The sequence below is a fragment of the Colossoma macropomum genome, unplaced genomic scaffold (genome assembly GCF_904425465.1).
Source record: "Colossoma macropomum unplaced genomic scaffold, Colossoma_macropomum, whole genome shotgun sequence".
NCBI lineage: Eukaryota > Metazoa > Chordata > Actinopteri > Characiformes > Serrasalmidae > Colossoma > Colossoma macropomum.
This window is the reverse complement of record NW_023494789.1, coordinates 43,269,715-43,341,803: the sequence shown is the minus strand read 5'-3', so window position 1 is coordinate 43,341,803 and position 72,089 is coordinate 43,269,715. Positions and strand designations below refer to the sequence as shown.

General features: G+C 37.8%; 3 protein-coding genes across 4 annotated transcripts; 2 read left to right on the top strand and 1 right to left on the bottom strand.

Moving 5' to 3' along the window:
• The first annotated feature begins 759 nt into the window (after positions 1-759).
• Positions 760-5,141, top strand: pmepa1 (prostate transmembrane protein, androgen induced 1). 2 transcript variants are annotated; one of them, XM_036571433.1, is made up of 4 exons: positions 760-848; positions 935-1,456; positions 1,620-2,217; positions 2,608-5,141. In XM_036571433.1, the coding sequence occupies exons 1-3, from the start codon at positions 840-842 to the stop codon at positions 1,626-1,628; spliced, it is 540 nt and encodes a 179-aa protein (XP_036427326.1). In that variant the 5' UTR covers positions 760-839; the 3' UTR covers positions 1,629-2,217; positions 2,608-5,141. The 2 variants fall into 2 exon arrangements, with proteins under 2 accessions (XP_036427326.1, XP_036427327.1); XM_036571434.1 differs by having other exon boundaries at positions 801-848; positions 938-1,456.
• A 21,478-nt stretch (positions 5,142-26,619) lies between these two features.
• Positions 26,620-30,510, bottom strand: pck1 (phosphoenolpyruvate carboxykinase 1 (soluble)). Its single transcript, XM_036571426.1, has 9 exons — positions 30,395-30,510; positions 29,969-30,258; positions 29,577-29,761; positions 29,027-29,230; positions 28,693-28,880; positions 28,274-28,436; positions 27,859-28,083; positions 27,542-27,769; positions 26,620-27,449 (listed from the first exon to the last, which is right to left on the bottom strand). The coding sequence occupies exons 2-9, from the start codon at positions 30,190-30,192 to the stop codon at positions 26,992-26,994; spliced, it is 1,875 nt and encodes a 624-aa protein (XP_036427319.1). The 5' UTR covers positions 30,193-30,258; positions 30,395-30,510; the 3' UTR covers positions 26,620-26,991.
• Positions 30,511-40,852: 10,342 nt separating this feature from the next.
• Positions 40,853-58,226, top strand: ccndbp1 (cyclin D-type binding-protein 1). The gene is made up of 11 exons (XM_036571431.1): positions 40,853-40,999; positions 43,064-43,123; positions 44,203-44,282; positions 44,413-44,494; positions 46,707-46,803; positions 51,679-51,752; positions 52,629-52,705; positions 52,930-53,183; positions 57,159-57,219; positions 57,358-57,404; positions 57,950-58,226. Exons 1-11 carry the CDS (start codon positions 40,912-40,914, stop codon positions 58,056-58,058), a joined length of 1,029 nt encoding a protein of 342 aa, XP_036427324.1. The 5' UTR covers positions 40,853-40,911; the 3' UTR covers positions 58,059-58,226.
• Positions 58,227-72,089: the final 13,863 nt, after the last annotated feature.

The window sequence follows — 72,089 nt, the reverse complement described above, 5'->3', positions numbered from 1 at the left end:
ATAGCTTGAAGGCTGTGCTCTGCATTTCACTAAAAGTCTAGCACAGTCCTGCTTTAATGCTTGGAAGAGCTATGTTGCTGAATATTTCAAAGTTAGGAATTTCTTTGAAAAAAATCTTGTTGTGCACAATTGCAATTGTGCTCTCAGTTCTAAACCATATTTTTAATATATCATCTAAACAGTTTGTTCATTATGGTCATAATTTTAATTATTAGTAGTAGTAGTACTGCTACTACTACTACTACTTTTAGTAATAACCTTTTCACCTTGTTAGTCCATCTTTCTGGCCATATTAAGCATAATATTTGCTCCGCCGCCTGGGCCCTGCCCCCTGTTACGCAGCGAGGCCGCTCCACTACACCTCACGTTCGACCCGGGCGGCTGAGCTGCAAGCTGGGGGCGGTGACGGGGAGGCGGAGCAGCGAGCTCTCGTTCCTCTCGGCTCAGGTGCTCACGCTGCCCTTAATGAGAGTCAGCTGATGCTGATCTGGCTGGCAGTGTGAGCGCCTTTTGAGAGAGAGAGAGAGAGAGCAGACCTCCCCTCCAGACCTTCATATCAGTGTGTTTATTTAGCCTGCAAACTGTGGGCTTTGGGTAAAGAGCAAATAAAAAATGTTTTTGTGTTTGTTAACAGTTGCTTTGAAAAAAAAATGGCTAATAACAAATTTACCCAAAAATCTGTTCAGAAAAATTCATCATCAAAGATTGTCCATCGGGCATTTTGGTTGTATAGAGATCAGAATCAACAATGCAACCCTACTGAATATGACTGAATATGAATTGTTCTGTCATAGGATGGGAGTTTGTGGTCATCAGATGGGCCAGACTTATCAAGTGGAATGAGTGAGGTAAGATGCATTATGTAATCTTATAAAAATCATCTTTTTAAGCATCCTTTTTTTATTTTTAATCATATCTTTGACTTTAATTTCAGCAGGTGTATAATCCACGGCCACCAGATCGAGTCCCTCTGTACATGCAACACGAGCATCTGACCAGGTTCCAGCCCACCTACCCTTACCTGTCTCACACAATCATCGATCTTCCCCCAAATATCCCTCTCTCAGATGGGGAAGAGCCCCCTCCGTACCAGGGCCCCTGCACCCTCCAGCTCCGAGACCCAGAGCAGCAGCTAGAGCTGAACAGAGAGTCAGTTCGTGCCCCTCCCAACCGCACTATTTTTGACAGTCTCCTTATTGATACTTCATTCTGCCCCCCAAGTGTAAACACTGGCATCAGCACTGCCAACTTGGAGTGCGCTCCGCCTGCCTACAGTGAGGTCATCGGGCGCTACTTTCACCCTTCATCGATGCCCCACCACACACAGTCTCCATATGGAACAGGCCTGGGCCCCCCTCTTCCACTGATCCAGGGAGATCTGCTGCCAGTGTTACCCCAAATCAATAGCGCAGATAGCCAGAACACCCGTAACAAGGAGAAACACAAAGCACAGCAGGTCTGACCTTTGGCTAGCGTTAGTTTGTCTTTGTCTGCACAGCCTGCATAGGCTTCTGGTTGTGCTAATTAGCATGAATGCTAGTGTAGACTAGCGTCATTGCTGGTTAGTGTGGTAATACATTAACATCAGTGGCCTTGCTTCCTTCCTTTTGAACTTGCAGGGTAAGTGAAAGAAGAGGAATTTGGGGGCAGATGCACAATATCCCCATAAAATCATGAAATATATCCTTTAACAGTAGTCCTCTTTTTTCCTCCATTGATCGGAAGATGTTTGTGTGTGAAAGTGAGAGAAGAACCTAAAACTGTTCATGTCTAATATTTACTTTGCATATTTACACCTCTTGATACTCTAAAATGTATAAACAAACTAGAAAATATATTATTTTTATTTTTTTGTGACCATGATGCTGCGTCAATTGCCTTCTAGTAAACTTTTACTAAGGATTTAGAATCTGGAATATTGAAATGCTATAGAGTGACGAGATTTTCCTTATAGAGTTTATCTATTTTTTAATTGTCTTTTGCTAACATGATTTGCTAAATCAACAGTTTGTTTCTCAAATCATATTCACAAGGTATTTCTACTGGTTTCCCTTCTATTTGCTTTTGGTCAGTATTTACAGACTCTTACGACCTTCTATATTTTTCAACAGACTTGTCAGTTATTATTTCTGAAAGCGAACCAGAAACAAAAGCAGCAACCCTGATGCATTCCGCTGACGGAATATCTACAATATTTGTGAAACCAAGAAAGTGAAGGTATTTTTCTAGTAGAACTGGTGTCTAAGAAAGCCTTAGTTCCTTAGTTATTTAGCTAGAGGAGCTAGAGGAAAATAGTTATCACTTGGAGTGCCAACACTTAGTGTGTTTGATATTGTGCTAAGCATGTACTGTGTTTATGTGTGTGTGCGTATATTTAGATGCACACAGCACATGTAAAAAAACTGAAAAACAAACTTAACCCTTTTAGGTATTTAGTTATTTATATTAATGTTTAAAAATTGCACTATTACTAAATACTAAATAACTGAATTGCAAGCCAAGGCTTGTGAATAATATGAGAGAAACTATTGAACTGATTGGAGTTTGTGTGCATGTATGTAATTGAGAAAACTATTTAGCCCTTAACTTCAAAATCTTTTTTCATAGAGAGATCATAAGACATTGGGGAGCCACCCTGAAACACCTGCACTTCACAGCCTTACCTGAACAAACCCAGAACTCATCCTTTAAAGCTTGATTTAATTAAACTATTTTCAGTCCATTTCTTCAGTTTTTCTGCCGAGCACAGGCTTGGATTCTTACTCTCTGAGTTATAGAAATGGGCATCTCTTATGGCACTTTATGGATAGGAGGAGAAACACAATCCAGCTCATCAGCTTTGATATCAAACCATCCTAAGAGGTCCTACTTTTTGTGTTCACACAGTAACATGATCTGAGCATTGGAAGTCACTCCATCAATCAAGGTTGAGCACAATCCTATTCAAATGCTGCCAAATAGTGACTTACAGTATGACTCTAAATATAGGCTTTTTCTTTATTCTGGTTGGCATTAGCTGCCATTTCCTGGTCAAGTTAATCATAAAATAAAAGTTTTTTTTTGACCGATGGGTGCATATTTTATTTCTTTTTAAACTGGATTTGTCCAGTCTTGCTTCAGGGAAACCACAACTTACTATGGCATCAAATTGCCAGATAGAGAGAGAAGAGAGAATTTTGGAGCAAAATCTTTGGGGAAGCAGATACCAACACCCAAAGCATAAATTTTTATGAATTACAAAAGTGTATTATAGAAGCGATGCATTTTTAGGCTATTTCTTTAGCTTGTTTGATAATGGTGTAATTGTATTTTAGTGTTGTGAGTTTGTGCAAATATTCAGCTCAGGAGTTCACCCATTTCAGGTCATTCTATACCAGACTTATTGGGTGAGGCCTTGAGATCAATATTTGCATATCTATGCACTGGAAAACTTTTTTTTAGTTTTATACTACTTTATTAGTCATGCATTTGAATCCATATATTCCAAACAGGGTAACTGTATCTCTTTGTGCTATTTTTTTCTTATACCCAACAAGTTTTCTCCCTCTTCTAGAGATGCCTATTTTGTGGTAACATGCCAATGTGGCCTGATCCTACTGCCACTGACCTAGGCAAACGATCTGCCAATCAAAAGGCCAGTGACAGAGATGTTGTATGAAAGGAAGTGGAGAATGTTGCAATATACTTAATATTTGCCTTTTGATAATAGTATCTTATTGAATGTAGATTAAACATATAATGCTTGTTTTGTTGTCATTATTGTTCTGGTTTTTGTTGTTACTGTTATTACATTTGCTTTGTTGAATGTATTTTTATTTGCTTATGCTGAAACACCTATACAAGGTCGTTATGCATAAGTCACACACACATAATATCAGTTGATTTTGCTTTTCATTTATTCACTTTGGGCTGTCATTTTACCTGCAGACCCACTGTCAAGTTTCAGTTGAGATGTTAAGAAAGTACTTTGGAATCTTTTGTTAATTATAGTTATTTCCAGGCCTAATTTAAGGTTTAGCTTGAGTTTAGAATATTGTTTGTTATTGATATTATTTTCTGCTAATCAGAAATCATATAAGAATTCATTGTTAAAACAAAATCCTTGTTTTATTTCCCACTCATTTTGTGATGCGTGCCTTGGCGTAATCGATGTGATTGCTCTCCGTTCTGTTTGTTGCCTTCACACATGAGGAGTAACTCCCCTGCAAATCTGAATCTGATACCAAAAATAAATACATATTGGTAATCAGTAGAGAATACAACCAAATACAACCAATTTGCATGCAAATTTTAATCAACTGAAGCATAAGATCAAACCAAATAATGGGATTACATTGGTTTGTACTGTTCTTAGGACTGTAAATGAAATCTCAAGTACAGTTAACACATTCCAGACCGAACTGTCATTGTTTTCCAATGTTTTACTGCTTTAAGCTTGGTTCCATGACTAGGCTGATCAATCTTTGAATCTCTTAAGTTTAGGAACACCAATAAGATTCTGGATCAATCTAGTATGAGTGTAAAGCAGTAGCTTTAGAAAAAAAGCCTGAAAGATTCTACTGAATCAATTATCTGAATGTTTTTTTTCAATGTGCAAATAGGCCTTTTCAGAGAAGAACTTTGGAAGGCCCTGTTAACACTTTCAGATCAAGACCAGGGTCAGAACCACAGATCCATTTACCAATTTTATTTCTCATATACATTTTTTTTTCTCAGACATACACTGAAACTTGTTTATGGGAATAGACAGTAAAGAGTATGTTTAAAGTTGCAATTTGAACTTGTGTATATTTAGATTTTAAAAAGTAATTATCCATTTGTGAAGTGTAAGAACAGAAACTCTTTTTTGTTCTTTCTTTCTTTCTTTTTATGTCAAAAACTCTTATGTTCAATGTTACAATGGTTATACCATTAGCATGGCTCAGGCTTTTACTTTGAGGTTAATATAGAGACATCTTTGTCAACAATGACATACAATGTAATCTTTATTTTTTTATTTATATCACATCTTTAAGTGTTATCAGATGTGTATTTCCTATTTGACAAATGAGCAGAGGACAGTGTCCATAACACATGCTGTAAAATCTGAAACTTTTCAATTCAGCAAATAAAGCATTTTATATAGTACTGATTAAATTACAGTTTGTCTTATATTTTGGTCATGGCAAAACTTCATCTGCATTTTTTGACTATAAAAATAAGAAAGGTAAATAAAATAAAGTAATTAAATTCAATTAAATAAACATGCTAAATACCAAGCTAAGTACTCTCCTCTTCATACTGTAAGTGAAAACTGGAATCAGAGTACACAGCCGTGACACCTGAGAGATTGAGAAGTTTTGTCCAAAAGCTTATGTTTTTAAATTCCAAAATAGTTGGTACGGTACGTGTAAATGCTAATATAATATGAAATCAGCGATTAGTAAATTCTATTTGACTTGTATTACACTGAAAACAGAATATTTACACATCATTTATTATTATATTTAAATATATATTTTAAAATTGAAGTTTTACTTTGTGAACTTTTGTTTTGTTTGTTTTGTAACTGCACACTAATTAAAAACTGATGTTCCAAAAAAGTTGAGACAGGAGCACAGTTTACCACTGTGTTACATCACCTTTCCTTCTAACAATAAATAATTGTTTGCAGGCTGAAAACATCAGTTTTTCCAGTTTTGAAATCAACGTTTTGTCAAAAATTTGTCATTCTTCCATTATACAAGTCTTCAAGCTTCAGCCTAACCATACAGGGCCTTCATTGTTGTATTTTACACTTCATGATACACCACATATTTTTAATGGACTCCTTGATTATGCAGTCATGCTGTTGTAACACATGCAGAATGTAGCTTGGTGCTGTGATGTTGAAATAAGCATTGACGTCCTTGAAAAATCATTGCGTAGAAAGCTATGTATGTTGCTTCAAATTGTGTATGTTTTTCAGTTTTAATGGTGCCTTAATGGTTACCCATGCCTTTAGCACTAATACATTCCCATACCACGACTTTTAAACTTTATACTGATGGCTTCCGGTCTGCATAGTACAGTCTTAAGTTGCATTTGTGGATTCAGTGGCAAACAGTGTTTACTGACAATGTTTAGTCAAAGTGTGCCTGATCCCATGTGGTGATGTCCACTCAGAAGCATGCTGTAACGCAGTGCCATCTGAGGGCTGAGCATTTCACAACATTCCTAGTCTTAAATTAACTGTTTTTTGAAATGTAGGGTAAGGTAAGACATTAAATATCTTGTGTTTGTACTGTTTTCAATTATGTACAGGTCAATATGGATGTAAAAATCACTGTTTTCTGTTCTCATTCACATTTCACATACTTTCCCTCTTTTTTGAATTGAGGTTTGTTCATGCTTGGTTTACATCTCTACAATTGAGTGAAATTTTGTAGAGTCAAGAGAATTCCCCTTTAACTTTTTAAAGACCTTAAAATATGAGTTTGACCCAAGATGTCAATTTTTGTGAATCAGTTTCACCACTAGGTGGAGGTACAACATAGCAGCCAAAGGTATGTTTTAGTTAGGTTTTTGATATTTTGGTGGCAGGTTCTGCAAAATCTCACATTGTTATTTGCATGGTCGCCACTATGCAATTTAAAAAAGAACTTCTCCTCTTAATATTATAAAGACCTGTTTGACTCAAAATGTAATTTTTTTGTTTGATTGGGTTTTTGTTTGCATATATTAGTTGCCAGCCACTGATATTTATGAACTTTGGCTTAATATATATCATATTACAACTAGGGCCATGGTTTGGAGACTGTAACTTAAAGCACTCCTTTCCTTTACAAGGTATAGTGTTGAGAGAAGAGACTGGGGACTGCTGGTCCCAGATAAAAGTCAACTTGCAATACCTGCACTTTTCATTCATTCCCAGCAAACACAATTAAATTAAATGTGAATTACCTAAGTCAGTTATTTATGTTCAATAATGCCTTCTAACTTGAATGTTCCCTGAGATGTCATGGACTTATTAACAAAAAATCCTTGATTTCTTCTTCTCAGTACCCAGCATGATACTAGTTCTGGATCGGAACAATGATAAATGAGACAGGATATGACAAAAACACTAGACCATCAAAAGTACCAAAGTTAGGTTCAGTTTTCCTTAAACGTGATCAATTAAAACTAAAGGAATTGGTTATATAGGCGGGAATAGAATAGCTGAGTTTCCTTTTTTCTTGTTTGACAAGAACAAACTACATGTAAGAGGAAATAAATCATTTTTAGTAATATGCTGAAATGGAAGTAAAATGATCTGAGACTAAAATCTGAGAACAGTGTAAAACCTTACTGCACATCTTAATAAAATAATTAAGATAACACAACTTAAATACTACAGAAAGTTGGAGTAACTTGATGTGAAAAATTCAAACTAACTCAAAAATAAATTGTTGAGATAGTAACTCAGTCATTTTGAGTAAGATTGTTTTTTTTTCAGCATATTTTATTGAGATGTATTGTTGTCACTATTTTTATTTAACTTGACTTTACACGGAAATACAAACGGGCCAATAATGGGTCATTTTTAAAGATTGAAAATGTAGTATGGCTGGCTTGTTTTCCTCTTCTACCACACTTGTCATGAATGACAGACTGTTTACTCCATTTATTATAGAATTACTTAAATTAAAAGTGATAATTGCCAAGCACATTAAATAGTCTTGATGCCTTTCAAGACTAGCTGGTCGCCTTAGCACAAGCAGAAAATGTTCTAATGTTTTTAGCCAAAACATCAGTTGATTCAGTGGTTGAGCTGTTGGAGTATTCTGTACCAGTAAATTTAAGTGATACTGCATAAATGTTTACATTTAAATGATTTGGACTTTTCGTGCTTTTCTCATAACTTTATTTTGATGATTTCAGACATTTAAACGGGATCTTTGAGTTGAATACACTTTTTGCAATTTAGTTCAGACTGTCAATCAGTCCTGATGAGAAATGAGTGTAGAGGGAGCTGCGATCAAACTGTCAGCATTTGGCAAGATGGTTCAGAGTAATATTAAGTTGGATAAGACATTGTTATAAATGTCTATTATTATCATCTTTCTGCAATACAACATTAATTTTTTACAATGATAGGCTAGTTTAACCAAGCAGTGAATTTAATTTACAGTTACTTACTTAGTACAGCTTTACCATAAGTCCCAAATACTCAATCATTTTAATGTGAACAAAACAAATGGAGTTAGTACAATTTACTCAATTTATTTAAATGTACACAACAATAAACATATGTTATGTTCATACTTAGTTTAGAGAATTATTTATGGTCAAATGATTTTAGTTTTTTAACTTAAACCATTTAAGGTAATCGGTTTCCTCAAACCATTTTAGTTGACTTAACTTATCAGTTTTCACAGTGAAGTACTGAGTTCGTAGCTGTGCTTGTAGACAGTGTTTGATACTATAGATTGAGGTGCACAACTTTGGTCCTAAAGGGTCAGTGTGCAGCAAAGTTTGGTAGTTCTCCTACTCAAACACACCTGTTAAACATGACAATTAACGGATGTTTTTAAACAGGTGTGTCTGAATAGGTTGATTGTCTAGCACCAAACTGTGCTAGACACTGGCCCTGCAGAACTGCAACTGTGCTATAGATCAGTTGTAGTATACTTTCAATTAATAAAACAGGGCTATTCTGAACTGCTCTACATGTCAATTTAGATATATTTATATTTAAATCATTTGATGAAGAACGTGCAAAAATTCAAGCACTTGCTATGTTAACCTGACAAAATAAATGAATTATAATACATAAATCCTGATTTAAATACACCCAGCATAATATTAGAAATTTTTTTATTATTGTTTTGAAAGCCTCTCGGAAGTGCCTGGGTTTAGTTACAGTTTCAAACGAAAATTGATAGTATTCCAATGATGTCATAATTGCGCTGCCACCATTTTGGATGGCAACCTCAAGTTCATTCTGCAGTGCTGCTTCTGTTTGTAATGAGATAACAAAGCCATAACCGACCCAGCAAGGGCAGTAAAACACATTTTTAAGCAAAAGCACATTAACCACTGTATTTGAGTGTACTGACTTGATTTCATTTGATTTGTGGTTGTAGTGATGACAAATGAAAGCTAGAATCTAAACAGCTGAGATGTCCTGCTGCCTTAATATTTTCAAACCTACTAACACACTAAATAGTACGCAAAAATAGCACATATACTATTAGAAGTGCACTCATTAGTGTAGTAGGTAAAGTACAGAAGCGTGTGGTTCGGGACTTAGGCGTTAGATCAGCCAGTGATACATGATCAGCAGCTCCAATGGCTGATTACATTTCCATTTATTGAGATAAATAGATGCATTAGCTTTGTGTTTGCCAACTTTTGAAATTTGTTCTACATTTAAGGTGGAATGGAAAATTCAAATGAAAAGCTGGCGTGTAAGAAACTGACTTGAGCTTGATATATATATATATATATATATATATATATATATATATATATATATATATATATGAGTTAATTATTTAAGAGCTTTGGCAATTTCAGTAGCCTTTTTTTCATTTTTATAAAATATCACGCACTGGAATATTCTGAACTCTGGAAAAATGCAGGCTATACAGATCCAGTCTATCAATCCAGCCAAACTTCTTCTCGTAGCGTTTTCTGGGAGACTGCATCTAAAGCGTCTACATGTCTGTATTACATGCTGTATTTAGAAGAGGTGTTTAGTGAAAGGTATACTATGACTGTCTTAATTTATTTGTTATAGTGAACCATATTCTTCAGGATATTGTGGAAACTTGTTTTTACTTCACAGTATCTTGCAGAAAGCAGTGAAGAAAAGGAAGGATTTTTACTTGAAATGTAGTCGTGTGGATGTAAAAGTATCAAAAAATGAAAAACTTGAAAAAAGTACTTAGGTACAGTAACAAAGTACATATAATTAGTTACAATCCACCACTGTAAAACAACTACAAAGTTTGGATCTTACTTAATAAGAGAAATTTTCCTTATTAAGTTCTAGATTTTTATTTTAATATGTTCTTCATTGGCCCTGCAATGGACTGGTGACCTGTCCAGGGTGTATACTGCCTTCCACCCAATGACTGCTGGGATAGGCTCCAGCTCCCCCTGCGACCTAGAAGGAGAAGCGGCTTAGAAGATGTGTTTGTGTGTGTATGTTCTTCATTGCTTTATTTGTCAATTACACTAAAACAGGCAGTGCTCTCAGCATTGGAGAATAAGGAAGCACATGTACTCCAATAATCCATTAATGCTTTTTTATACACTAAATTAAAACTGTCTGTTACATGTGAGTCTCAAAGTTGAACAAAAAATTCCTGTATATTTAATATATATATTAGGATATTTTACTTTTAACACCTATGTACTGCCATGCACGAGCACATACTTGATTTGTAGAGAGCAGACTTTCACTTTTAGCAGAGTAAAACAACATCAGGTTCCTTTTACTTTTATTTAGGTTTTTGGGTTTACTTATATTAGGTTTTGTGTACCCCTATCACTGAGTACTTTACTACAAAAGCATAGACTGTTTTTTTCTTTCTTGAGATCATCTTTTCTTTTTCTTGGGAGAAATAAAGCAAATGTCAGTGTTGTGTTAATTAAGGGATCACTGCTTTCTGAATTTGAGCCATAAAAATGTTGGGACAGTATGTAAAATGCAAATAAAAACAGAATGCAGTGATTTATAGAACTACTTTGACCTGTATTTGAATATGTAAAGTTTTGCCTTAACAACTTCATTGTTTTTAGAAACATACTCTCATTCTAAAATTGATGCCTGCAACACATTCCAAAAAAAGTTGGGACAGGAGCAATTTGAGACTAGGAACACTAAAAGGAGCATCTGTGAAAGGCCTCTGCCTTTATAAGCAAGGTTGGCTCAAGGCTATATTGTGGTGGAAATACTTTGACAAGACTAAGTACTATGCACCATGGAAGTCATTTGTCAACAGCTTCCAGAAATGCTGCTGACTTCTCTGGGCTTGAGTGATGCATAGTGGAAATGTGTACTGTCAAATTCAAGTCAAAGTTTATTTATATAGTGCTGTTTACAACAGGCATTGTCAGAGAGCAGCTTTACAGAAAAATCCAGGTCCATGCCCCCATGAGCACACCAATGGCAACAATGGCAAGGAAAAACTTCCTAAGAGCAAGAGGAAGAAACCTTGAGAGGGACGAAGACTCAAAAAGGGAACTCATCCTCCTCTGTTCGACACCAGATAGCGAAACAATAACACATAAGCAATATGAACAGAGAATAAGGTTTTACCATTAGTATAAAATATCCAAACACAGAAAAGGTGAAAAGCAGGTGAAGCACTGTCTATAATTAAATAGTTTGAGTTTGTGCAGCAGCAGTATCATCAGGAGGGTAAGTGGCATGCAGGTTAGGTTTGCACAGCATTGTACAGCAGGAAGCTCCATGGTAGTGAAACTGGTCCAGAAGGCATGCGAGCAGTTGGCACATGATCAGACCACACAGAATGGGCAGTTGTTCAGCTTGGCAAAGACACAAACAGACAGTTGGTTCTGTTAAGAGAGACTGAATACAGTATACAGTGTTAATAGAGTGCAGTAGAGATTCTGGCAGGTGTGGCTATTACAGCTTATCTAAAAGTAAGAGGCAGAAGATAACAAAGATCCCTCTGCTCCACTATCAACAAACTTGAGTGAAGGTGTGAGAGCAGCGGGACGACAGAACCAACACTTCCAGTTTACCATAATACTCTATGTGCATTAACTCCCAGATCTGCACCCATTATCTAATGGGAAAACTAATTACCAAAGGCTTGACTAAAGAAGTAAGTTTTTAGCACAGGCTTTGTCTGAGTCCTAAATACTCACTGCAAGGTTATTACAAAGCTGGGGGGCTTTTTATGAAATGGCTCTACCCTTTGATGTAACTTAATTAATTCTAGATGCTAATAGTAAGCCAGCAGCTTGTGATCTAATAAGAGATAAGTTCACTCAGGTACTGAGGGGCAAGGCCATTCAGAGCTTTATTTGTCAGTAAAAGAATTTTGTACTCAATGCCAAATTTAACTGGCAACTAGTGTGAGTTTGATAAAACTGGGCTGATATGGTCAAACTTTCTAGTTTTTGTAAGGACTTTGGCTGTAGCATTCTGGATTAACTGAAGCTTTTTAAGGCTTTTGTCGGAAGATCCAGACAGCAGGGCATTACAGTAATCCAGCCTTGAGGTAATAAATGCATGAAATTGCTTTTCTGCATCATGTAGAGACAGTGCATCTCTTAATTTGGCAATAGTGCGAAGATGGAGGAAAGCTATTCTAGTAATATTGGCTATATGTACATCGAAGGACAGATCGGGATCGATGACACCAAGGTTTTTTGACAGGTGTACCTATGCAGCTGAGAAACTATTAATGTTTAACCTCTTTAACTCCGTGGAAGCACCAGTGGCTCCCAAACGCACTTTGTCATATTCCTTACTTCGTAACTTTCATATTTCATAAGCTACATTCAAAAGGTGGGTGTCATATGAGAGCTGTCGTCTTTCCATTCAAATTGATGAGTAATGTAAGTAATGTTAGGATAGCTAATGATAATTTGGCTTCAAGTAAGCTATGTCTCATGACTATGAGCTACGAAATATGAATTATAATTATGAATGTTCATATTATACACAAAATTAAACTTTAGGCAAGTGTACAAATCATATATCAAATGAAAGGGCTGATTCCCAGAACTATGAATATATACTGTCATCATAATTCCGTAAGATGACCAAATTTTGAGTTATTGCAGAAAATATGTGCCTTTCATTAGCACTGATTTTGAATTGAACAATATATTTTTTTTTTACTTTTACTTTCTTTTTTCCTTCAATACACACCTTAGACTTATAAACATGACATTATTAAATTCCTGAGATTCTGAAACTAACGACCCCTCATTTGTCCATCTACGACCTTCCTATCATAAATAATCCACTTACTTATTCAAATAGGTCATAACTTGTGAGAATGGGTGTTATATTTTGAAACGTAATGAGAAAAGGGAAGCGATGACGCAAAGACGCCTTGCCTTATATGGTCATGAAGGGATGGCCTTGACCTTTCATATGACGTCGTTCATGATACTCTAGACCAATCACACACTGCGGGAGGGGCTTGCGTAAAGGGACTAGTAAATAACGTTTTACGCACAGACCAGATAAGGGCGGACAGTACAGGCGCTAAACGCGTTAAAAACAAAAAACAGCTATAATATGTGTTTTTAGGTTTGGTTTTAGCGATGGCCTGTAGAAAGAAAGAATTTACAAAGGGTTTCAGTCAAAGGTGAAAGAATTTGAAACTGCACATGCGCTCGTGAATCGTTCCTCTTTTCGTAATGAAAGGAGACGCGCGCTGAGTGAGAAAAAGAGGAGCATTTTTTAGCAGAAATGTCGGCTCTGTTATAGACTTTATGATTATTATTAGAGATTGTATGATTGTATACTAATGTGTCTTACTGATACTGATGAAGGCTTCTTTCAGGAATGGAGTCCTCTTGAACTGAAATAGGTTTTGGGCATCTGACAGATAGTTGCTGCGCATCTGACTCTTGATGCTGAATTATGTCGTGTACATATGTATTTGGAATATTCATGTTTTCTAGCAATGGACAGAAGCTCTGTGATGCTATAGAAAGTTATTTGAGGTTGATTTTGCGTTTTGCCTTTTTGGCCCTGTTGTGCCAAAAGAGAACCCAGTACTGTCAGTATAGCATGGCAGCGTGTGCTAGTGTGAGCTAATGCCCACCAAACAACCCATACATGGTAAATTCTTGTTAGATGCTGTTTTAGTAGTTTGGAATGAAAAGGACACTTGGAGATGCCGAAAGGACACTTGGAAAAGCCACCTGTCATCCTTTACTCAGATTTGACTCAGGTGTCTCTTCAGTGATATGCTCTGTAAAACATTTTTCTAAAAAAAAAATACAAAGAGGGTCTAAGTAAATTGTAAGCATATGACATAATGTTTATGATCATAAAACCTTAACATTTTTTGTTAATTTGTGGGGACCTTTTACAAAAAAAACACCAACACTTTACATTTATTTCAGATGTAAAACCCAAAATATACCATGGAGAATAAGTGGTTACGCATTAAATTAAACAATTTGTTTCTAGCAGCTTTTGGATTTTTTTGTCTGAGGTGAGTAGGAGGATGTTACTTGACATAGTCTTTTATGTCTTTTACACAGTCTTCAATTGTGTGTCATCAGCATGGCAGTGGAAATTGATGTGATGTTTACTGATAATGATAACCAGAAGTAGCATGTATAATGTGAATAATAGAGATCCTAAAACAGAGCCTTGTGGAAAATCATACTTTTAATGATTCGCTGTTTACATTCACAAACTGATAGCGATTAGTCAGGTAAGTTTTGAACCAGGAAAGAGCTATTCCTATTACTCCTACAAAGTTGTCTAGCCTATCTAGTAAGATAGAGTGGTCTATTATATCAAATGCTGCACTAGATCAAGCAGAACCAGCAAAGATACATTTCCTTGATCAGATATGATGAGAGATCATTTTACAATTTTCACAAGTGCTGTCTCTGTACTATGATGATGCCTAAATCCAGACTGAAATTTTTAATGTATGTGATTCCTATGCAATTGCAATTTAGTTGTTGTGTCACAGCTTTTCTAAAATATTTGATATAAAGGAAAGATTTGAGATCAATAATTTGATACCTCACAGGGATCAAGATTAGTTTTCTTAATCAGATGTCTAATACCTGCTAGTTTAAGAGTTTTTGCTGTATAGCCAAGGCTAAGAGAGGAGTTTATTATTGACAGAAGAGGCTTGGTTATTTCTGGCAAAACATCCTTTATAAACTTGTAGGAATTGGATCTAATATGCAAGTAGAAAATTTTGAGGAGGAAATAATTTTAACTAGCTCAGTTTGTTGAAGTAAGGTAAATGATTCCCACCTCTCTGCAGTAGTTACAATATAGGGCAGCAGGTTTGTAGAGGTTGACTGTGGATTTTGAATTTTTTGCCTGATTGTTTCAATTTTATTATTGAAGAAATTTATAAAATCATTGCTGCTTTAGGCTGATGGCACCTGGGATTCAGTAGCTGTTTAGTTTTTAGTTTATTTAGAAATTGTGCTAAATAATCTAAGATTATTTATTTATTTTATTTTCTGTATTTATTTATTTATTTTACATATTTATATTTATTTTCACTCTAATTGTCTGACAGGGTGTTGTAAAGCTTGATTATGATCATTGTAACATGGGCAAGTTTTTTCTACCTTATTCTTTTACTTTTTAAAGAAGCCACATTATCTAGATGTAGAACAAAAAGTATTATTAAAGCATGTAGTCGTACTTTCTAATTCAGGAGGTTCAGACAGACAGCTGATACAACCTGATAGATCTGGGAGGATGTTATAGGCCTCTTAACAAGATAGCATGGCAATGAACATATATTACAACTGAAGTGAATCTCACATGAGATTAGATAATGATCTGAGACTGCTCTTGCTGTGCTCTGGGGGAGAATGGCTAAATGATTTATGTTTATACCAAAGGTCAAAATTAAGTTAGGAGTGTGCTTACAATAATAAGTGGGCCTCATTATGTTTTGAGTGAAACCAACAGGGACTAAGGTAGATATGCTTTACTTAGTGGGTCCTGCGGTTTGTCAAAGTGAATATTAAAATCTCAGACAATTATTACTTTATTCAAGAGCATTATTAAACTTTATAGAAAGTCAGCAAATTTCTGTGATTCCTGTAAAAAATAAATTCTTATTTGTTCCTCAATCACTTATATTTAGAAAAATAATTTCAATAGAAGAACATTTGTAGCCTGCTTTCTGGTTCACACCTAAAGCTTTTGTATAAAAGGTTGCTATACCTCCACCCTGGCCTCTTAAACGAGGGCTATGTACATTATTGTAGCATGTGGAGGTGGCTTCATTTAGAGCAAAGTATTCATCGGTCTAATCCACGTTTCTGTGAGGCACAGGGCATCAAATCATAATAAGTTTATTTACAACAACAGCCTTAGATGTAAGAGCAAAATAATGGATATTGTGTTCTCTGGGCTAAAGAAGAAAAGGACCATCAAGACTGTTACCAGCATAAAATTCAAAAACCATGGTCTGTCTTGGAGGGGCATATTAATGAGTAATCTGCGCATCTATGAAAGCTCCATTAACATATTTTGGAGCAATATATGCTGCCTTTTAGATGCCATTTTTGTCTTCAGAATGAGGGTGCTAGACTGGCCTTCCTGCAGTCGAGAACCATCTCCAGTTGAAAACGTGTGTCTTCTTAAGCTCAAAATATGACAGTGAAAGCCTTGTGAAGTTTCACAGCTAAAGACTTGTATAACAGAGGAATGGTAAAAATCACAATTTCTAAGCTGCAGCAACTGGGATCTTCATTCCCCAAATGTGTAGGTACACATGATGTAGCACTTCACATGCTCCTGTAACAAACTGTTTGAAATGTGTTGAAGGCAACAAATCTGGAATGAGCATATATTTGCAAAAAACAATGAACTTCATAAGGGTTAGTTTTTGTATGGTTTGAAACATAGCCATACATGGTCAGGCATAACTTACTTAGCACTGTTTTCTGGTTTTACTAATCACTGCTTTCTGCTTTTGTTAGAATGTCATGTACTGTGCCAAATTCTCACCTGTCAGACTCACTATAGATAATATTTTTGCTGACATACTTGAGCATTGGAAAAATGTTCTACTGGTACAGGGTGTATGTGTCTCTTGGTACAAGACTCATGTTTTCTGTCACTGGTTTGAGGTGGCAGCATTTGCTGACGTTACATGGAGGCTGTTAGCCAACCGGATCTGTCCAGCACATGCTTGATTTACCCAGTATATGCTGGCTGATAAGCATTCACCTTTGATGAGCATGTTTTCACCATTGGGCAACATCTATGTGTGCAGTCTGTCTCTGTACACTCCATATCTCTGTCCTGAAGAAACACTGTTTGGTATTGTACCTAGGATTGTATAACTTACGTTGATTATTATTGGTGGTTAGGATGAATGAACTTTGTTTGTTTTTTTATTGCATTGAAGAGTGATAGCTGAGGTTTTGGTAGTTCATCTGGTTAATATGGATTCAGCTGTTAACATGCTCTAATGTTTAGTGGGTGTACATATCAAAGTTTTGTATTTAGATAACTCATTGATTTGGTCTTTTAGTGAAATGCAAAGACATATTTGCCAATTTTTTACATTTCAAGAGTTTATTGTTATATGCCCAGTATAAACAGGCAGTTACACTGCATAATGAAATTCCTAACCTGCATTCCATGCAATTGTGCAGGGGGTTGGTTCTGTCCATGATAATACTCTGGGCCAGGGGTGCTTACAGACTCGTGGTGGTACTGGGGCACCCAAAACTCTTTGCCTGACTTAATACCTTAATTAGCAAAAATGCTCATCTACTCACTCCAGCTCCCTGCTTATATTCTGCCTGCTCTCTCATCATGAGATTCCTTTTTTTATTATCATTATTTTGTCATGGGGTGGCACGGTGGCGCAGTGGGTAGCGCTGTCGTCTCACAGCAAGGAGGGCCTGGTTTTGATTCCACAGTGCAAAGACATGCAGTCAGGCCAATTGGACATGTTAAATTGCCCCAGGTGTGAGTGTGTGTGTGAATGTATATGTCTGGGTGTCTGCCCTGCGATGGACTGGTGACCTCTCCGGGGTGTATCCTGCCTGCCACCCTGGGATAGGCTCCAGCTCCCCCTGTGACCCAGAAGGATAAGCAGCTTAGAAGGTGTGTGTGTGTGTGCGTGTGTGTGTGTTTGTTTTTTCATCTCATTAAAATAAATTCACGTACAAGTAGTCATATCCAGTCACCAGCAAATACACAAATATCATAAATGGTTAGAAATTAGGAGTATGATGCATATTTCAGGTACAAATATCCAATCATTTTTAAAAGTTTAAATAACTCCAAATTAGATGTTTTGTTGATTTTTAAGTGAGAACAAGTTAACACATGCAAAATAATTCTATTATTTTTTGCTGAGTTTCAGATATTGGAAGAAAATAAAACAAATTATAAAATATGCACATATTAACTTTTGCACAGGCCACATTTTAAATTTTCCCCACTCGTGCAATTATCTAATCAGTCAATCATGTGGCAGCATTGTACTGTACAAAGTCATGCAGGTACAGGTAATGTTCACATCAACCATCAATCAAAATGGGGGGAAAATGTGATCTCAGCGATCTGACTGAGGCGTGATTGTTGGTGCCATGCAGGCTAGTTTGACTAATTCTACAATTGCTGATCTCCTGTGATTTTGATGCACAAAAGTCTCTAGAGTTACTCAGAATGGTGCAATAAAGAAAAGGCATCCAGTAGGCGGAGGTTCTATGAATGGAAATGCTTTGTTGATGAGAGAAGTCAACAGAAATGGCCAGACAAGTTCAAGCCAACAAAAAGGCTACGGTAATTCAGATAACCAACAGCAAGAATCCATGAACTGAACCTGCCTTGTCAACCTGCCTTGATGGTGGTGATGTAATGGTGTGGGGAATGTTTTATTGGCACACTTTGGGCCCATTAATACCAATCAATCATTACTTGAATGTCACAGGCTATTTGCGTATTGTTCCTGACCGTGTGCATCCCTTCATGGCCACAATTTACTCGTCTTCTAATGGCTACATCCAGCATCATAATGGACCATATCACAAAGCAAGTGTCGTCTCAAACTTGTTTCATGAATGTAACAATGAGTTCAGTGTTCTTCTGTGGCCTTTCCAGTCACTGGATCTGAATCCATTAAAACACCTTTGAGATGTGGTTGAACAGGAGATTTATCATTCTTCTATGGCAGCATGAAGATGCACCTGAAAAAAATCTTCAGGAATTGCATGATGAAATCATGTCAACATGGACCAGAATCTCAAATTATTTTTTTTAACATCTTGTAGAATCCATTCCATGAAGAATTGAGGATGTTTTGAAAGCAGAGGGAGGCTCTATCCAGTATTAGTATAATGTTAGTATAATTCTCTGCCAGCTTTCTCCTCACAAGATAATTATTTAGTTATTTCATTTGAATAATTTCACACACATACAATTGCTTGTTTTGCAAGTTATCAAACTAGCATGAACAACTGATGCAAAATCAGTATCTTACTATTGGCATGTACAAACACAATACCAAAAATGTTGGGACAGTATGTGAAATGCTAATAAAACAGAAAGCTGTGACTAGTAATTTTTATTTAACCTGTGTGAAATTGAAAATGGTACAAAAACACAATATTTTAGGTCAAGCTTGATTGTTTTTTGTAAATACATGCTCATTCCAAATTTGATACCTGCAACATGTTCAAAAAAGTTGGACCAGGAGCATGTTTATCACTGTGTTACATCATCTTTCCTTTTAATAACACTTAATAATTGTATGGGGCCTAAAGGCACAAATGAACCAGTTTTAAAAATTCTTTGCCATACTTTTGTCTTCAGCTGGGCAACCATACAGGTACTTAAATGTTGCAAACATTTTCAGTGGAAGACATGTTTGGACTGCAGGAAGACCAGTCAGTCTAGCGGTACTATTAAAATAGTACTATTAGGAAAATGTTTTTTTTCCGCTTTAGCCAAGTCAGGGGTCAGCAACACACAGCTCTTCTACTGCCCTGTTGCGGCTCCACAGTAGACGTAGTTTTTTAGGTAAAATGTAAAATAACATAATCCTCCTTTGCTGTAATATAAAGCTCTGCTGATCGTTATAATACACCGCCACAGGTTTAACAATAAATGGTCTTAAACGCTGAAGTTAACGCACAACTGCTAATTCACCCTTTAACCCTGAAGATCAGCGCGCAGACTGTTGGTCATACAGCAACGCAGATAATAACAGTCTTGCCTAGGCAACACCCTGCCTTAAGGTGGAACGGGACAATTCGAAGCAAGAAGCTGGTGAATGAGAAGCGACTTCAGCCTCATAAAAAGTCGAACACTGAGAGACATTTTACAAGAAACTCTGCTTTCGCGGAAAAGTTTCTTGATTGAGATGCGAGAAAAGTGGCTATAGCTGAGCTAAAGCTTAAAGTAAAGTAAGTCTGTGTTTGCGTTTATATTATATTTTTAGCCTGTACTAGTACACACTGAGACATATTTACAGCCATGATGGTAAAACGGACATAAAATGTTGTGGCTCCCAAGGTGGTTTCATTTTTGTTGAAAGGACAAAATGACTTTTCTTAACATTTAGGTTGCCGACCCTGAGCTAAGCCTACTAGTAAGGGGTGATCAGCGTGTGACTGTTTGCTCAAACTGTCTGCGGCTCAGTCAGGATTGCACAATCGCCAGTAGCTGCGTTCTATGGTTAAAATTTTGCGTAGATTGCCTGAAGTCTGTAGAGAAATTGTAGCGATAATGATCACTATAGCTACACAAAAAATTATACGCGCTACCACTATTAGCTACATTTTATAAAACTGTAGCAGCTACAGCTATTAGCTACATAAATTTGTAGTTATCTACGAAAAGTAGTGCGCTACTTAGCTTCTCCCCCAACCCTGCAACAGACAGCATCTTCTGGGGACCTGTTTTGGCAGTAAGTGCACTGGAAAGGCTCTAAAGTGTCTGGTGTATTCTCCTGGATATGGGTCATGGCTAGCCTTTCATCACAGTTGGATCCAGTGCTACTGGCCGGTAGTTACTGATACAGGTCACTGAGCTTTTCTTTGGGAGAGGGACAATAGTGGTTGTCTTACAACTGAAGCATTGTGTGCAAAGGGCAGGTTGAATATGTCTGCAATCACATCAGCCAGCTCTTATGAGTAAGATCTGAGTGCATGCCCAAGAATGTTATCTGGGCTCTATGTTTCCAAGGGTTTTCCACTTTGTTTGAAATCCAAATGCTAGTATATGATTTATGCTTCAGGCATGTTTATCAGCAGAAACAAGGGTATCCAGTGTGAGGCTGAAAAATAAAGATTGTTTTGATTTTGTTAGTTTATGAAAGTGAAGCCCAAGTAGTTTCTTACAGTGTAGAAGCAGTTTTCAATGTTAAAACAACTTAAATTTAATCTTAGGCATACCGGCTGAGAACTTAAGGTTGAATTGCCTGCAGTATTCTTAGATAATTGTTTTTTTGTGCTGAATTGCTAGGGGCATTCTAGACTAACACACAATCATCAAAAGTACATGGCCAGGACCTTCTGATTTGTAGTCTAAAGCTCAACTCACTTAGGCCCCTGTCTCTTAGTAACTATCTACCAAACTTCTCAAGAGTGTCTATTAAATATTTTAAAAGAGTTCTGTTCAGTTCAGTTTTGCTTGGGTTCAGTTCAAATTTATTATAATCATACACACACATATATTACTGTGCAAAAGTTTTAGACACTTGTGGAAATTAATTATTAAAAAAGTTATTTATTTGGTGAGTTGCTCAGAAAAACAATTACATGACTATGAATATAATAACATTAATACAATAAATTGTTATTTGTATGTCAATGTGTTTGTTTAAGCATTTCCTAAGCTCTCCTTGTGGTATTATTCGCGGTTATCATACAGTACCTAGTTTGGCTAATGAGTCCTTTGTTACGTGCGCTGGGGATGGAATTTAACAATTTCTCTTTGGTGCAAATAGGCCAAATAGAATGTAAAGTACATTGTATGAGTCTTGTAAAGCAAAGTCCAGAGAGTCTAGAAATGAAAAAGTAGTTCATCGTCCATGTGTGTAAGAGTGTGTAGGGGACTCAGCAGCTTGACGTCAAGAGGTTGAATACTGGCCAAGTCTAATAGCCCACTCCAGCTGCCCTCTAATGCAATAGCTCCAGTTCCAGATGTCACAAACTAATGAGGCAAAGGTGATTTTCTCTTGTCTCTTACACATGAAAGCTTTACATACAGTGTGTGTGTATATATATACTGTGTACAAGTCAGAGACCACCCTTTCATTTATTTAATTTCCAGTAATGTGGCCATTAAGTACAGGTAAGTAAGTACGGTTATTTATTTCCTGTTTAGCTTCTTGAATAAAAACAGAAAACATATTCAATAGAAAATTGCACAGAAGCCTCAACAACTTTTTTCTATTAAGCGTGTCCACTGTTTGCCTTTTTACAACTGCCATTCTGTTAGGGAGAACCAGTGGTGATTTTAGGGCAGAATAAATGTGGTGGCCATTGGGTGGCCATAACAACTTTAAGGGGTCAAAAAAGTTGAAGGCTTACTGCTTTTCCCCATTTTTTATGTGAACCAAAAAGATAAGTTTGACATCAAATGAATAGTTATATCAACAGAAGCGTATTTTATTCATTATATTTCTTTGAGAGGAACTTTGCAATACCTACCTTTTTATGTTTCAAACTAATCCTGTTAAAAAAAGAATATGTATAATAATTTTTATACATAAAATAATGATAATTTTGCATGCATCGTTAAGTATAAATACCTCTCTTTGATTTTTTTCTCCTAAAAAATGTTTTCTCCTATTTTTTTTTTCCTTTAAAGAGTTTGAAATAAATCTTTTCAAAAGTTGTCAAAATTGCTGTTTCTTGGTTGATTCAGATTAACTGACATAAGACATAAATGGCAGTTAACTTTTACTAATCAGATAGCAGCAAGTTAGCTATGGGGAGGGCATTTTTTGTTTTAGTTTTTGTTTATTTTTTTTATTTGTTTCTCACATGTGGAAATATATGTTTTGTCAGTGTACAGTATGTGTGTGATGACAGACTTTCACATAAATACTTCAAAGCCTACACCTGCAGCCTGAGCACATTGCTTAGGCTAATGAGTGCAATTAAAATAAAAAAGGGAAACAACTCTAAAAGAGACATAAAACAACCATGTTATATTCTCTCACAGCAGTTTTGCATTCTCTTGTACAAACATTTGCAATTACTCATTTAATTACTAGTTGTTTGTGAAGCACAGCTCTGTTCCTTTGGCTGCATTTCTCCAGCATTTGTTTCAAGTTCATTACAAATCTGACAATGTAAGCAACATTGCATTATGGTTTGACAGTACTGTAACCCAAGTTAACTAACACGGCTATATCAAGTAATAATGCAATTTCATGTAGGTGCACACAGCTCCAGCTGAGATCTATAGTAAAGTAGCAATATGTAGTGCATGCTTTGCCTAAATCCCCAGTTGGTCAGTGTAATAAATAACAGAATTCAGAACAGTTAGCATTTTGAATATATAACTTATCTCTTATTTGTGTATGCACAACATATACTTAAAAATTATACACTGTTGGAAAAAGTACTTTGTTCACCAAAGTACCAACAATGTAAATGTACTTTCAAAAGTACAGCAATAGTCTTAAGGTCTTATGGTCATAAGGTGAGTATCTTAAGTGAGTTTTAAAGATACATGCACTCTCCCAGGGGAAAGGTGAATATGTGTACTTTTCATAGCTTAATGTTTTAAAAAGGAATAATAAAATAAAAAGCCTGGAGCCAAGACAGGGTGTATGAAGTCAATGTAATTTAAAAAATACACTTATCCAACTTCAAAAAAGTTGGAACAATGTGTGAAATGCCAATAAAAACTGAAATGAAATATCAGTAAATTTTGTTTATATTAAATTGAAAACAGTGCAAACATATGATATTTGATGTTTTACCTACAGAACTTTTTTTAATACACATACATATAAATATACGCTCGTTTCAAATATATTTCCAGCAACACGTTCCGAAAAAGTTGAGACAGGCGCATGTTTACCACTGTGTTACATCACCATTCCTTTTAACAGAACTAAATACACATTTGGGGACCGAAAACACCAATTGATCCAGTTGAAAGTGAAATTTTTTGCTATTCTTCTCATTACACAAGTCTTAAGCTGTGCAACCGTATGGGACCTTCATTGTAATATTTTGCACCATTATGCACCATTCATTTTTAATAGGGATGCCAGTCTAACACTTGCATTCTCTGATTACATAACCATGCTGTTGTAACACGCAGAATGTGGCTTGCCATTGTCATGTTGAAACAAGTATGGATGTCCCTAAAAACATCTAGAAGACAGAATATCTTGCTCCAAATGTGTATATGTCTTTCAGCATGGTGATATCCTTGACAGAAACATGCTGGTTTTTAATGCAGTGTTGTCTGAGGGATTGAAGGTCACAAGCATTCAGTTGTGACCTTGACCTTTACACATAGAGATGTTCCAGATTCCTTTTGGATAATATTATGCACTGTAGAGGGTAAAATACTTAAAATGTTTGCAAACGCTCCTTGAAGAAAGTTTACTGCTATTTGCTGATGCATTTTTGGCAAAGTGGTGGACTTTGACCAGTGCTTGCTCATAAAGAACTAGGCTTTTCCAGGATGCTCCTTTTATACCCATGCATGATTACATCACCTCTGAACATTTAACAATGTTCCTAGTCTTAAATTTCTTTACAATTCATGTATATTTACAAAAAAATAATGAAGCTGATAAGGTAAAACATTAAATATCGTATCTTTGTACAGTTTTTCTTTAAATACAAGTCAAAGTAGATTTAAAAATGGCTTCACTGCTTTCTATTTTTATTTGCGTTTCATATACTGTCCCAGCTTTTTTGGAATTGGCGTAGTAATTGCACATGACCATGGTACAGTTATGTTCCCTAATTAGCTAAAGGTACTGAATATGTACCCTTAAGGGTACCACCCTAGTGACAGTTTAGTGCCTTTTTTGAGAGTGCAGGCAGAATTAGGTATTTGTGTGCTTTTCACCTATTTTAATCCAGTTACCCCTATCAGAATAAATGTTTGATCATTTCTATGGGGCATTTCAAGTGAAATAACTGAATACTCCATTTGAATGTGCCTGCATCAGTAAATACCGTCAAAATACTACAGGCTTTGACTGAGAACTTATTTGAGAACTTTAAAGTTGTCAATGACCTTTCAGACATGTATTTTTGGACTTCATAATTATGGAAGTTAGTCCAAAGATTAAGTTAAAAAATAAACAGCCCCCAAATGACAGTGGAGTCAGCATCAGAGAAAGATTGGGAACTTGTGAACAGAGGCCCACAATTACTTTGAAGGAGATACAGAGTTCAGTGGCTGAGACTGGAGTGATAGTGCGCTAGTCAACAATATCACAAGCTCTGCATATAACTGGTCTGATTGGAAGGGTGGCTAGAAAGAAGCCATTGCTGAAGAAAAAACAAAGCATCAAAGCATGTCTGCAACAAAGCATGTCTGGAGTTTGACAAAAAGCATCAGAATGACCCAGCTAAAATGTGGGATTCGGTTTTGTAGTCAGGTGAGACAAAAACAGAGGTCCCAAGCAGAAGGAGCAAATCTGCCAGGAAAAATGGGTGAAAGTCATTCTATTACAGTATGCAATACTGGTTGAAAGTTAGCCCAACAGACTTAGAGCTGTTATTGCAGTGAAAGGTGGTCCTACCAAATACTACTCTGAAGGGGTTGATCTGCTGACAAATCAGTATGGACCCTGAAGATTTACTATAAGAGCATATTGGTTTGCTATGAAAAATACTGTCTGGAACAATTTGTGTGTCATTTTTAATAAAGATAAATCTGATGACTTTTAAGGGGGTTAAATAATATTTCAAAGGCATTGTAAATGAATCCCATGCACAATATTAAACTGCATTTTTTCTAAACTTATTGCAAAAAGCTCTGAGAATCTTTTATTAAATGTAGACATAAGGCTATTGAAAATTCTGGGCATTCTTCTCACAAGAAACCCTACCAGCTTTCTTTTCTGAGTGTGGGTTCCAGAGTGCTCCTCTAAAATTAAACTGACATCCTTGTTTCTCTTGGAGGATACAGGCTATTTTGTCTACATTTGGTTTACAACTATCTGTATGGTTGTCCAGAGTACCTTATTCTAAAACGTCTGTAGACCTTAGCAAACAGGTGATAACATGACCATGTGCAAAACTATGTCTTTGTATTTTAGACTAAGATCAATTAAATCTAGCAAATAGAAGGCCTATGTAAAGTACTTAGGCCAAGCTTTAAGCCAAGCACAGCTTTTATGAGTAAACACAAAACTGATGGAAAGGAGCACAGATTATTTCTATGCTAATGCAATAATTTTTTAATGAAATGGAAAATCATTAGGAGGGGATGGAAAATAATTGTGTTAGAAGGCAACATTGATACATTTTTTTTCCGTCTTGCACAATACTTTTGTAAAACAATCTCATGCATTCTTTTTTCAATAGCGTGGCTAATGGTCAAAACAAAAGGTTAAAAGCAGGGTTATTCTAAAGTTAGGACCGTATATGGGAAATTTTGTCATTGCAATGTTTCTGTAATACTCTTTTCTTATAGGGAGTTAAAGCAAAATAATGAACGTAGGAACGGTTATTTTGTATCAAGTCCTCCTGAAATTGACTAAAGAGATAAGATTTCAGTGTTAGTATGATTCATTGCTATGACCCCTATTTCCTATCACCACTGTTGTGAACAATTATGATACAACATGTTTGTCTACAATGATGCTTTTCACATTAAACCACTCTGAATGACTTTGTTAACATCTTTAGGATTTAATTTTGTGGAAATCAGTAAAAACAGTGATATTTCCTTTTAAATACATAACACTAATGACATTCGACTGTGAAACATTTATTGATATCTTTGAAAGGTTTTACAAACAACAAAGGTCGAGAGAATACAAAAACAACTTAGAATGTTAAATAATACATTTTTTCAAACACATCATACTTTAAATATATTGCCCTGATAATGTTTAGTTCACATCATTACTAATAGATCAGGTGGGAAAAATTAACTTTTGAACCTATTTATTCCCTCATCTCTCTCTGACTCTACCCATTTAATGGATAGAACAGAATTTCTAAGCACTAAATATAAAAGTAATGCCTTCTGCAGTAGCTACTTTTTTGATTATTGTTGAGACTTTCTAAAATTATTGTACAGACGAGGTTTCACTTTTTTGGCATCTTCTTCAGTCTTTGTCTTCAAACCATATTTCAGTTTCAAATTTCAAATTTATCTCACAACTGTCTAATTCTCTGCGACAGCATTTCTAGCTGCCTCTCTATCTCTATTGGCAAATCATTATTAACCTCATGATCAAAGTATAACCTGATATCCTGAACTTCTTTCTCCCAGAAATCTCTAGAGATGTTAAAGAGCTCATCTAGATTAACACTCTCTTTTAGACCACTCAAGTTCAGGGAGCCACTACCAGGGACGTAGCCCACTGCAGAGGGCATGGCCCCAGCCTCACCGTTCAACCTGTGAAATATCCACTCGAGAACTCGGATGTTCTCTCCATACCCAGGCCAGAGGAATCTTCCAGATGGACTCTTGCGGAACCAATTGACATGAAAGATCTTAGGAAGCTTAGTGTTGGGACGTTGTTCCATGCTTAGCCAGTGGGTCAGGTAATGACCGAAGTTGTAGCCAAAGAAAGGACGCATGGCGAAAGGGTCATGCATGATGACCTTGTCTGTGCACAAAACATTGAAGAAACAGCAAAATCAGAAAACAGATTTCATGTACATTACATTTTGGAATGCTTTTTCTGATATCTGCACTTACTTTTGTGTTCAGCAGCTGCCGTTGCCTCAGATCTCATAGTGGCGCCCACAAAGACTCCGTGTGCCCAACTGAAGCTTTCATAGACCAGAGGCACCCCCTCTGGTCTGCGTCCACCAAAAATGATGGCCTCGATGGGCACACCCTCAGGAGATTCCCATTGTGGATCAATGATGGGGCACTGACGAGCTGGAGTGCAGAATCGAGAGTTGGGATGGGCACTAGGTTCACCTGCAACAACATTTGGAAAAACTTTAATACCACCTTACGGAAAGGAAACAGAAAACATTGAGACAGAAACATGTGTAGAAAGCACTTACCTTCTTCTGGTGTCCATGGTTTGTTCTTCCATGAGGTGATGGTCACTCCCTCTGGCAGCTTCTCGTCCATGCCCTCCCAGTAAACTCCCCCGTCACTGGTTTCTGCCACATTGGTGAATATTGTGTTCCTAAAGATGGTTTCCATTGCATTAGGGTTGCTTTTGGAGGATGTTCCTGGAGCAACACCAAAGAAGCCATTCTCTGGGTTGATGGCTCTAAGATTACCTTTGAAAAATTGAAACAGAAAACAGTTTTATTGTGTACTAAAAAAAAGTACTGCATGACGGTATTTTTCTGTATTTCAAATGCTGTTTCTGTAGGTCCCTTTTACAAATACAGTGATCATTATTAAAGGATATATATTCGTTTTAACAATTTTGTGAATATGGAAAACATAAGAAGTGGCTTTGCTGACCTTCTTTGTCAAACTTCATCCAGGCAATGTCATCTCCCACACATTCAACCTTCCATCCAGACAGTGCTGGACACAGCATGGCCAGGTTTGTTTTTCCACAAGCACTTGGGAATGCGGCTGCAATGTACTTCTTCTGACCAGCTGGGTTAGTGACACCCAGGATCTGTATGAAGAGCATTAAAGAGGCTGAACATCATAAACACCTACAGGTTTGATTTTAGCCTTATTTTCCATTTTAAAATACTTATTCAGTTTATACATTTTCTAGGAGACTTATTTTTGTTAAATTGAGTCAGTTAATAATATCAAAAACTGCTCAAATCTCATAACTGCTCATTTGTTGCATTTTTGGTCAACAGATTCAATTCTAGAATGTTTTCTAAAAAGTTTTTGATTTGACATATATCCTGAGCCCTTACAAGCATATGTTCGGCCAGCCAGCCCTCTTCTTTAGCAATGCGAGAAGCGATACGGAGGGCAAAACACTTCTTCCCAAGTAGTGAGTTTCCACCATATCCACTCCCAAATGACATAATCTTCCTTTGGTCAGGGATATGAGCAATCAGAGTTAGGTCAGGATTACATGGCCAGTTGTTCATAAGTGGTTCTATGAGACAAAGAGAAAATTTGACTGATATGTATAGAAATCCTGGTACAGCAATATGATTGATGCCGTTTATCATTCAAGGTTGTTATTTTAAGTGTTTTTATTGTCTGTAAAGACATTAAATATTTTAAGAGCTGTAAACATACTTTTAAGAGGTAGGGGGCAACCAACAGAGTGCAAGCAGCGGACAAAATCTCCATTTCCTAGTGCATTCAATACAGCTTTTCCCATTCGGGTCATCACCCTCATACTGACTACCACATAAGGAGAGTCTGTCAGTTCTACTCCAATTTTGGATAGAGGAGAGCCCACTGGACCCATGCTGAAGGGGATCACATACATGGTACGACCTGTGAAACAGAGCCAAAGAATAAAGTATGACTTACCAAAAATACAGACGTCCATTGTAAATTCACAGTGTTTATTTAAGAGAATTAATATTTTAGATCTTTGATTTCAGATCTTTGATTTCAGTGTTCATTTGGTTTCTCTTTACAGGTATGAGAAACAATACAAAATTAAAAATGGCAAAAAATAGCAAAGCACTTTAAGGAATCCATTGTATATCTGGTACTTCACTATGAACAATCAAACACTCCAGTGTCTTATAATAGTGAAAAAAAAAAATCTTCAAATTTGAATCCTAAAGAGTGCACATTCCTTTGTAATCCAGCATGATGTACAAAAGTTTCCTACCTTTCATGCAGCCAGGGAATCTTTCATTCATGGCTTTGTCCCACTCCTCCTGGGACATCCATCTTCCAAGCTGGCTGATACCACCTCCGCGGGGTGAGGGAACAGTGTCGCGCTGTTCCTGAGTAACAATCACAGTCCTGCTCTCCACTCGAGCTACGTCACGAGGATCAGTACGTGCCAGCCAGCTGTGGATGATAAGAGTAAGTCCTAGTTATTGCCTCATTTTACCAGAACAGACCATTTGCCATCTGCATTTTGTGTTGCATGTAGCCTAAGAATTCACTGCAATTCACTTTTCCTCTTTACAGTTTCACAAATAATAGAGTGCTATACTACTGACATAGTCTGTAGCAAAATTAAAGAGCTTAGTCTAGCTTGGTCTACAGACATACCAGTTCTCATATTTTGTCAGCTTCTCGATCACGCCCTGCTCCTGCAAATGGCCCAAAATGGCATTGTTCTCCTCCTCTGAGCCATCGCAAATGTGCAGGGCATCTGGCTGGCACAGACTCATACTGCTCTCAATGAACTCTCTGAGAGAAGGACTCAGAGAGCCCAAATCACCCTGGAGGACCCGGGGGCATGACTGGTTCTGGGAGTGCAGCTGTGGTGGCATAGTGCTAGGGGCCTAAAGTTTTCACTGGGTACAATGGGGGACCGTGCAAGTGGCCTCACAAAAGTCCTGAAAGAGAGAGAGAGAGAGAGAGAGAGAGAGAGAGAGAGAGAGAGAGAGAGAGAGAGCAATGTTATCATTCAGTAATTCTGAAGAAAAAATAACAAATAGTGTAATTTTTTGCAAGTAATTCTTTGAAGATTACCTTTTTCCTTTGACAACAGAGATCAACAAGGTTTCATTCACTCGTTCTTGAGGCTCAGGTAATTCTTCGATGCTTTTCATCCTGTACTGGTGCCTTTTTTAAATGGTTGGAGAAAACTGGAGGAGGGGACAAAAATACAGCTATGTGTCAGAATACACTCAAACCACATAAAAAATCATGTAGTCGGGTAAAAGATTAACCCAACAATTGGTTAATTATCTCACAGGCCACCTTGTTCTTTGAAAAGGGAAAATACTTGATAGTACATCAACTTGGTGTGGCTCTTCTGATCCAGAGTAAACTTTGACCCACATTAACATATGATGCAAGAGCTTTCTTTGGAGCGTCACCAGATGACGTGCTGTCCATTTGATTGTCTAAAACGATTGGTCGAACAGTTGGAGGCTCGTCCCAACAGTGCAAAGCCGAAGGTTGCTTTATTTCTGCTGACAATTGATAAACCTGATAATCCTGTGCTCTTGCACCAGTTCTATGGTTATGACATGGTATATAATTGGAACTTCAAGATAACCAGGGAACAACAGGTGCAAGGTCACAATTTAATTTCAAGAAAACATTTAAAGTTGTGTGAATTCTAAACAATAAGTATATTCTGAATACCCTGAATACAAAAAAAATATATATCTGCTAGTCAAAAAATGTACTTAATGTGCCACCAATCAGTATGCATGGTTTTATTCAGACTGATTTAAGTCTGATTTAAGATACATTTGTGATTACATCTTAGTAAAAAATAACAGTCTAGTTAATCACAAGCAACATTTGGCATCAATTCAAGCCTCACAAACGCTTTTAAAAATGTATTCCCTTCCACACAGTGACATATTTGACAGTTTTTTTTCTTGACCTGCTATGTGTCATTGTATCATAAGTTCATGAACAAGAGAACTAGTTACTGATCTGGAACTGATACTAGCCATGGCATTTCAAATGTTTTGTCTGACTCTCATTTACTCAAATTTTCATTTTAATTTGTGGGGCTCGGACTTAGACGAGGCCTCAGGGTCGTCATGTCAGTGCTCTACCAAAGATAAATTGCGTAGGCCTTGTTCTTGACATGGAGTCATGGATTTTGAGCATAAGTCTCACAGCCTAAATATAATGGTTTATGATGTAGGTGTGGTCTGAATCAAAATTGAGAACTTGGGTACTACTTTGCAAGACTGATGGGCTATTGTCTAAGCCAAGCCAAGTCAAAGTTTATTTATATAGGCTTTTTTATAGCAGCCGTTGTCACAAAGCAGCTTTACAGAAAAACTGTGTCCAAGCCCCCATGAGCAAGCTAGTGGCAACAGTGGCAAGGAAAAACTCCCTAAGAGCAAGAGGAAGAAACCTTGAGAGGAACCAAGACTCAAAAGTGTAACCCATCCTCATCTGGTCGACACAGAATAGCAAAACAATAACACAGTGCCAGGAATTGCTGTAGACAGGTCTGGACTCAATGCATGTACTGGAGTCCAGGGCCCTAGGATCAGGTACACTGAAACACCATCAAAAGGATCTAATGCCAGAGCTGAGACGTATAGGGATCTGGGACCTGTGTCTTGGTCAGAAATTGCGGGTTTTGAATCCTGGGTCTCAATTGGGTCTAAACTGACACTAAGGTTTTGACTAGGGCTTTTGTTGTTTTTTTTCTAAGTGCAATGTTCAGAGATTAGAGCCTTGAGCATTGCATGTAATGCCCTGGATTTTGAAGAGTATACATTACTACCTGGTGCTAGGCCTCAAGACTCAAAGGCCGACATTTCAAAAGACTCCAGATGCAAATACCATGTCTAGAGTCGGTTCCATCTGGAGTATTTTGCTGTTGTCTCTCAACATGAGGGCCAACAGCGAACACCATGTGCATAAAAATAAAAATCACAGTAAATGAGCTTACATTATACTATTGGATGACCAATTAATAGTTGTGAAAAAAAACTTTTTTTTTAGTTGTGAAAAAAAAACTTCCGAAATGATCAAGAACACTATTACCAAGTATGCATAAATGTGTCAATGTGAATCAGAATGAGAAAAATATACTTCAGAATATGCAAACCACTGGTTGGCCTCAACAACAGAAAGACTGAGTTACAGTTTGCTGAAAAGAACAGCAACAGTTCTGTAGAGTTCTGGGACAAAGTGTACTGATGAGATGAAGATTAACCTGTGGTAGAGTGATAGAAAAGCACTGTGTGAGACAATATGACACTACTATCTGTTCTTGCTGAAGTTGTCTTTTATGATGAATTTTGAAATGCACAGAAGCATCATAACTGCTCAGATGCACAAAAGATCCCACTTTATTTGGCTAGCCCCCTACAGATGATCTATAGATGTTCAAATTATTAAAAAACTATCTGGAGAAACTTAGTTGATTCTAGACAGGTTTAGTGTTATAAAAGGGCTAGGTTTAGGATCAGAGTGAAGATATTATGTAATATTAGATAAAAAGGTAATGTAATATTAGATAATATGTTATTAATAAATATTCAGTTGAATGTACATTGAATGCAAGCATTTACAACCCATCTACAGTGGGCTATACAAAGTGTTACCACACAAAATGCCTCAAAGCTGATTATATCACTCTGGAGTAGAAGAACGGCCACCAAACACTGTGCTGAAGGAGCTATGTTGTATTTCAGAACCAGTTATAGATAGAATATCACCAGGGACAAACCTCATTGTCTGGTGATGACTGTGTGTCACATATGACTTCAGACAGTCATCTAATGCAAAGGATTTGCAACCAATTAATAACCATTATCATTTTATTCAAAGGGCCCATGTCATAGAAAACCAAATTTTCTTCACGCTTTTAAATGGAAAGAACTTAATATAGTATGTAAACATTGTTAAATATTGTTTAAAAGTTTACTCCCCAGTCCATGTAGTCCACATATGGAGCCTATAAGCTGCAAAAACAGTCCATTTTGAATTAACTTTTTTGTGACGTCAAGACAATCAGTGCATTTACATATATATTCAGCCCACAGCAGTTTAGCCTCACCCATTTACACTGAAGTTATATGGAGTGTTTCAGCCTGAACTACTTTTTGAATGACAATGCAGGGCAGTAAATCAGAACGGAGATCATCATCTTAAAGGCTCAGTAACAAAATCAGCCTGTTTGATTTTAAAGTATAAAGCAAGGTTGGAAAATTGTCATGTAAAAATTAATGACAACACACACTCCTACAACCACATAATTATCATAAATGGACCCAGAAATGAAAAACCTAGGATAAAGGTCTTTGGATTATGATATTTTATCCAATCACTAATAGTCCTCTGAAAAGGAAGTGATTATGCATGAATAGGGCTTTGGTTCCTATGTGGTTCATCTAATGCAGACAAAAATAACCTCCAATTATAGCTGACATGGTGGTTTCATTTCAAAGTAAAGATGTTGGAGTACAGAGCCAAAACAACAACAAAAAAAATTGTGTCTGTCCCAACATTCATGTATTGCACTGCATACTATCTGTCACATTTGATAAAAGTTCTATTGCCGCAAAGTTGGAAGTTACAGATACAGAGTGCAAACAGAACAGGAGATAACAGTGCCGGTTGAGTTTCTGATAGCACGGCTCATTTTGTGTTTTTATGACTAAGGTAAGTTGTGAACGTTTTGTGTGTACATCTATAATCTTTCTTCATTCGAGAAGTTCACATACATTTTGTAAAAGTACATTGAGTAAATGTTTGCAAGTTCACATTCCTTCTTGCTTCTTCCTTTCCTCTTTTCTGTTCTTACAATGGTCTTAGGAATGATAAAGAATGGGAGACCTCTGCTGACAGCTGCTTAGAACTGTGTTAAAATGTTTTAAGAGAAATTCTGTTAAGATGCTAGAGCTCACCCTAGCTCTAATAACCTTTACCACACATTACAAAGGTTTAATGTTCCAAAATAGCCACTAGAAAAAAGCATTTACATGATGTTTATCCATTAAGTGACAAAAAGCCAAGAGAACTCACGTATTATTATACCTTATTACTTGCTTGCTGTGTCAATGATTTAACAAGCAGACACCACAACATCTGATTACAGATTAGCTGAATAAGTTTTGCCAAAACACTTTCCTAAAATACTGGAAATATACTGGAAACAACAAACACAAATAAGAAAACGACACAAAGAGCTTCATGTGCGCATATGTAATCTACAGGGTGATACTAAACAAATAGTTTGACATTTTTTTAACATCGTTCATTGACTCAAAATCATTGCCCAAATGCGCACTACAGCACACATTTGTTGTCTGCATTCTCAGTGAGATGTTTGTCTTGTTTGTACTGATTGACCGTTTCATACAAAAGACACTAATATACTCAGGATAAAAGATAACCCCATTCATAGCTTTAAAGTTACGGGTGACGAGCACTTTAAACATTGACTGCACCACACTTGATAACCTCTTTCACAGACTTGTTATTGTCACGTAGAACATACTCTAGGGGTTGTTTATCTATATAGAGGTTTTGTGTAAGGGAACTTTGAAAGCACCTTTGAAACAAACAGATTGCATGACAAACAGATTGGATGGGAAGGACAAATGGCCAAACTGCAAATTACATCATAAACTCCTTAGCTTAAAAAATGACTGAGCTCTGCTGTATCCAACAAATAGCCATCTTTGCACAAACCAGCAAGGCTACATATAATATAAAGTTTATATGTTTTCTCAGTGTTTCCCCTCTTTAGTTCCTACCAAAGAGTAAGGTACCAAAATACAACCATAACTTTTTTTATTCTTTTCCACTAGAATTTGGTGTGTTATTTCTGTTTGGTTACATTACATTGATCATATGGACATAAGTACCAGCCTATTTTTCACAGATATACACCCTTTTTTTCAAGGGTTTTTTAGACAATGGTTCTATATAGATCTGTGAACACTCAAAGAACTACAACACCATTTCCAAAAAAGTTGGGACGCTGTGTAGAATGTAAATAAAAATAGAATGTAATGATATGCAAATCATGTAAACCATATTTTTAAACCATATACTACAAAGATAACATATCAAATGTTGAAACTGAGAAATTTTATAGTTTTGTGAAAAATATATGTCTGTTTTGAATTTGATGCCAACAACACATTCCAAAAAAGTTGGGACGGGGGCATGTTTACCACTGTTTTACATCACCTCTTCTTTTAATAACACTCTGTAAGCGTTTTGGAACTGAGGAGACCAATTGGTGTAGTTTTGAAAGTAAAATGTTTTCCCATTCTTGTTTGGTATAGGATTTCAGCTGCTCATCAGTTCGGGGTCTCCTTTATCCTTCATTTCATAATGCGCCAAATGTTATCAGTGGGTGACAGATCTGGACTGCAGGCAGGCCAGCTTTTAGCACCCAGACTCTTTTAATATGGAGCAATGCTGTTGCAATACATGTTGAATGTGGTTTGGCATCATCTTGCTGAAATAAGCAAGGCCTTCCCTGAAAAACTCATTATCTGGATGGCAGAATATGATGCCCAAACATGTATATATCGTTCAGCAATAATGGTGCTTTCACAGATGTGCACATCACCCATGCCATGTGTAGTAATGTACCCCTAGAGTATCATGAATACTGGCTTTTGAACTGTGCACTGATAATAAGCTGAGTGGTCTTTAGCCCAAAGGACACAGTGTCCATGATTACCAAAAAAAATTTCAAATGTTGATTTGTCGGACCACAGGACACTTTTCCACTTTACCTCAGTCCATTTTAAATGAGCTCGGACCCAGAAAAGGTGGCAGCATTTCTGGATCTTGTTCATGTACAGTTTCTTCTTTGCGTTTTTGAGTTTTAACTTGCATTTTTGGATGCAGCGATGAATTGTTTTCACAGACAGTGCTTTTCAGAAGTGTTTCTGAGCCCATGCAGTGATTTCCACTAGAGAATTGTGTCTGCTTTTAATGCAGTGCCACCTGAGGGCCCAAAGATCATTGCCAGCAAATACTGATTTTGGCCTTGTCCGTTGCATACAGAGATTTCTCTGCTAAAGCCTGAATAGACTGATAAATCAATGTGATGATCAGTTATTTATCTCAGTGTTACTGAACTCTCATAGGGGATGGCCAAACTAATAGTCTCCTCAGAGGACTATGGGAGAAGCAGGCAAGAAGGAAAAAAAATGTTTTCTGAACTTCACTTAAATTATAAGTGATTTTTTAATGAAACATATTAACAGAATAATTAAATGAAGGAGATTGACTACCAGTAACAATGAAAAACAGTGTGAGTTAAGACAAAAAATTCCCATATGCTTTACCAAGATGTATTGTAAATGTATTCTAAATGTATATTGAACACATAGCTTTTTATGTATTGTAATGGAATACTTTACTGTATGCATTTAAGACAGTGTTATTCAGAATTTAGCCATGACTAGTTTTTTTGGCCAACCCCATAGATTTGCTATAGGAAAGTAACATATCAGATGGTGCAGTGTTGTAGGTAATACCACTGCCTCCACGTGGCTGAGTTGGGTACAAATCCCCACCTGGGTAACAACACCGCCACACTATACTTATTAGAGTCCATGGGTAAGACTCCTAACACTACATTCATCTACTTTTGTAAAATGATTAAACTGTAATTTGATCTGGATAAGAGCCAATTGCTGGTTGTAACATTACATATTTACCCTTTTGTCTTTAGTGGATATACAGTGCCCTCTACAATTAACCATATGTTAGGTAAAAAAATGTCAGCTTGATACTACACTTTTATATGAAAAATGAGGATACATAAAAATATAAGCAAAATCTAACTTTTCCTGATGTAAAATTATTCAAAGAAAATAAATCATACATGTACACTTCTGTCAAAACACAATTTACATTTTAAGCATACCTCTTTAGGAAATTGTTTAGTGATCCTTCATAACTTTTGCTTCAACTATAAATATGATGTGATTCACAGGCCAAACACCATTGGCTGTCATTCCACAAAGCAATAAAATTCAGAGAATATGTACCATGAATCAGGCAATGGCTATGAAAATAGCTTAACATCTGCAGACCCATACAAACAGACTCAATTATTAAGGTAATAAGACCTAGAGCTGCCTAGAAGAGCATGCAAGTGTATTTGTTCTGCATACAGTATCCAGCATATGATAGAGGGGCAAATGTTCTCCAGGGATTATATATACAACTGAACAACTGCAACAGCTGGAATGTTCTTGTGTGAAGCCATCTAAATAATTTGTTGCCTTCACACAAGAACATTTATGCTGTCCTAGCTGCAGTTTACTAAATATTGCTTAAAGTTTGTTTGGAACCAACTTCTGTGGCCAGGTGAGTCAAAAATACAGCTTTTTGATTGCAAATAGGTGGTCTTGCCATAAATGGAGTCATGGTCAGAAAAGACCCTTATCCCCATTGTGAAGTGTGTTGGTGGACCTGTAATTACTGAATCTTTGCAGGACCAGTGAATCTTATTGGAATATTTGGCATCAGGGGCTCCATCAGATATCTGCTACCTCTACCTCTGCCAGGAGGTTTACTGGGTAATGGTTGGATCTTTTAACAAGATAATGCTCCAAATCATTGCTCTGAATCTACACAAAAATGGATCACTGAACACAAAATCAAATTTTTACAGTGGTCCTCACAGTACATTGACAAAAATCGAAGGAAGGACCAAAGACTTGGATCTGGAAAGATATTGACATGAAGTTTAGTTTCACATGCCTTTGAATGTGTTATCCCACCTGACCCAGCATTATAAGAGATTCAGTGATGCTATTTCAGCAAAAGGAGAGTTAAATATGTACTAAATGCAAGGGTGCAATAATTGTGGCAACTGTAGCAATTTTTCTGCTATCCTTATATGCACCAATAATTCTGGAGTGCACTATATGTGATGACAAGAAAAGGAAGCTATGGGTATTGCCATCTGCCACTCCTCTTTAAGGTGAACACCTTCTTCTAAGATCCATCTACTCACATAAAAATAAGCCAAAACTCAGAAACAAAGGAAAGATTGTGGAAGCACAAAAGGGGGCACATAAATAAAATAACAAAATACAAAATCAGAGAAAAAATGTGAGAAAGAGAAGTACTAAGAGACTTTCAAAAATCAAATTTTATTTATTTAGGTGTACAATGACAAACAAACAAACAAACAAAAAAAGACTTCTGGATTCAGTGGTTCCAGGTGGAGCTCCTTTTGGCACCCTTGTTAGGTGCCTTGTGTCACTTCTTCTGTCTCTGCTCTTTACAGCTCATTATATATTGCAATTTATATTGCACATGTAACAGGCATGAGATACTATAATGAAGGATATTTAGCATTAAAATGTACCTTAAGACCTGTCTCGGCTTGCATAAAACATCTTATCTTTATAAGTTTAATACTTAAAGGATAAATTTAAAGCTGTAAATTTAAATGCAAATTTACAACCGTCAAACCTGAAGGGCTGAAATGTAAACACAGAGTCTAAAACTCAATTTAAAATTAATACATTACATTATTACAATACATTAAAATTATTAAAATTTTTCACTCTCCACATAAACATAAATCCCATTTTAATTCCCACCTTTGGCATTCAAACAGTGCTCAATTGGTATTAGTGGGCCTAATGATCACCACTATTTTACAGAGTGGTTATTTGAGTTACTGTAACCTTCCTGTTAGATTGAGCAAGTGTGGCTAATCTGCTCTGACCTCTCTCATCAACATGCTGTTTCAATCCACAGAACTGTTGCTCATCGAATGTTTTTTTTATTTTTTTATTTAAACTCTAGATATTGTTGTGGATGAAAATCCAAGGGATCAGCAGTTTCTGAAATACTCAAACCACCTTTCAGGCACCAAAAACTATGCCATAGTCTATGTCACTTGCATCACATTCAGTAACATTAATGGTCTGCAGCTCTTGGCTCATTTCTGCATGATTTTATGCACTGCACTGCTGCCACATGATTGGCTTGGATAATTGCATGAGTGACATGAGGAACAATATATTGGGAAACACTGGATATGAAATCAGACATGCCAGTGCAGTACTGCACGTAATATGTGTTCAGCCATGTTGGGGGACTATGGTTTCTAAGCTTGTGGGTGTGGCTAAAGTTGAGAGGACCTGTCACTCCAAAATCAGTTTACCAACATTTAAAGGTTAATTCCACCCTTTTTCAAAAAGATCTGTATAACTGAATCACTAATATGTAGCCAAAATCATTCGGTGTTTTGTGAACTTACCGAGACAGAATTGTTCACAGTTGTGGTCATATGAACTAGATGTCTGAAAAGTTTAATGCCTCTAAAATCTACCTCACACAAAGTTATAACACAAAGGGGTTACAAATATGTTGCCTGATGCCTAAGATATGGTTTACTGATAAGCTTTTTTCTGAGATAAGCTATAAGGCCAAAGTGTATCTTTTTTATCTATTCATGGTCGAGATGTACATGCCAGGCATTGTAAGGCAAAATGGTCCCAAAAAAAAAACTCTTTTTCAGATTTATCACTAAAGGGACGAAAAAATAATAAAAGGGCCAGAATATCCTTGACAAATGACATTTTATTTATTTGTTATCATATTTGCAACATGTTTTTACATTTGGATTTTTAGCATTTGGCTTGTGTATTTTATAATACTTTATTTAAAACCTTTACACAATAATTCTATACAACAAAGGTTCTCAACCTTTTCCACCTCAATGTCTATTTATCACTTGAAAGTATGATGGCCAACGAAAAACTTTTTTGCTTACAAAAATTTTTAAACCAGCAATGTTTGGGCACAGCAATATGTGATGTGTATTATTAAACACAAAACACCAACAGATTAGGCTGTCATAAACCTATTTCATACCTGAAAGGCAGAATGGTGGCTAATTAAGTGAAATGTTTGACTCTTGAGTGGACGATTGAAACTTTGAGCAATGTTTTTTGTTTCTAGAGGCATGGGGTAAAAAACAGATGAAGCTGCTTTATGTGCCATTCTTGCACGGCTTGTATAACTGCTTGCTGTATGAAAACATTTTAGATTTTTCTTATTATTAAGTCAATTATTTTTCCACTGATTTTTATTGTACTGGCCCACTAAGAACCACTGACTCACCCTATCTTTAGTACTCGCCCACTAGCGGTTCAGTGGCACCCTGAGTGTGCTTGGTCGAGGGGTTGAGGAAATCTGCCATACAACACTCAACAGCGACCTCTACAGGGAGTAAACCAAGGTGCCAATTGTGGTGTTACTACCAAATCGTGTAGAAGTGAATGGGCCTCTCAGCGTACGCTATTTTAATATTATCTCAAAATCAGATTGTATCTTTATGTATAACTTAGTCATGTATATCTGTGTAATAATTTTCTGTAATAAGTTCATATATAGTCAACAAAAGTAATTATTGCTGAAACAGCACGCAACATGCACCATACCAGAGAACTTGTCATACCACGTCCCAGGTCCCACCATGAACACATTCCGAAGAAAACGAAGTGAAAATACTTTAGTTCCACCTGTAGTCGCTTTGCGTGGTTTCTCGTGTCAAAGTTGTCATGAGTGCTAATAATTCTTGTACAGATGTTCTGGTTCCTTTACGAAATGTATCAAACGTAGTCAAGTGTATTCGAGACCGGGTAAAAGGTAAGAGCGAAAGCCTTATTTAACCGAATGTAGCCACGCAGGCTTTCTATTGCTAACATTAATGTTTCAAACACGATCATGGCTAACGGCTAGCCTCTCTGGCTTTTTTCTGATTTTTCTGAAGTTAATCTTAGCTAATTTAATCGCGTTGTGTTTAGTGATCAGCTAAACTGCTACATAATAATAAAGACGGCCAAACACTTCGTAGACTGGTTAGAGAAAGTTTTATGTCATGTCAGTTCGGTTTACATTGGTCGATTAAACATGCTAGCCACCCACCTAAAGAGACAAACAAGCGTGCTATCGACTAGGAGCTGAAGAGCAGATATATTTTTTGTATTGGGCTAGTAGCATGTTAGGGGATGATAAGGATATAGAGAATCCAGCATGCGGTAACTTCAGGTCAGGTCAAGCTGTCGATTAACGGTACGGATGTCGGAAGGCTCGTTTCACCTGTGAATGCAAAGAAATTTGGTTATATTTTTTTAACTGTATTGCTTGCACGTGCCTGTAGTCAACAAACATAAATAGATCACTTTCCTTCACTGTTGACAAGATCGGTTTATCATCAAAGTTTTACAGAATATATCATTATATGCCAAATTATTAATTGCAGAACACTGACAATAAAATGTTTTGAAGTGAAATTCAGGCCTTGACCAAATTGTGTTAATGATTCCGCTTCATTTTTAAGAAACTCTGATAAAAAAAAAATGACATTAAAGTAGGAACACTTGAATTAAAACGTTATTGGTAGTAAATAAATTAAATAAAAATATTATGTATTTGTGTATAATTATTACTGTTATTGTTATTATTATAGCAAAAAGTTAAAAAGTTTTTAAACTTACCATTGGGGGCTTCTTCCCCCAAGTCACTCTACCATTGGGATGCTGCCTTGAGTCCCTTTTATCGCTCATACCCAGAACTTTATTAATTACTTGCTTTGTTCTATACAAAATACTAAGGCTTCAGGACCCCATAATTTTATATTTAAAAAGGAAATTTACAGCAATATTCATCTTCCTTGTATTGATACTGCTAAACAAAAGATAATTATTTTCAGATTATTGTGAGTTTTTGTTCTGGACTGAATGCATTGTTGTGTACCCCATCCACTGTATTTTTCAACTTGTTTTTAAATTTGTGTCTGTGAAGAAAAATGGTTACAATTTTATTAAGCTTGCAATGCCACTATTGTGAAATATGTGTTACACATTACAGAAACACCACTCCTATATGACACATTATGCTTGGACTTGTAGGATTGTCATAAGTCTTAATATTTTATATTACATTGTACCATCATCAGTCTATCTTTGAACCTAAATTGTATGATAGACTTGCTCATGTTGTTTCTGGCACTATATTACATACTTTTATTTGTAACAGTAGACAAAAAATATGGTGTATGTCAAAAACAGTAGTAGCAGTCATCTTGAAGCCTGAATTTTGTCTGTACTTTGTTTTTATATATAACAATATGTTATACAGTGTTATACATGAAACCACTTTTGAGTCTTTATTTTACAACACAGTTTGGGATAAGATTTAGACATGCAGTTTGAACAGTGCTTATTAAAAAATGTAGCTACTTTAGCTCAAAGCTCCATTGTAAAACAATACAATAACAAAATAATTCCCCATAATCAGGTTGCTCCAAAAATGGTTCTATGAATATGACAGTCGATCCTTTCCAGTCTTCCTTTACAGCATCTGTGTGATGAGATTGAATTAACTTTTGTTGAGTCCATGGCCTGATGAAATGAGGTTGTTCCGGGTACTACCCCTCATGCTTATCACAACCAGTTTAATCAGTACTACATTCTCTGTACTTTTACTTTTCTTGCTGTAACACATTAGACAGAACCTTGAAAATGTCAATAGATTGTTTTAAATGGAGAACATTTTAAAAAATATTATTTCTGAATGTGTGGGTTTGACATAAAGCATCGGCTAATCTGTATTAAAAGTATCACCACTGTTGGGTCACTATGCAGAAACACTGCTGATGTGCATGACTGTAGCTAATGTTTCTTTTATGTTGTGTTGATGTTTTTTCAGATGGAGAATCAAATGAGTCTGCTGGGGCCTTTAACTTGTCAAACTTCTGGGAAGTGCTGAGTTGAGTGTTTTCATGTTTAGGTTTGTTGAAATTTATTTAGGGATGCACTGATGAAGAGAATTCTGGGCTGATGTCAATATTCAATATTTTTATTTATATACAGCTCCTAATTATTAAGTTCAGGTGTCTCAGACACACCCGTTGTCAATAAGTGTATAAAATCAATCACTTAGCCATGCAATCTCCATAGACAGACACTGATAGTAAAATAGGTCATACTGAAGAGCTCAGTCACTTTAAACGTGGTACTGTCGTAGGATGCCACCTTTGCCACTAGTCAGTTCATATCTAGCAGAAACAACTGCTCAGAATGGGGGCATGGAATGCTGAAGCGCATAGCATTTAAAAATCACAAATCCTCTGTTGCATCACTGACTAGGGAGTTCCAAACTGTCCCTGGAAGCAATTTCAGCATGAAATCTGTGTGTCAGGAGCTTTATGAAATGGATTTCCAAAGCAGCTTCACACAAGCCGAGGATCATATGCACAATGCCAGGCCATGTTCTCTGGAGTGATGATTCACGCCTCACTATCTGGCAGGCAGATACTCTACCAACCAGGATACATAGTGCCAGCTGTAAAGTTTGGTGAAGGAGGGATAATGGTCTGGGGCTGTTTTTTTAGGGATTGGGTTCCAGCGAAGGGTAACGTTAATGCTACAGCATACAGAGACATTTTTGACAGTTATATGCTTTGTGGCAACAGTTTGGGGACAGCCTTTCAGGTTCCAGTCAATGCAAGTTCCATAAAGTCATGATTTTATGAGTTTGGTGTGGAGGAACTCCGGTGCCCTGCACAGATCCCTGACCTCAACCCTTTTGAACACCTTTGGCATGAACTGGAACATCAATTTCATCACTCTTTGCCAACATCAGTGCCTGACCTCACAACTACATCATCAAATATTGGCTTGAAATGTCTAGTTCATACTAGTCAGATTTTAAATAATTATCTGTAGACAACGATTCCGTGTCAGATATCATCATGCATCCATAGAATTGTCTTTATTACTTGTGCTTTTGCCTTTAGGTACTAAATTATTCAATAGAGGTAAAGCCTTTTTTGTCCTACTCCACAGATCAGGCAGTGAAGGCCACCTCACAAGAAGCGACCACACTTAGTCTAGCCTTTTCCAAACCCCCACTCCCTTCAGAGGAGGTGAGTCAGGTTATTGCTGTCATATGCCATGCAATCCAGTTCCTTCAGTAAATACATTTTGGTAGTTTAAGTCTGTGATGCCTATTGTCACAGCTCTGGTTAATGGCGTGGCTCACTGTTCTCATTCAAGGACTGTGCAAAGCTAGCAGAGTCCATTCAGAAGCATGTACTGGCACTCTCAACAATTTATTACTGGTTGCCAAAGAGTGAAGGTGAGCTGTTTATATTCACTATTGCCTTTGCAATATCCTAAAAAGTACCCTGATGTTTAAGAACTGTTTGATACTTGAGCATTGAGTACAATTAAGGTAAAGAAATGTGGATCTGACGTTATAGATCAAGGGATTTCTGCAACTGGCAATCCAGGTTTGTGCCAGTGTTACAAATAACAGTGAAAGCTGCACTATGTAAGATTTTTTGTTACTTTTTTCAATTTTAGCAGTACTGAGTTGGAAGGAAAAAATGCTAAAACATGGTGTCCATGTGCTGTTGTGAGTCAGCCTGTAAAGCTTGAAATTAGTAGTAGGCAGTATGGCCAAAATTCTGATGCTTTTCGTATGTATCAAGGTGTATGTGTGTGTGTGCATAGGTTTATATATTGCTAGATAGAACCATTTTAGATGTTTAAGTAAACCTATTTTTGCAGGTTAACAGTGGCTTATTATTCTGCTGTGTCCTTTCACTGTTCACAGCCAAAGTAAATCTGAAATATTTTTATTGTGCAAACTGTTAAAAACAAAACTGAAAAATATGTAGATAAATCTATTTCAGTATTGCTTTTTAAAACTAGCCTTGCAGGCCTGGCAAGGCAAGTGCTAAATGTTGTTTCACGCCTGAATTTCTGTACAGGCGCCTGAATGCATTTGCTGTACCATTTAAAGTGGAACAGGAATTTTAAATCAGAAGGCAGTTTCAGCTTGAATTTCTCAAGCCATTTGTCTCATGTGCGTGCCATATACTTGTGCCATCAAACAGACACTGCTAGAATTGGGAAAATATTGCAGTTATATAGCTGTCAGTACCAGCTGGTTCACAGCTTGTTTCACACACAAACACCCTAGACTGTGGCGTCATCTGATGCAGCTGACTGAGTCAGGTGGTTTCTCAGGCGGTACAAGAGGAAGTGTGGCAGTGGGTCTGGGTTTCATCTTAGGACAAGGCTAACCCCAAAAGACAGTCAATTATTTTTTTCTTCCGCCTCAAAAACAAAGTGGAATACTTCAGATGTAACTGACTAAACAGCAGGAGGTGATCGAGGGACTGCTGCTTTTTATTTTCATTTGAAACGTAACTGAAACATTCCTATTTCAGCCACTCAGCTGAAGAGGCTAATGTTAACATGGTTTTCGTTGTCTGTACGTTGTCCACATGTATTATTGGCATACCAGTATAAGTCATGACAAAACTCATAACAGTGAAAGAATTTCGGCCGATATAACAAGAATGCCCCACTACTGCATGAGTTTTTTGGATCACGTCATATGTCTGTACATATTAAAGTCACATGCACAGGCATGGCTCAATGTTTAGGTGCAAAATCTATATTATACTGATAAAAATATGCTAACAATATTGTTCACCAAATTTTGACTGAGTTCTCTTTGAATACTCTTTCAGTTTGCTCGCAGTCATCAGATTCTGCTTGGGGAAGGGGTCTGAAGGGAACGGAAAATGTTCTGCATGCCGCGTGCAATTACATATTTTCACAAGAGAAGTTTACAAATCCCCAGAACTTACATAGTGTAGCTTTCAGCCAAACATTTTGTTTAAACAAAGATTTTATGACAATCCTTTAGATGCATGAGAAAAGCATTCAACACCCTACAGAAAAATAGACTTAATTTCCTGAAGTCCAGTGCTCATTTTGCTGAATTAAAAAAAGGATTGTGGCTTTTTGGCTCATATTTTCTTTGTTTCAGCTGTTTGACCAACAATATATGCTATATAATACCAGTCAAAAGTTTGGACACTTGATCGAATATACGTTTTTACCTTATCTTAGACACTCTGATCTAAAGGGTAAATGCTCGAAATGTGGTTCTTGGACAAATATAAATAGTGAATTTAGTTCTAAAGCAAATTTTTTAATTTTTTTTTTCAGCAGCTAATAACTACGAAAATAAAGGAATGCCCTTTTATTGTCCAGACTTGACTGATACTTTACTTTAGGACTGCAGTGAAGCATGTGATGCTTTTTGTACATTCACAGTGTATTTTAATCTCCCTTGGTTAGTTTACAAAGTTGATCTACTCATTTGAGTATGCTATAGAAGATTATTTATGTCTGCTTAAAACATTTCACTAAATAGAGAATTCTTATTTACATTCCTAGGATGTCTGTAATGTAAATCTTTTAATATTAGTAAACTTGGTATTTTTTGGCACTTAGCTGGGTTTTTAATAGGGTTACTTGGTTTCCTTTAGGTATCACTTTGCGTAAGTTGGTCAGAGAAGCCACTGGTGAAGTTTTGGATGGTGTAGTTCAACTGCTGGACATCCTCCTGTCTTCTCCTTTACAGAGGTATCTAAAACTCTACTTCCTTTTTTTCTACGTTAATCTGTAGCATAGTATCTTTAGAGCACAGACCAGGGCTGGGAAACTGAGGGCCAGAGGTTAGTAGATTTACAGTCATATGCAAAAGTTTGGGCGCCCCGGACATATTTCATGTTTTGGTAATTCTCTAAGTGAAATTAAGTACATGTCCTCTATATGCGTCTGCTGAATTTAACATAGTGGGGGAAAAAAATATAAATGTTATGGCACATTTTTTATTATTATTTTGTTTTCAATATGTGAAACTCAGCAAGTAAATAAAAATTGTGCTTCAACATTTGCAGAAAATGTCATTTTTAAGGCTACGCTCACTTCACAAGCCTCGTTGCTCAAATCAGATTTTTTTACTCCAATTCGATATTTCAAACACAATGGTTCACATTTGTGTAGAAAAGTGACTTAAATCTGTGTGCACACATTCTAATCAGTAATGTCACATGAATCAATCACATGCATGATGAACAGCAAACTAACCAGCAGAACAAGCCTTCGCTGTGAAGATAATTTCCTCTAAACCACTCTCAGCTGTTCATTATTAGAGGCAAAGAAGGCCAAAAATAGTGTGATTTTTGCTTTTCCTGGTCTGATTTGAAAAGATCAGATTTGTGTGTCCAATCAGCTTTGAAAACATTAGATCTGTGTCACATTAAGGCAAGAAAGTGGATTTGTGTCACTTCAGCCTGGTATTGTGCACAGAGCCTAAGTTTGCTCTCTGAAGAGGATGTGTTAACTCATTTTCATATAGAAAAACATGTAACTTGGCCAGGAGTGTTCAAACTTTTGCGTGCTTATGTGGCTTATTTGCTTGCTTAACCACTCCAACTGAACCTGGCAGTCAACTGATGAATTGGGTCAGTGTTTGTGCCGGAAAATTGGTAAATCCCAACCTTTGGGATCAGGGGCGCAATTACCCATTTCTGCAGGTGTATGAGTCTAGGCTTGGGGAGTGTGACAGTAATACGGTATATCGTGGCATGTAAAAAGGATGACGTATTTCAAAATTATGACTTGTCAAATTTATATTCCACTTGTGAACAGATAAATTAACACATTCCAATCATTTAAATTTCAGAGGACTCACCAATAGGCGGCACTAACAGCAAAGGTGGTAAAATTTGAGCCTGGAAAAACTTCACAAAAACAATAATGATAGCGGGTCAAGTACTGCAAAGAGCTACATGTATCAGTATCGCACATTCTCTGAACATACCACAGAATACGTTCAGTTTCAGCTTTCACCCCAACACCAGTCACTTTACTTTGTGCTATCCTCTAAACAGGTGTGCCAATGGGTGTTGTTTTAGCATCAGTTAGCTACAACAAGCCTGTGCTAGGCTGGGGTACATATGGCCTGCTGACTAAGCTCTCTCTCAAACACCACAGAACAGGTTCAGTTTTGGCCTACTGTCACTCTGTCACTGTACTACACTTAGACCACATTATTGCATGACTCACTGGCTGTATGAATAAAATAAGTGACAGCTTAATAGGGCTGGGCGATATGGCCAAAAATGTGATCACGATAAAAAAAAAAATTCACATCAGTTGATATCGATGATTATCATGATAAATGTCAAATTGTTATTGCTTTCAAGTTTAAAGGCTGATTTTTGCTCCTGAGTGCTTAATTGTCATTTTATCCTTTATGGCCAGAACATGACAAACACTTGCCAAACAGTAGAACGTTTCACAAATCTGTCAAAGGATAGTGGGAGAAAGTTTTGATCAGCTGGCACAGCATGGCTGCGTAATGGTACAGCTTCTTTATATTTAAGAAAAAAACGTATCACCCTTTAAACAATGAACTCTTTATTTTACCTACAGACAAACAATTCAGAAAAATGACAGCATGACTGACTAGTCCTGGTGTCCGTCTGTACTGTGTGAAATCAAAGAGAGAAAAACATTAAAAAGTGCTTCTTAGCTTTGATAACCTGTAGGTGCTTTGCCTTCTCTATGTTAAATAATTAAAGAGAGCTAAATACAGTGTTTGTGTCAATTTGTTTTCAGTTTCTCTCAGAGATATTCACAGAGTTTTGGGAATGCTGAAATGTGTGTGGGAGTGGACATTGTTAAGGCCACCGCACATCAGATATGCCGTGTCATGTAGTACAGCACTAATCACATCACTAATCAGAGTGCTAATCGCATCACTAATCACACTTGGGATCAGTCTTCACAAGAGTGACTGTTTTTATGATGAAAGATATTAAAAGATATTAGCTAAAAAGGCTGTGATAGTAATGTTAGCTGAGGTAACTTACCATTAGCATTAGTTTACGTTACTGTTTACATATAAGACTGGCTGCTGGAGTCGCGAGCCACGCTGTACGTCAACTTGGCGTGCTGGCTCTGTTGTGCTGAGGGATTTTTTTTTTTTGTTTTTAGTTCTCCTTCTTTTCTCCAGCCCATATTTGCATACAGATTGCTGAGAGGCTCCAGAGATGTTCTGTGGATCTGAACATACAATGTGCGTAGTTTGTAGCGCAATTAGCAAGTTTTGGAAATTATAGAAAAATAACAGGCATATTGCAATACCCCAGTTCACGTGTGCATATTGAAGTGTAGTGGGTTAACTGAATGGTTCGACAATATACCGTGTAGCCTTGCATCCCTATTCCATAAAATGACTGACCTCTCAATTTGATTTAGTCAAACAGAATAAAGTTGGCATATGCAGACTTTGGTAGCAAATACAGAGTTTTTTTCCTCTGTTTTGTTAGCCTACTTTTTTCCATCCATATTGGGTTGGTGGTTGTGATTGTATTTGTTTGTGTTTAAAAACAGGCTACAATTGCACAGTGTGTTCCTGGTGTAATGTTTAACTCCTTGAATCTGAAGACGAGTTCAATTTCTGGCATGTAATTGCAAAGTTATTTAGGACAGTGTTCTGAAGCACATGGCACTAACTGTTTACGGATTTTAAGTGTTTTTTAATGCTGTAACGCTCCATACAGGACAATCTGGACCAACATTTGGACACTTTATCAGAGTCTCAACATGTACAAGTGTTTAAGATTTTAGATTAGACAAAGTTCTTTTGAGTTATAGCAATTTTGGATACACATACCAAGGCTGCAATGATTGCTTGATGGAGGGAGACCTTGATGAATAAAAAATGTTTTCAATAATTATTTACCTACAGAGGCCAGAGTATCAGACCAATTTTTAAAATTTAGGATCAAAACGCAGGGACTAGTTTGAAAAGTGTGGTTTTCAAACAATTAATGATTGCAAAACAATTATGCATTTTTAATACACTTGTAATTGTGAAGTTGTTTGTAATATATACTGCATCAAATTACATCAGTTTTCTGACCAAAAAGTAATTTATATTTGATTTTCATGAATAGCGCTTAATGGCTAAATCTTTTGAAACTTTATTGCTTATTAGAATGTGCCTGCATAGAGATACTATTCACGTTTTATACATTTTGATTTATGAAGTCATCCTTAGGAATTCAGATATAATCTATCTCAAAGATGCAGCATGCAAAATTTCATCATGATTGGATGTACGGATGCTGAGAAACAGGTATTTAGCACTTAAAGTGCCCCCAAACAATATACATGCACCAGAATTGGGATACTACCTAAGAATCATGTGTAGTTGGAGACTATGAAGTTTATTTTTTTAATAAAGCATTCTTGAGTTATAGAATTTTTAGATTGAGCAAAAACTCAAGGACTAGTTCACAAAAGTGGGTTTTGCATATTATGCAAATTAACAAGAATTAGGTGGAGCTTAAATTAGTTTAAATTAGTTGGTCAAGGAACAAAAACAAATGTATCACATGCAATATAATGCAATGCAATATAAATGTAGCTAGCTAATAAAAGCATTGCTGTTGCTTAATTCAAGGGCTTAAAAGATACTACTACTACTACTAATAATAATAATAATTTTTGTTTATATAGCACTTTTCATGCTGATGGCAGCTCAAAGTGCTTTACAGACAGGTGATATAGCTTAACAGTAATATAAGAAATTATTAAAAATGTATTAATTTAGAATCATTTTAGAAAATGGCACAGATCAAATTAAAAGATAAATACCAAGAGATGTAGAGTTTTAATTGAATGCTAAGTTAAAGAGATGTGCTTTTAGATGTTTCTTGAAAGTGTGCCCTGAGCTTGACTGTCTAATAAAAGGTGGATTTGAGTTCCGCAGTTTAAAAGCATAATAACTGAACGAGGCCTCTCCATGTTTTCTGTATTTTACAGTAGGTATTTGCAGAAGGCCAGTATCTGCAGATCTAAGATCACATGTTGGAACATAAACAGACTGTGATGTAAGCAGGTGCTAGGTTATTAGAGCCTTAAAAACTAGTCGTAGAACTTTAAAATCTATCCTGAACGATACAGGTAGCAGGTGCAGTTCTTTTAAAATGGGAGTGATATGATCTCTCTTTTTTGTTTTTGTTAGGATGCGTGCTGATGCATTTTGTACGAGTTGTAAAGGATGTATTGTTTTCTTAGGAAGTCAAGTAAGAAGAGCATTACAGTAATCAAGTCTTTGATCAGTATTTCCGTTTTCGTGATTTAACTGTAGAAAATTAGAAAAACTGTAGAAAGACATCTACTGAGAAATATGTGATGCGCAGCTGGTCAGTCTGTCTACAGAGTCTTTATTATCAGAAAGAATGGAAATGTATAACTGGGTGTCATCAGCATATGAAAATTTATATTGTTTCCTAATGACATAACCTAGAGAGCATGTACAAAGAGAAAAGTCTCTATATATATAGACTGGCCATTTTCATCAAGTTGTACTATTATTTGGAGAAAATGTATTATTCATACATGTGGCTTACACTGCTTACTATTACTTTTTTTTTTAAGTTTATCTCAGGAACAGCTAACATCTACAGGGGGCGTCTGGGCGTCATGTGATCGGTTTGCTCAGCTGCCAAGAGGTGAGTAAGCAGCAGTAACTAGTCCGCTACGTTATCAAAGTTTTTAAGTTTACCGCTTTTAATAACCTGTATGTACTTGTTGTTAACATTTTAACACCTTGCTTCTTTTGCAAATGTTTTATCTGTTCTGTGTTGTCGCAGAAAGACAATTGTATTGCAGTTTTGTTATTGAAGTTTTTTTTGTTTAAACTCAGGACATGCAAAATCCTCAAATAAAGCAGTAATTTTAAAATTACCAAAGCCTCCCCTCCACAAATCCCACCTGTCATGTGGTGTAGAAATTCCAGTCAACTCTGTTTCATTTAAGTAGTGTTTCTTGCAGTAGATGTCAACAAGCAGCTTTGTTGCAGATTTTTTTTAAAGCTTTTGTTTGTCACATAAGTCTTCTACTGCATCTTAATGAGGGAGCGTTGGTGGAGAATTGAGTACCCCTGCTGTATATGAACTGCAAAGATGCAAGCCATTCTTTCTACCCGGTGACATCCACTGTCATCTCTGAACGGGAATCCATAGGAATATGATTGTCGAATATAAAGACTTTCAGGTACAGAGTTGAGTTCTCTGGGTTCTTCCTGTGGCCTGCATTAAATTCAGGAACTTAGAAACAGCATCTTTGCCATGTGAACTACTAGCTCTGAAACTTTTTTTTTTTTTGGTCTTGTTTGCTCTGTGTACTTGTATTTCTCCAAAATTACTCATAAAATCCACAAAGCTTCTAAAAATGCATCAATTATTTAAACTTCCAGGTGTGAGTCAGAGAAATACTTGCACATTTATTGAGATTTTTATTGAGATTGAGAAAAATGCTTTTATCAATTTTTTTTTTTTTTTGGTAAGAATGGCCTGTACTGATGTCATTGTCTGTTTCCTTAACAGATAATCGTGCTGCAGTGTTACACGTGATGGCTTCATATATTGGGATGGTGAAAGATGCTCTAGAGGAGATGTACCAGGTGGGTAGCTGATCTCTGATGAAACCTTGCTGCTGCAACAGTAATTCCCCATGTACTTGTATGTTTTTTTTTGTATCTGTTAGAAAACTTTTTATACTAATAATTTAATTAAAAGCAGTGATGATCCATTACCTTCATTTATCCTGTAATAAAGAGTTATTGGTATATTAATGTAAAAAACAATTGCACAGGCTATATTCTTTACATCTGTGTTTTTCCTGTAGGCACTAGCTGAGAGCCAGGACCCTTTCAGCGATGTCCTGGATGATGACGATCTTGAGGCCCGTGGCAACCAGGACACATATTGGTCTGAGAGTGACCGCCAGCTCATCTCCAAATGTCTGGGCCTCATTAAGGCATCTGGAGCGTGTCTGCGTAAATTATCAATTGCTGTTCAGAAAAACGGAAAAGTAGATACAGCTGAAAACATTACTCAACTGGATGATCTTGCTGATGCTGCGAGAGAAATCAGCCCAAGGTTAGTTAATCAGTGTTTCTTAACTGTCAAACTTGTTTACGCACAGTATCAATCCTTAAAATTCACTATGTGAATTCATTGTGTCAGTGTTAAACTGCAACTTGACTTACTTTAAAGCTGAATATGCAGTCCCGCTCACTGGCTTTGGCTTAATTCATGAAATGTATTGCATGATCTCTCACAAAGGACAATAATGAACAATCTAGGGAGTCATAGTTTTATAACAGTGAACTAGACATTAGTGTTGTAATCAAAACCAAGTCAAGTAAGGCAAATCCGAGTCAAGACCGAAACCTGGACACATCGAGTCCGAATAAAGACCAAGACTTTGTAGTAGTGTAGTCTGAGTCAAGATGGAGACTCTAGATTAAGATTTTTTCAGACTATAAAAATAAATTGAGAAAGGAGGAAAATGCTATTTGCTTGTAGTTAATTGTACATGTAGTTCATTTTAGAACAATGTCTAAAAATAATAACTAATATTTTCTAGTTAGAAAATCGTGATTACCATGTGTTTTTTAATAAATGTGCAGTTTTACGTCATTATAGTGGATTCAGCCTAAAAATTCAGATATGGATACCTTTTCATAGTTTTCGTAATTTATCTTCCCTAAACCACAAGGACACATTAAGCTGTACGGAAAATATAGGAATTTTTTTCTGGGTTTACATGCAAAGATTTTTGCCAATCCGATTGAATACATTACAGTGACAGATTTAAACTGAGGTGTTTATATGCTCACTCTGCTCAACAATCTGATGGAAAATCTCTGTTTACATGCACACTACAAGTAATCCGATCGAAAATGACGTGCATACGTAGAGCACCGCTTAGTGTAAACGTTACCATGACAACGAGCATCGCATGAGGGCCGGCCAGAGTGAGACGAATTTTCAGCTGGCGTGCTTGTGTTTTTAATTGCTTTAAAATTATGGCAGAAAAATGTACTTCACATGTATTAAGGAAGCAGCAAGAGGAAGACGTCATGTTTGAGACACATAAGCTATTCTTCTATTTAACAGATTATTTACAGGATTTCCCACCTCATTCAGTTGGATAGAAATTGTATTCCTAATGGCCTTAATCAGACTAATCTATTCCAACTGAGGCGTATATATGCTATTAGTCAGATTATTAATGGATTATTAGGCTGCATGTACACGTAGCTCGCGAGGAATGTACTCTACCGTAGCCTAACAGCTTTTAAAGGCACCACAATGACCCAACATTTTAATAGAAAAAGTGAATAAAACATTGTTGTACATATTCTTTAATGTTGTTTGTTACCTTCTTCTTCTTTGGGCAAAGAATGTTCATCTCCCTTTTTAATTCTTTTTTTTTTCTTTTGCTGTAACTACGCTTACTGACCATTTTATTATTCTGATATTGGGTAGGACTCCACTTTGTTCAGTTTGCTTACTTTGACCAGTTTACAATATTCAAATATTCCAGTATTTTCAGTCTTCAGCAATTGTCCACTGTAGCCTCCAGTTTCTGTGCTTGGCTGACAGTAGGTCTTCTGCTGTTGTAGCCCATCCAACTCAATGTTCAGTGTGATATCTGCTCTGAGATGCTTTTCTGATCAGCACTGTAGGAAAGAGTTCAAGTTACCATGGCCTTTCTATAAGCTTGAATAGTTCTGGCCATTCTCCTCTGAACTATCCTATCAACTAGGCAGTTTCTGCCCACAGTATTGCCACTCACGGAATGTTTGGGGTTTTTTGCCCCATTCTGTATGACCTCTAGAGACTGTTGTGCATGAAACTCCTAGAAGATCAGCAGTTTCTGAAAGACTCATACCACCCCGTCTGGCACCAACAAACATGTCAGGTCACTTAGATCACATTTTTCGCAATTCTCGTGTTTAATATGAATATTAATTAAAGCTCTTGACCCGTGTCTGCATGATTTTATGAACTGCACTGATGCCACATCTTTGGCTGATTGGATAATTGTATGCCTGAGCACATGTACAGGTGTTTCTAAAAAATTGCCAAGGGAGTTTACAGTAACCTAACAAAGCCAGGCTGAAAGCCCGTCAGCCTGGTTTCAGATGTTTACATTTTTTTTTATTTAATATCAAATATATGCCATGGAAAAAAGTGTAATACAATTTAATAGTAGAAAAATGCTTAAAAAATTCAGAGCTGCTGCCTGCTCATAACCATGTGGGCATGTCACAACGGAAAATGATTGACTGTGGCAAAACCCAGCCAATGTAAACAACCTGGTTCCAGTAGCAGTGGTTCAGCTCAACACGTTGGAGCTTCTCCCACAGAAAAAATAGACCACTTTGGTCTTCACACCTGCTCTTTGAATGGTGAGTAAAAAAGTGCAAAACAGAGAACAAGCTGTCTAAAGGTAATTGTAGAAATTATGATTGATATTAATAATAATTAATATAATTTATATTTTGCAGCTCATGTTTGAGAACATAGGTACTGCATCTTATGAAGGGTAGCTCATGAACATGTCATCCAATATTTGAACGGTCAGCAGCAATAATATTATATGCATAACCTGTAACTAGCTAGATCACTGTTGGTTCCTGCTGGCCAGACAAGCTTCTGTTATGAGTCGGCAGAGTCATATTTGCAGACATGATGGAGAAACTTCTTGTGTGCTTTAATGTGCCTGTAAAGTAAAATCGCTGGGAAACACAGTGAGCCTTTATGTTAGGAGGAGTTAGCTAACATAACATCAAGCTAACGATCATGTTATTTCTACAATTAAGTTAACTGACATTAGTTATCAAGCTCTCGTAAATGAATTTAAACACACAGTATAATCTTGCAAAAAAAAGCAGTCACTTTATGTTAGGGAGAGGAATGCGAGTAGCTGACGTATACATAATGCTAACTCTGATCGGTACTTTGGCAGATCTGACGTCACCTGCGCCAAATGTAGACACGCCCAACTCAAATTGAACAGAAAAAAAAATGGCAGAAAAAGTAGTTTCAAGAAATCTTTCAATAGAAAAGACCAACAGCATCCTTTCTATGCCAGTTCATTGTAAAACATAACAGAACTAAAGATAATAGTTCAAATAAAACCAAGAAAATGAGTAGACAAGGGCTTTGGCAGTTTATACTATTATAGTTTCTTCATAAGTTTCTACACACTTTATACATAGACTGAATCAGAGAGGTAAAATGAAGTAAAATCTCATGATTCTGGAATGTTTTTTTCTTTCTTTACTTTTTTGAAGCTAAAACACTTTCTTTAACCTTCCTGTTACAGTTAATAATGATCCATGGATTAGTCTGGATGTCAACTATACACAGGGATTAAAAGGCTTTTTATATTATCTTGATACACCCAGTTGTAAGGTTAATCCATGATTGACAAGTCAAATAGTTATTAGAAAGACGCCTTTCAGCATAGAAGGCAGACAAAAGAAAGGACAAGCACAGACTGCCATCACTGTTCTGAAAGGTCATTGGTCTTTCTCATCATGGAACATATAGCACCCTACAAAATGTTGGGAAAGTCAGTGTTTGTATAATTAGTCTGAGTAAAAGAAGCTAACATTAGGGTTTATAAAGATCTTGTAATCAAAAGTGCTTGAGTGCATTAGACAGCTAATGATAAGACATAAATTGGGCTGCAAATCTTTCTGGAAATGTAACACCCAGATTTTACCCAATAATTTTTTACCCAGTTGTGCTTTTACAGAAAGGGGTTTTGGTGGAACAGAATTCCAAAAAGAAATGCAGCATGAAAATACAAACTTGAATTTGTCAGGACACTACACCTTTCCAAAAATCCTTAACAGTAGATACAGTTTCAAATATAGGCATTGTTGCTTTTGTTTTGATGTTAATGTTTATGCCACAAAACCTGTCTACCACTCTGTACCATTTGACACCCTCCCCTTACAATGTCTGCTGTATTTATGCTTGAAAGTTTAAGAATACATTGTATATATAGATATAATTTACAACATGTGGTTCTTTTTTGCTTTTTCTATGCAGTGTTGATGACCTAGTTCTGAGCCTTTACCCACCTGTAGACTGCCCTGTCGTAGACCAAAATGTAAGACACTTATATCGTTATCACTTAAAATCTTCACATACATATAATTTATAGTTTATAGAACCCTTGTTGACAATGAAGCTCAACTTTGTTAAACTTAAAATCAGTTTAATGAATTTGACACTGTCGTTATTTTAGGCATCTAAACTGGCAGCCATATTAATGAAAGCACTTCAGATCATCAGGTAAGAAAAACCTTTTCCACATTCTAAAACATGAGCAAAACGTACTATAAAATAAGATTCTTTATTGCTGATCCTTTTGAGCTTTCATTCAAAATATTCATATATTATATAATATAAGTACAGTGATTGAAAAAAGATGTAAATCTTATCTGTTTATCTGTTTATTTTGAAACACAATGCTGTACTGGTGTACTTTGTCATTCCCTCTCACCACAGCTATATGGAGATAGAAAAAAAAACGAGTTCTTCTGAAGCACGGTGTTGCAGTTTCCATAAAACAGCACAGTACAAAGAAAGCACCCTTTTATTACTATGTAGACTACAAGCATAATGCAGCACAATAACCAGCTAAATTAATAAACAAATGCATGTTGATTTACACCTGAATATCTTCATTTCTGCCATGTTGGTCTGAGGACACTTGTGAATGCCTAAATAAGAAATGTGACACCCTATGGCCTTGGAGTCCTCGCATGTACGCTCAAATGAGTATTGTAGGACCACTCACTGCTTTTATCTCTCTGAATCTGTCTTTTGTGGTTCAGGTCATGTCACATTTGTTTGGAAGGAGACTTTCCGTGGGTGCAGTTTCTAGAGGGAGCTGTGGATCATAACCTGCAAGAAGTGAAATCTCTGTCTGAAGGCTCTAGCTAGTAGCAAAAGGGAAAAACAGACCATAGAATAGCTTTGTGTGTTTGTGTGTGTGATGCATGAAATATTGTTTATATGGAAAATTGAGATCGTGCCAGCCAAACATTGGTTCAACCTGAGAACATGAAATAAGCATTCTGCAGTGAACAAATAAATGTTTTACAATTCATACTTGTATGTAGCTTGAATGGTCTGTATGCTTTTTGAGTTGTATGATTTTCTTGATATCTAGATGTATTCTAGTATAATATGAACAAACAAAGATTTTCCAACTCCAAGCTCATAAATGTAAAATAAATAAATGTAAAATTTAATAAATGGAAAGTAAATGTAAATAAAAGCAGAAACTGCAGGGAGACAAAAATTAACTTGTTTGTTTATTTGAGCTCTTCAGCCAGTTTGACCACTTTGGGCTTGTGTTTTAATAGCTGCATACAATTAACAAAAAAATGTTACTTAAATTATTTGTATGCCAATAAATTGTCAGCTAAGATTTCATGATTGACAGTAGGGATGGGAATCTCTAGGCACCTCACGATTCGATTCGATTTCAATTCGGAGGGCTGTGATGCGATTATAAAACAATTATCGATGCATCCTTTTTTTCTATACAGGATTTCTTTTTTCCCACTGTGTGAAGACTTGGTACTTTTAAAGCAAAGTATTTGTAAATTCATTTATAATGAATTTACTTCCAATATCTTTTATTAATAAAACAAATGGAAGTGATGTGGCAAGTGAACCGGAAGGCTCACATTCACTGCGCTTGTTTGGAGCACATGAGACGCAGGCTGCCACTCATCTGTAATAAAAAGTGCAGTTACGGTGACATAAGATCCTGTGGCAATAGATGTCCACGCAGCATGTTACAGCTGTCCTACCCGTTTTCTTTTATATTTTTTTAATTGTAACTTCGGTTTTGGTCTTGTTGTAGAGAGTGGGGATCGCGTCAGTAAAATATTTTCGAGACGGGACGCTGTATCTCAGCTCCAAAGTGGGCAATATAGCGCGAAAGCCCTTGTCCTCAACGACTGAGAACTGACGTGCAGACTGCAGTTCACACAGCAATACAGTCTCGCCTGGCTAGTAGCCAACGAAAATGCAAAGAGAGAGATTCGAGACGAATAGACTAGTTCGCATTTATAAGCAGCGCAGTTGGTTTCCTAGAACGTTAAACCTGCAATGAGAGACTGTCAAACACTAAAACATTGTGAAGATGAAGTCAGCTTCTCGTTCAAATTTTCCCATTCCACTTTAAATGGTGCCGTATTTACATTCTGGTGCCTCAGGCAGAATTTAAGGTGGAACAGGAAAATTCGAACAAGAAGCTGGTGAATGAGAAGCGACTTCAGCCTCGTAAAACAGTCGAACGTTGAGAGACATTTTGAAGAAAAGTTTTCTGGCGGAGATGGGAGGAAAGTGGCTATAGCTAAAGCTTAAAGCAGAGCAAAGTAAATCTGCTTTTTCGTTTATATTTTTTAGCCTATACTAGGACATTAGCACATAATGGACATAAAAGGCTCCCAAGGTAATTTGATTTTTATTGAAAGGACAAAATGGCTCTTCTTAACATTTGGGTTGTCGACTCCTGACCTGACCAAGCTTTTAATGCAGAGAGTGCCAGTCGGATTTCTCGTTCATCCAGTTGTGTTTTTGTTATGTGCACGTCACAGAGTGTCCAGGCGCCGCACTTCCAAGTTCCGCCTTTTGCATTCTGTCAACATTATTAGAAATTAAAATTTAGAATATACATTTTTGACATGTGAATCGATTTGGAATTGTCCGCATCGCAATGCATCTAAGAATCGATTTTTCCTCCCACCCCTAATTGATAGGCATACTCTGTTGTAATTGGGTTGGGGTGAATAAACTTCTAATATTACAGTAAAACTTTTGAAAATGGGTTAAAGAATGGTTTGAGGAATTTCGTTTGCCTGTGTCAGTCAGTAGGGGTCATTAAGGGTTGTGGTTTTGACTTTTAAAGTCCATGTAAAGCAGAAATAAAAGTGTTCTGAGTTTGTCACAGCACAGAAAAATGAGTTACTAACCATCCAGTTGCTGATTTTAAAAATCCACAACATATAACATTAGGGTTTAAATGCTTAAAAATAAGGAGTATTCTCCGCTCAGAAACGCTGGAGGCATGTCCGCTGAAGGAACTGAAACCATGGCAAAGGTGCAGTCTGTCATTTGCCAGAATATAACTCCTGCACCATTTAAGGTGGAACGAGAAAATGGAACGGGCGAATAGAAGGCTGCCTTCAGCCTCGCACTAAGGTTCCATTAGCTCACTAGGTCAAACAGCAAAGCCTATCTTGGAGTAAAATAAAGACGCTAGCAGTGCTTCAGCTGACACAAACACACAGAATTTGCTCTGTCTTGTACAGCCACATGTTTGAGCCACCAGAACCAGAATCCAATTTGGAGACAGAGGACACTGACCTACTCAAGAATCAACATCGTCGGCAACAGAATTGTATTTTTTTCTCTCGTTTATACAACTTAGCAACACGTATTACTGACTAGCATAGGGTGGGAGAAATGCTGATGCTAACAAGTATAGGTCTCGCAGGACGGAGTAGTGGGCGTATTGAAAGATGACGTATACGAGTAGGTGTGCCAAAAAGCTATTCCTATTGGCCGAAAATGTTAGTTGCACAGTATCGTATGGACCCTTTAAATGTGGTACTGAAATCCGATACGTATTCGATTTGCAGCAATGTGACTTAGACTTGTGAGACCTGGTAATTCATTTTTGTCCTCTGTGGGGGACATGAATCCCCCAAAGAATATTTCAAAAACCATATAAGCTACAGTGCTGAAACCTGGTGCGCCATGTAGAGGACATCATGGCCTTTCAAATGATATATCATTTGTTGGGGGTTTGTCATTCGCAACTGCATTTTCAAAATGGCTGCCATCTCAGCAACCACATTTTATGGGTGCAAGAGAGGTAAGTAGTTGAGAAATATGCATTGATGATGTTTCTAAAGCATATAGTTGATATGTTTTAGATAGAAAAACGTTTTAGCAAATTTTCAAAGCAAGTTTAACCACCTATACTTTTTTCATGTCCTCTCTGGTGGACACTGGGACTTTATAAATCTGTTTTAGATTAAATCCATGGTATCACAGGTGACAGTTAAAGGATGATCACAGCCCTCTTGATCCAGTTTGGGTTAGAAGCAACAACATGTGAGCCTAACAGTTAAATACCTTACTGTGATTTTTTTCCTTTTTGGAGCTCATTTTTTGTACCACCAGTATTTTTAAAGCTCGCAATCTGAGCTTTATTTATTTTCTTAATTTATTAGAAAATCTCATTTTACTCAATTGTACATTTGAAAATGAAAAAATTAAAAATAAATTAATTCTCATCCCTCATCGGATGGAACAGTTTGCTGCTAAATGACAACACCCAAAGTCGTACTGGCTGAGTGCCCTGGAATTACTTTGAGCAGCACATTGATAATAAGGACTTTAAAGATGTTGCTGATGTTGCAGCAGGGGTTGGGTTGATGCAGTACAGGAAACAGGAAATATGACATCAACATAAGTAAATGCAACGTCCTGTTGTCCACTATAAAGCACATTACATAAAAAAATATTTTTGAAAGAAAATTTCACGGTGACAAGTTTTTTTCAGCTAATAGATTTATTTTGTCTTAAAAATACTGAAATTCTTAACTTTCATTTTTCTGGGTCTCAGGAGGTTAGTCTGAACAGCCAGATCGGAATTCCTGTGACTTTTACGTCAGTTCAACCTGACATTTGCCATAAACTCGCGCTGCTGAGACCTCAAACATTTAGAGTAATGTTTCTGTACCATTAAAATTAAAAGACACTCCGTGTTCAAAGAGATTTTGAAAGAAATGGCCAAATGTGGCCACAGGAGAACAAGGCTGCAGCGTCAAAGAAAAGTTAAAAATCTGAAAGCAAAGTTTAAAGAAACCAACCCAGACAACAATATACACTGCACCTGATTAGGGCCAAATGTAGCACTGCATCCGGTCCGGATCCGCAAAACAGAGCTGGCCCGGTGTCTTTTTGCACAACGGCCCAATACCGGAACTGATCCGTTTTATGGATCTGCACCAAAACAGATTAAAAATGAGCAAAGAACAGCATTACATCTGGCCCTGAATTGGTGCAGGTCTAAATATTATCTTGATATCTGGCCCAAATGTGGCACGGACCCAGTTCAGAAGAGGTTCAAGCTCAAGTTGATATAAGCAGCTCTCTCTGGAACGGATCCGGCCCTGACTTGTTGCATCTGCACTGGATCCATTCCAGAGTGAGCAACGGCTCCATATCCCACATAATTATTCACAAATCATTATTAATGAATGTTTTCAAAAAGGGTAAATTCAAAAAGGGAAACATAAAACCAAATACCAAATAAAACCAAATAAAAAAAAAAAATGCTGTGTTGAAAACAACGACATTCAATAAACCAAATAAAAGGTTTATTGAATGTCATTGTTTTCAACACAGCATTTTTTTTTTTTTAATTAATTCAAACAAAAAAACAATACAGTGCCAGTACTGAGGTGTAGACTTATCACCAAAAATCCTGCCATTAAAAAAGCCATAATTAGCTGCTTTGTTTTCAATTGTAAGAAACTTTCAAATTCATGCAATGACTGGTGCTGCAGCAAGAAAGCAGGAACCAAACCTATGTTCTTAACTGTATTCTTCTATCCAACATATTAATAACTTTATTTAAAACAGGGCTGTCACTATCGATTTCTTTAGTTATTGAATAATCTAGTGATTAATTTTTTAAGACACTTAAATTGTAATAACCATTCCAATTATAACACTGGAAATACATGATAAAAATGAGTCTGCTGCCAGAGAAGCACTACTGTCCAATGAGTCTGACCAATTCATTGGTTTGCCCAAATCAGCCAATATTTGCAGCCCACAGTTTTATTGGGGTAATGACCTCTCAAAGGTTGGGTGAAACTTTAGAAGAAGAATGTTCGCCCTCTAGCAGATATGGAAGAAGTTGAATTTACAGAAGTGGTGAAAGAGGTTGGTTCCAGAGGAAAACAACAGAGGCCAGTCTAGATAAAGTGGCTAAAAAAAAGGGGGTGTAGGAGGCTGGCTCACCGTCAGGGCCTGACGGAGAGAGGAAAGAGGCTGGCCCTGGCAGAGAGATGTAGGAGACTGACCCTTGCTTTGAGGTGTAGGAGACTGACCCTGGCGGAGATGTGTAGGAGACTGGCCCTGGCGGAGACGTGTAGGAGACTGGCCCTGGCGGATAGGTGAAGGAGACTGGCCCTGGCAGAGAGGTGTAGGAGGCTGGCCCTGGTGGAGAGGTGTAGGAGGCTGGCCCTGGTGGAGAAGTGTAGGAGACTGGCCCTGGCGGAGAGCCATTACAATTATAACCCTGATAAGAACGAGTCTGCTGCCAGAGGAGTATTGGCAATACTGTCCAATTAAAATTCTGACCAATTCATTAGTTGGCCCAAATCAGCCAATATTTGCAGCCCACAGTTTTATTGGGGTCATGACCTCTCAAAGGTTGGGTGAAACCTGTCTAGATAAAGTGACTAAAAAAAGGGGGTGTAGGAGGCTGGCTCACTGTCAGGGCCTGACAGAGAGGTGAAACAGGCTGGCCCTGGCAGAGAGATGTAGGAGGCTCACCCTTGCGGAGAGGTGTAGGAAACTGATCCTGGCGGAGAGGTAAAGGAGACTGGCCCTGGCAGAGAGGTGTAGGAGGCTGGCCCTGGTGAAAAGAGGTGTAGGAGACTGGACCTGGCGAAAAGAGGTGTAGGAGACTGGAACTGGCAGAAAGAGGTGTAGGAAGCTGGCCCTGGTGGAGAGGTGAAGGAGACTGGACCTGGCGGAGAGATGAAGGAGACTGGACCTGGCGGAAAGAGGTGTAGGAGGCTGGCCATGGCGGAAAGATATGTAGGAAGCTGGCCATGGCAGAGAGGTGTGGGAGACTGGCCCTGGCGAATAGGTGTAGGAGACTGGCCCTGGTGGATAGGTGAAGGAGACTGGCCCTGGCAGAGAGGTGTAGGAGGCTGGCCCTGGTGGAGAGGTGAAGGAGACTGCCCTGGCGGAGATGTGTAGGAGACTGGCCCTGGCGGAAGGAGACTGGCCCTGGCGGATAGGTGAAGGAGACTGGCCCTGGCAGAGAGGTGTAGGAGGCTGGCCCTGGCGAAGAGGTGAAGGAGACTGCCCTGGCGGAGAAGTGTAGGAGGCTGACCCTTGCGGAGAGGTGTAGGAGACTGACCCTGGCGGAAAGAGGTGTAGGAAGCTGCTGGCCCTGGCAGAGAGGTGTGGGAGACTGGCCCTGGCGAATAGGTGTAGGAGACTGACCCTGGCGGATAGGTGAAGGAGACTGGCCCTGGCGGAGAGGAGTAGGAGACTGGCCCTGGCGGTGAGGTGTAGGAGACAAGCCCTGGCGGAGAGGTGTAGGAGGCTGGCCCTGGTGGAAGGAGTCTGGCCCTGGCGGAGAGGTAAAGGAGACTGGCCCTGGCGGAAAGAGGTGTAGGAGACTGGCCCTGGCGGAAAGAGGTGTAGGAGGCTGGCCCTGGCAGAGAGGTGAAGGAGACTGGCCCTGGCGGAAAGAGGTGTAGGAGGCTGGCCCTAGCAGAAAGAGGTGTAAGAGGCTGGCCCTGGCGGAAAGAGGTGTAGGAGGCTGGCCCTGGTGGAAAGAGGTGTAGGAGAATGACCCTGGCGGAAGGAGACTGGCCCTGGTGGTGAGGTGTAGGAGACTAGCCCTGGCGGAGAGGTGTAGAGGAGGCTGGCCCTGGCGGAGAGGTGTAGGAGGCTGGCCCTGGCGGAGAGGTATAGGAGGCTGGCCCTGGTGGAGAGGTGATGGAGGCTGCCCTGGCGGAGAGGTGAAGGAGACTGGCTCTGGTGGAGAGGTGTAGAAGACTGGCCCTGGCGGAGAGGTGTAGGAGGCTGGCCCTGGTGGAGAGGCAAAATTTGTTTGAACTTAAAGATAATCAAAGAGAAGACGCTAACGGTAATTTGTTTTAACTTGTTTTTTTGTTTTTTTTGTCTGTACTCCTCTACTATTAAGCTTATTTGATTGTCAAATAGAATAAAATATTTAAAAATAAATTAAACAATAAACAATGTTATAATTTGTATGTATGTATGTATGTATGTAATTACCTGATCACATATGTGCAGATGTTGAATGTAATGATTAACTTACCTCAAAGTCAGTAGCAGACTTTACAAGTCAATATCAACGGATGACTGTAGACCGCTGAGCAGGAAAAAAGAAAGGGGAATTTTTTAAATTAGGCGCGTCCGTTTCATATATCGGGCCTTGGCCTGTGCCCGGTAAAAGTTACCGAGTTATCGCAGTAACAGCTCATAATGACGGTAAAACACATTCTTTTATTGATTTATTTAATGCAAACCACAGCGTAAAACAGTATTCCGACACCTGAACATGACTGAGCTGCGATAGTTAAACGCGCTCGGTGCTACAGGCAGCTGCATGCATGTTTAAAAAAAACGGCTGCGTTACCGTGCACGTTTTGGGACCACCTCCGACCACCGCGTTAGGTTTCACACAGACTAAACAGATTCGAGTCTCGGGCCGAAACACGGCCATATCTCACCACATTGGACGGTAAAGTTCGTGTGACATTCTCAGGTACGTTCTTTTTTATTGGATTAATTACGCTTTCGTGGCCAGATGACAAACATAACAACAAACCCAGTTTTTTTACTGAACTGCACCATTCCTGTCTTGTTCTTTTATTTTTGCCAAAAGGTTCAACTCACGCCATCACTGTGCTTGACGCGTCTACTTCAGAGTCAGAGACCGTCTCAAAATTACAAGACGAAACAAGTGAAGCTATTATTATTATTACTAGTAGTAGTAGCTTTAGTATCTCTGTAAATAGCTCTGCTGATGCTTCTGAACATATCAGATGTACATACAAAGACAATAATAATAATGCTAATAATGATAGCAGAGACACTTTCTTTTCGTAATATCGAGAATTTTGAGACTGACCCTGAGTCCGAAGCGGCCGCGGGAGCAGTAGAGTGCCAGTTGAAGCTTCGTCAAATAAAAGATTAAGCGAAGGGAAACCCGTTTTGACTGTTTCTGAGGGTTATTTTCCACACTTTAACCAAAGAAGAGGATTGTATTACTGTTATATGTTATTTAAGCAGTTTCAAGAAAAAATAATTCAAAGCAATGTTACCATTTCTTTAGTGGTTGTGTTACTGTAGATTTTACAAATAATTTTTAAGTAAAAAATAGTAAAATCCAACACTACAAAAAAGCAAATAAAAACGATGGTTAAACTAACGTTAGTGCTTGCCCTGGCTAATACAGCTTAGCTAGCTAGCTAGCTGGCTAGCTCCACACACACCACAATATAGGTTAACTTTAGATTCTAGCTAATGGATGTTTCTTACATTGGTCACCCAAATTCACTCCTCTGTTTTCTTTAGATTTGTTTTTTTCCCAAAACAGGCAGAAATATTAAAGCTGCTCTTAGAACATGTTCACATTTTCCAATGAATGCTAACAGTTGCCTCTCATAGTACGACCCAGCTAGCTAGCTAACTAACTAACTAGTTACACAGCTAGACGAGGGAGATGATGTAAGATTAAGAGTATGTCGTTAGTAAACATAATTAAAGAGAAATCTCTAATGTTAATTTAGGTTGGAAGTTATTCAGCTTATTTGCTTGTCAAATTGAATAACACATTAAAAGTTAAACGATAAAATCCAAGACACCTGATCGTAATTCTAATAAATTTGCAAATATTTAAAATACACAACACACATTACCTCAAAAGCATAAAGTTTTACAGTCAAAGTCAACTGACGACTGCAGAGGACTGAGGGGGGAAAAAGGGGGAGGGGCAAATTTTAAATGAGGAGCATCTGTTTTAAAGATCTGAGTCCGCTGATCGGCAGTGTGTCTAGTGCTTATATAATAGTTACTTGGCCCAAACGTGGCACAAGTCCACAGTGCAGATGCAACTGCTAGGAGGACTTTGTGATGGCCAAGGTAATCCGGCAGAACACGCTTGCTGTCTGGGAAGGACACAAACCAAAGAAGTGGCTCTTTTTACAGTTCTCTTTTACATTTCTGGGTGATGAGCCTAGCTGTCAGCTATTGGAACTTATTAGCTCCTGTGATGCTGGCTAAGATGAAACTGAAACCTCAGAGAGAGGCTGTTACTGTTGATGCAATTTTGATTGTTTACCTCTGGATGAGTGTGCCACGTGAAGCACTGTTCTTTGGAACATGTGGGTCAAGTTAGGAATGAGACACAAAATCTGTTCAGACTAATGTCGCATAAAGGTCACATTTAAACGATATAGGGAAATAGCAGTAGTAGTTATTAACCCCGGTAAATGTCAAAATGATTTATGAGTTATGCGTGACGTCACATGTGAAATATGTAAAGTATTTTCCCAGGGGGTTGATGTGTATAAAAATGTAAACATCAGTTATATGACGTCACATGTCAAAATTGCAACTAATTTTCCCAGGAGGTGATGTGTGTAAAAACTGTGAACAACTATTGTAGGTTGTAAAGATTTTTTTTTTTTTTTTCCGGTGATAAAATGTTGAATTTTCCCCAGGGTGCGTGTTGGGTAATGATGTAAAATGATGTAAAAGTTTAAAGGGGTGTGAAAAATTAAGAGTAAGGATGAAAAAGAAAAAAAAAAAGGGTCGGGGTATGGTGTGTGTGTGTGTGTGTGTGTGTGTGTGTGTGTGTGTGTGTGTGTGAATGCTTTTTGATAACTACCCGAGGTTTGCCCGGTATGATGCGTGGGAATAATTTTCAAAAGATTCCCAGGATGTGTTTTAGAAAAAAAGATGTGTTTTGGAAAAAAAGATTCCCATGATGTAATGGTATGACGTAGTTGTTGTTGTTGTGTTTTTGAGTGACAGCAGCAAGTGGGGGGCCCCCGTTCTGCTAAGCGTGACTAATAATTGAACAGGTGTCGTGTTGTTTTTCTCCTCACAATACTATAAAAACTGGCCAAGAGCCATAATAGTTGTAAAAGTTACTCATTATGGACCAGTTTGCGAGCAATTACAATACCCCTGCTGGGGGTGAAGCTGAGGTGATAAACTTATCGACCGACTCCGAGTACGAGTCTGACACCGAATCTGCGAGAAGTACGATGGTTCTCACAGATTCTGACGAATCATCCACAGCGGAGGATGGTGTTGTTCGCAACACCCCAGAAAAGGACGCGCCAAACTCAGCTGTCGTTCAGGAAAGACCCAGCGTGATCGTGTGGCGATCTTTCAGCGGCACAGGTTCAGACGAATCACTCAGAGCGGGGGCGGTGGATGAAGTTATTTGTATCACCCCTGAAAAAGATGCGACAAACTCGGCGGCGGTTCAAGAAAGACCCAGCGTGATCGTTTGCAACGTCACCAACTGTGTCAACTGTATCACCGCCACGGTCCGCTCGCCGCCGCAACCGGACCAGGAGGAGGAGGAGGGGGAGGAGGAGGAGGAGGAGGAAGAGATTCCGGGGTTTGTCAGCCACGACCCGGCGACCGTGTTTGCAACACGCCGAAAGTCGGTGCCAACACAGGTGATGGACCGTCGATCACAGATTACAGCCCGGTCTCCGATTACGAGGAGCGAGTTGATGAGTCGAGAGTTTCTGCTAATTTGACATCAACGATGAGATCTGTTTTATTTAACGACAACGCTGTATCTCTTTTTGATGACAGGATACAGAACGACGAATTTGAACATGTTGCGACAAACGGAGGTGTAAACTTTCTAAACGTCGAAGATCAGGTCGATTTGTTTGAACTTGAAACTTTAGTGGACAGAACTTTTCGCTGCGACTTCATTCAATAGAATGAGTGTCGCTCAGCAAAACGATACAGGAATATTGACCGAAGCTGAGGATGGATTACCGTCGCAGAACGAATGGGATTTATCGGATTTTACCTCACACGCTGACGATGGAGCGAATCAGGATGTTTTTATGCAGCATATCAACGCATCGACTTTGGGGGAGTTACCACCGCAGAGCGAAGGACACGCGTCACACGTTAACGATGGAGCAAATGGGAGCGCTTCGACAGGGTGTGAACGGAGGTGTCAGGCGGCAGACCCTGAAATTCACGCAGAAGACCTTTCGATCAGCAGGCCCTCCACAAGCGGTGAGGGGGATGGGGTGAGGGAGAGACACAGACCCATGTTTAATCACAGTGAATACAATTATCAAATAAATTTATCGGATCTAGGTACAGGTTTGAATTTAATTCAGTTCACGCAGGCTCTACACAATCGAGTAGATCGTTTGTTACAAAAAGCCAGACAGGTTTCACAAGGGGATGACATTATACAAATAAGTTTGAAAGGTGAAAGCCTGTTCTCGCCCGTGATATTTCAAACTAACGCAGAGGAGCTGAACGCTGAACATTTTCTGAATTACGTAGAATCGGTTGTTCAATCAAATAAAAAACTGTTAAGCGACAAATCACTCACACTGAACGTTCAGATAGTGAGAAATTTTCGAGGCGGAATAGGTTATTCCAGAATGATAAACAGTATTTTGTCATCGGAAATACTTACAAAAAAAAGTAGGCATTTAGTTATATTTTTAAATGCTTACCAAAATTCCTGCTTCGCGTGTAGTTTGACGGGTGTGATGAAACCGGGTTTGACCCAAAGCGAATGTCAAAAGGAAGCTCTATTACTTTTAAATCGGTTAAATATTTCACCGGAACATTTAGTTTCATTTAACGATGTGACTTTATTCGAACAGTTTTTAAACGTCAAAATTGTGATTCTTTACAGAGTAAACAACGGTGGTTCGTTTCAGACTTTCCAAACGCATGAACAGCCGCACGAGAAGACCTATTACCTTCTTTTGCTAAACAATCATTATTATGGTATTTTAAATTTAAAAGGTTTTCTCGGTGTTAAACATGTGTGCAAAGCCTGTCACAAGCCGTATTCGCACAGTAAATACACGCACCGCTGCGATTTTATGTGTAACGTGTGTCAGAGGGTTTGTTTAAAAACCGAGAACGTTTTGAGGTGCGCGGAGTGTCTTAGATTCTGCAGGTCACAGGATTGTTTTTCACACCACAAACGAATGGGTTATTGTGAGAAAGTTAAATGGTGTGAAAACTGTAATCGCTCATACATAGTGACGACCAAACACCACAAGTGCCCCCGGACCACGTGTAACATTTGCAAGTCGCCTTTAGCCGAGAAAGAGGATCCCTCTAAACACCAATGTTTTATCAGACACACTTTGCCGAGGCCGCAAACGCAGAAATATGTATTTTTTGACATAGAGTCCCGTTTTACGGAACAAAACGAGCACGCGGCGATACATATACACACCGTCACGTACGAAGGTCGACATTGGTGCGCCACGGGTCACGACTGCATAGCAAAGTTTTTTAAACGTTTTAGAAAAAACAGATACAAAAAGTATACATTTATCGCTCACAACAGCAGCGGTTATGATTCGTATTTTATGCTAAATTATCTAACAAAGAACAAAATAGTACCGCATCTCATTACTCAAGGAAATAAAATCTTATGCATGACCGATATTTTTTTCCAAACAACGTTACATAGACAGCCTGAGCTTCTTCCAAACAAAACTGGCTGATTTACCCAAAAGTTTTGGTTTTGAAAATGAGAAAAAGGGTTATTTTCCTCATTATTTTCACACAAAAGATAATTTGTGTTATGTTGGACGTTACCCGAAACCTGATATGTACGGATATTCACAAATGGCTCCTACGGAGCGGACTGAATTTATAAACTGGTACGATTCTGTAAAAAACGGTGTGTTTAATTTAAAAAAGGAGCTGTACCAATATTGTAAGAATGATGTGGTTATTTTAAGAAAAGCCTGCATGATATTCAGAGAACGAGTGCTGTCCATGGCCAACGTGGACCCGTTTCAACACGTCACCATAGCCAGCGCCGCGCTAAGCCTGTACAGAACAAACTTTTTGCCGGATAGGTGTCTGGCCTTAACGGGGCCGCGTTATTTTATGAAAAAAAAAGTTTTTCAAATTGCAGTATACAGTGGTTAGAGTTTGTCAAGTTCAAGGAGAACGTTTTTGTCCAACACGCGCTGAACATGGGGGAAAAGAAAGTCGGATCTATTTTTGTGGACGGGTTTTGCGAACGGACCAACACCGTGTTTGAATTTCTGGGCTGCGTGTTTCACGGGTGTCCGAAATGTTCGGACCCTAACGCCGAAAACCCTCTGACCGGTGAGTTACAAGGTGAACTTTATCAACGCACCACGGAACGGTTGGAATATCTGAAATCCTTGGGATATAACGTTAGGATCATGTGGGAACATACGTGGATTAAGCTGAAAGCGGACAACGGGGAGCTAAAGACATTTTTGAAAAGCTGTGATTTTCCGGAGAAAATGAACCCGAGAGACGCTCTGTACGGCGGACGGACCAACGCCATCCGTTTGCTGCACAAAACCGCCCCGGACGAAAAAATCCATTACTTGGACTTTACGAGTTTATATCCTTACTGCAACAAGCGTATGACCTACCCCATTGGACACCCGACGGTGATTGTGACCGATTTTAAAGACATCAGAGAGTACTTTGGCATCGCCAGAGTCAAAATCTACCCCCCAAGAAATCTTTTCCACCCCGTGTTGCCTTTTAGATGTGATAAACTAAACAAATTAGTTTTCACCCTTTGTAGAACCTGCGCGGAGGCCGGGGACGCGTGTCGACATTCGGAAGAAGAGAGAGCCATAACGGGTGTTTATTGCACGGAGGAGATCAAAAGGAGTTTAAACCACGGCTACACGATCGGGAAAGTGTACGAGGTTTGGCACTTTGAGCAAAACTCCTGCGATTTGTTCGCAGGATACATCGATTTACATTTGAAAAACAAAGTGGAAGCCAGCGGTTTCCCCCCGGGCGTGAACACCGACGCTGAGAAAAATGACTATTTGTTTAAGTTTAAGCGACACGAAGGTGTCCAACTGGATGTGTCAAAAATCGGATTTAACCCCGCTCAGAGGAGTATTAGCAAACTGTTTCTGA

Excerpts from the sequence above, each read along its gene's own strand:
- pck1 (XM_036571426.1), bottom strand. The coding sequence starts at position 30,192 with ATGCCACCACAGCTGCACTCCCAGAACCAGTCATGCCCCCGGGTCCTC. Across the intron at positions 29,762-29,968 it reads CTGACAAAATATGAGAACTG|CTGGCTGGCACGTACTGATC; the intron begins GTATGTCTGTAG and ends TATCATCCACAG. Across the intron at positions 27,770-27,858 it reads ACCATGGACACCAGAAGAAG|GTGAACCTAGTGCCCATCCC; the intron begins GTAAGTGCTTTC and ends ATGTTGTTGCAG.
- ccndbp1 (XM_036571431.1), top strand. The coding sequence starts at position 40,912 with ATGAGTGCTAATAATTCTTGTACAGATGTTCTGGTTCCTTTACGAAAT. Across the intron at positions 44,283-44,412 it reads CCCCACTCCCTTCAGAGGAG|GACTGTGCAAAGCTAGCAGA; the intron begins GTGAGTCAGGTT and ends TTCTCATTCAAG. Across the intron at positions 51,753-52,628 it reads GTTTGCTCAGCTGCCAAGAG|ATAATCGTGCTGCAGTGTTA; the intron begins GTGAGTAAGCAG and ends TTTCCTTAACAG.